The 60,948-nt window shown below is 39.1% G+C and overlaps 1 protein-coding gene across 2 annotated transcripts; it reads right to left on the bottom strand.

The window, feature by feature from the left end:
* Nucleotides 1-4,027: 4,027 nt before the first annotated feature.
* Nucleotides 4,028-53,967, bottom strand: USF3 (upstream transcription factor family member 3). Of its 2 annotated transcripts, none has more exons than XM_057545348.1 (7): nt 53,699-53,967; nt 32,591-32,715; nt 31,116-31,180; nt 29,080-29,108; nt 26,899-26,981; nt 18,730-18,826; nt 4,028-16,020 (listed from the first exon to the last, which is right to left on the bottom strand). In XM_057545348.1, exons 3-7 carry the CDS (start codon nt 31,160-31,162, stop codon nt 9,578-9,580), a joined length of 6,699 nt encoding a protein of 2,232 aa, XP_057401331.1. In that variant the 5' UTR covers nt 31,163-31,180; nt 32,591-32,715; nt 53,699-53,967; the 3' UTR covers nt 4,028-9,577. The 2 variants fall into 2 exon arrangements, with proteins under 2 accessions (XP_057401331.1, XP_057401332.1); XM_057545349.1 differs by having other exon boundaries at nt 32,600-32,715.
* Between the last annotated feature and the right edge of the window lie 6,981 nt (nt 53,968-60,948).

Below are 60,948 nucleotides of genomic sequence, written 5' to 3'. Positions count from 1 at the left end.
GTTGACTATATGTGTCTAATCTATTTCTGAATTTTCTGCTCCCTTCCATTGGTCTACTGTCCATCCTTGAGCCAATATCACACTGTTTTAATTATTGGAGCTTTATAGTAATTTTTTAAAAATTTTTATTGAGGTATAATTCACATATAACATTATATTGGTTTCAGGTGTACAACAGAATGATTTGATATTTGTATATATTGTGAAGCCATCATCACAATAAGTCTAGTTAACATCTGTTACCATATGTAATTACAAAAAAATTTTTTTCTTGTGCTGAGGATTTTTAAGATCTACCCTACTAGAGTAGTTTTGAAATCTGGTGGTTTAAGTCTTCTAACTTTGTTTGTAAGATGGTCTAGACTATTCTAGGACTTTCACATTTATATAATTATTATATTAAATACTATATAAATTGAAGAATCTGGTTGTCAATTTCCACCACCCCCCCCCCCCAAAAAAATAATCCCTGCAGTGATTTCAGTGGCAATTGCCACTGATCATCTTTGTCTTGATCCCAACTTGGGAGAAATTATTAAGTATGATATTAGCTGTAGTTTTGTTTACTGGGGTTTTTTGGGCAGAAATGCTTTATCAGATTGAGAATGCTCCCTTCTCTTCCTCTTTTGTTTAGAATTTTTACCATAAATGGATGCTGAATTTTATCAACTAAAAAGTTACCATATTTTTAAAATATGGTAATTGAGTTACCATATTTTTTAATTTTTTATTCTGTCAATACAATGAACTGCATAAATTGATTTTAAAATGTTTAAACAGCTTTGCATTCCTGAAATAAACCACATTTGGTCACGATGTAGTATTCTTTTCTTATATCACGAGATTTGATTTGCTGACATTTTGTTTAGAATTTTCAGGGAATTCCCTGGGGGTCCAGTGGTTAGGACTCCGCACTTTCACTGCTGTGGGCCCGGGTTCCACCCCTGGTTGGGAACTCTGGCCCGCAAGCCATGCTGCAGCCAGAAAAAAAAAAAAGAATTTTCACGACTATGTTTATTAGGGATATTGGGCTATAATTTTCTTCTACTATAATGTTGTGATAGATTTGGTATCAAGGTTACATTAACTTCTTAAAACAGGTTTGGAAATGCTCCCTCTTCCTCATGAGTTTGGGCAGATTGGTATCACTTCTCCCTTTAACATTTAGAGGAATTCCCCACTAAGATCTCTTGGGCTTGAGGGTTTTTTGTGGGAAGACCTTTAAAAACATCAAAACAGCTATTGAGATATAATTCACATACCATAGAATTCCCTCATTTGAAGTGTACAATTCAGCAGTTTTTAGTGTATTCACAGAGTTGTACAGCCATCACCACAATCAATTTTAGAACATTTTCATCATCCCCCGTCAAAAACCCCACAAATACTATCAGCCACCTCTCACTTTCGCCCGAACTCCCCAACCCTAGGCAACCACAAATCCACTTTCTGTTTCTTTAGATTTGCCTATTCTGAACATTTCATAGAAATGGAGTTATATAATACATAGTAGGAAGGTTTTTAATTATAGATTCAATCTGGCTAACAGGTATAGAGGTATAAAGATTTTCTATTTCTTCTTGTGTTTCTTTTGATAAATCATATTTTTCAAGAATTTTGTCCGTTTCATCTCACTTGTCAATAATATTGGCATAATGTTGTAAGTGATCTTTTTATGATTTTAATTTTTGTATGATCTTTTGTGAAGTCCCCTTTTCTATTCATTTTATTGGTAATTTATATTTTCTTTTTTTCCCTGATCAGTCTTTCTTAGGAGCTCTTTTGTTTGCTTTATAATCTTCTCCAAAAATCAACTTTTGGGTTTGCTGATTTTCTCTATCATATGTCTGCCTTTTCTTCTGCTTATTGGTCACATTTTTCTGGACATTGTATATATTTCCTGGATATTGTACATAAACGAACAGCAAAGATCGAAGTTGTGTTATTTTTCACAAGAAGGGAATCACACTTTTCCTCTGTTAGACAGAGAGTTGAGCTGTGTGAGAATGGGGATGAAGCTGTAGTTAGAGGCAGTTCTCTTCTGGTTTTCAATGTCTTGAAGGTGAGACTGCTTCATCTAGCAGGAATTTGTCTCCTAAGCTTCATAAAACTGTGGGAGCTTTCACTCTGCCTTTTCAACCCATACTCATCCAATGTCCCCAGGGGATAAAAAGAAAGGCCAGACATCTCACCTCACCTAGGGAGGCCTTTTCTCTGTTTTGTTCAGATCTATTTATATAGTCAGAGGAATTTTGTCCTCTTATATTGATGGGTTTTAGTATCTTTTTAAACATAATTTTCTAATTTATTCTTTGTTCTAGCGGTGCAGTGGGATTGATAACATGCCACTAGCTATTACATTCTATCCAAAAGTGAAAATTCCCTGGATAGCTTTTTAAAGAGATGTAAGTTACTAAAATCACTTTCCTTCAAACATCTAACTAAACTGGAAAGCTAACAAAACGTTAAATGTATGGCTGTTATAACTTGCACATTAATTTTAGGGATATTGAATCTATGAACAGTGGTTGCACTATTATAGGTTGTATGCACTTTACAGAATATTAGGGTTCCTTATATAACCAAAATATATGATACATCTATGACCTCTGTATGAGAGGCAGTGGGCAATAGCAGAAAGAACACTAAACCCTTGATAGTCAGAATACTGAGCTTTAACCTGAACTCGCAAAAAGCTAGACCAGGAAAATATAGTGAGCACTAATTTCTTGGAGAACATGTGAAATAAATGCTCTCTAAGGTCCTCATTTTACCTGTTTTAATATTAGGACACGTTTTACTCATTCATAAGACCAAAATGTCAGGTGTTAGTGAGATGAACACCTGAGCATCTGCTCTCAGATTCAATAGAACCTACCAATGTTTTGGGGTTTTCTTTTGTATAAATTTATTTATTTATTTTTGGCTGCATTGGGTCTTCGTTGCTGTGTGCAGGCTTTCTCTAGTTGCGGCGAGCGGGGGCTACACTTCGTCGCGGTGCGCAGGCTTCTCATTATAGTGGCTTCTCTTGTTGCAGAGCACGGGCTCTAGGCGCACGGTCTTCAGTAGTTACAGCACATGGGCTCGGTAGTTGTGGCTCGCAGGCTCTAGAGCGCAGGCTCAGTAGTTGTGGTGCACAGGCTTAGTTGCTCTGCAGCATGTGGGATCTTCCCGGACCAGGACTTGAACCTGTGTCCCCTGCATTGGCAGGCGGATTCTTAACCACTGTGCCACCAGGGAAGTCCCCTACCAGTGTTTTTAAAGTACCTCTCTTGATACCTTCTCCCTCCCTCCTTTCCTAAGAAGTATCCATTATCCTGAATTTTGGGTTTCTCGTCTCCTCAATTTATAATTTTTGTTGTTTGTTGTTTGTTTTTTGGCCACACCATGCGGCTTGTGGGATCTTAGTTCTCTGACCAGGGATCAAACCTAGGCCCTCAGCAGTGAAAGTGCAGAGTCTTAACCACTGGACTGCTGGGGAATTTCCTCTCAATTTGTAATTTTTCCCACATCTGTAGGCTATCCCCAAAGAATAAATTGTTTGATTTAAAGGCATTTAAACTTTACATAGCTTTATACTGCAAAAGATCCTCGGCAACCTATTTTTTCCCCTCAAACTTCATGCTTGTGAGATGTGACAAGTTGATGTGGGTAGTTGTAATTAAAGACCTAATTCTTGTCCCAAAGTTTTGTGCTTCAGTTTCCGCCACTACAAACACACAAGGAGGAGAGTTTAAATTGAATCATCTATCAATTCTCTCCAGATCTGAAATTCTAATTCTACTTTTTACAATAAATATAGAGGTGTACAGTTTACTCCAAAAATATAGCACTGATCATAATTATGATTTATCTGAGGTTGACTCATTGATCAGAAACACAACCCCATGGGAAATGTGTCATGGTATCATTTTCAGACATTTTGACAAAATTTAAAGATTACCTGAACATGAATCTTCAGTATGTAAGACAAATCATTTTAATACCAGGTTTGAAGCAGCACAGGCAATGATGAGAAAAGGCAGAATTCACAATGCAAAAATGCAAAGTTTATTTTCTTAAATAAAATACTATATTCATATCTATACAAATAATTATTACAACCATTAAAATGTTACATTTACCAATAAAAATTTCAAAACTTTAAACAAGAGCATGGTTCAGAATATTCACACCCTAATACAATGCATTTGTAAAAAGATGTCAAAATAAACAGGACCTATTCTTATTTACAGCTGTAGGACAATCCTGACCATATTATACATATCTGCTCTGGATTCTATTACAAAACAAATTAGTTCCCATTAGAATTATAAACCAGGTAATTTACAGTAATAGGACACAGTGCACAGCAGACATTGCTGGCGTGAGAATAGTTACAAATATTACATACACTACTGAAAGCACTACAGTTAGATTTTTTCTGGTGACTGCCCTACAGTAAGCTTCTCACCCAGTGTATCTATAAATAATTTGTGAAGGTAACTATGTTCTCAGATTTTTCCACCCACTTTTACTGAAATGAATATATATGTGTATATATGGATATATATATATATATATATATATATATATATATATATATATATATATATATATATATCCTGTTGAAAGTGGAAGCAAATCTTTTCTTCACAGTAACACAACTGCAGCATTTTAAGCAACACTGTCTGGTCCCTTTCTTCTTGGAAGATCAACAGTTCAACTCCCCCTAAAAGTTACCAATATAGTCATGTCCAGTGCCTCACAGATGAAAAACGGTTTTAAGACTTAGGGGATGGAGGAACAGAGGTCCAGAAAAGTGAAGAGGGGACTGACATGGAGTAAACCTTAAGTTCCTATGACATAGTATGGTGTATAGCTGTACACACAACTGAGGGGGAAAAATTAATGATCACCTTTTCAAAAAAGTGTTAACAAATGCAGAGTTGTCTTCCATGTCTCATGAGATCCCTAGTGACAGATTATGCGGTCATCCAAAATAACACCAATTTGGACACTATCCCCAGTATTTTCAACCCAGGTTGGCTCATGTTTATGAAGCATCTGAACACAGGCATGCGCCAGAAAATGATTACAGTTGACAGGGTTTGTGCAAATCTAGAGAGAAGGATGTTGAATGGCCACCACATACAAGCTCTGAGTTTAAAAGGAGTCTTGCATCTAACTAGTAAGTTTTTTACAAGATCGGCTTTAAAGATGGCTCAGAGAATGATAAGGCAACAGTGAGAAACATCAGCTGTACTTGTCGTCTAGGTGTTTGATTACACAGCAAGTACCATCCCGGCTGGCCCTTTGCTGTAACAGAGGAGTGAGTGAGCAGTATATTCCAATGGCTGGTCCTAGGACCAGAGGCACAGTTGCAGGTAAAGTGCAGTCTCAGGGTAGCGGCATGCGGGCACAGCTAGAAGCTGTGTGTCCAAGAAGGTCCTCAACACTTCTTCCCAGAACACCTGGATTGCCTCAATCTGAACCTGATGTCCCCCACAGACTCTAGTAGAAACACTCTTAGGCTCACACAGGAAGTGTAGAATGCAGGGAGAATATTGTTAAGTAAAAAAAGGACCCTTTTCTGTTGAACTCTGGAGGAAGGAGAAATGGTATCCTTCAGCCAAAAAGGTATCGGAGAAGAAACTAATTTCTGGCCATTACTTTGCATAAAGGTATCATAAAATCATCGCTTATTATTATTGCCCTCTGGAAGTACACAGCCATAGGTCATTATCTCTAGGCAAAGGTAGATTTGAGAGACAACAGAATTAGAACAACGACTTCCAGGTTCCTAAGGATATCAACCCAAAGCCGTCTGATTTTGGTACCACCTTTGCCCTTTCTTTACTCCTCCATGGGGGAAAAAAAAAAAACTCTCCCAAACAAGGGACAGAACTATACGGCACATTAAACATTTTCAATCGGTCGTGAACTACTTTTGTTTCGAGAAATTCTCGTTGCCCCTTAATAGGAGATATAATGGTTTCCAAAGGCAGGCATTTGGGAATCACTGATTTGGAATTATGAGGCCCTATCACACACCAATCCAACAGACTCTGGACCCAATAAATGTTTCAAGGCAGAGGAGTAATCGTCCTTCTAAGGAAATGACCAGATTCCCTGCCACCTGTTTGACATGGAGCAGACGGAAGAAAATAAGAGCCTAAGTACTTATGTATCAAAGGAAGGATAAAGCTAAGAAGATGCATATTAGTGATTCTTTACCCTTTCTCAAATTTTAAAAACTTCACTCCCATTAAAATGTATTTCTGCATTTTTTTGGAGTATAAATCTTAGCCTCTCCATGAAATGGCCAATGTTAGAAGGCAAGAGCAAGGCAAATGAATTATCTTTAAAATGTTTAAATCATTTTGTATATTAAGAAGCCTGATTTTTAAAAGTTGATCCTCATTGCAGTTCACCCTGATATGTGACTGAAAATCACTGAAAAAGAATATTCCTTCCTCGTTCTTCTCCTCCCAAAGTTCTGATACATTACATTTTATAAAGAATGATCCCTCTGGAATTTGCACTCCTTACTTAGAAAAAGGGTGCTATCTCTGGTACACCCCAAAGGTCTTAAAATAAAAATAAAAATAAACTTCCTGCAGCAGTATAAAACATCCCAAAACAACCTGTATGTACCAAAAAAAAAAAAAAAAGAAATGACATCAAAGTTGATTTCTTTTATCCATGATTGACACATTAGAAGTTTTTACATGACGAGAAATCTGAAAATTTTCACCTCATCAGAAGTTGCTGTGTAAAATGTTTACAGGAGTCAACCGCTTTCTGAAACTGATTCTATGTGATCAATAACACTACAAGAGAGAGAAATGATTTAATCAATGACTCTCACTTATGACTCATGCATAAGTTAGTGTATTTCTAGAAATTACAAATTTATCTGTGGAAATGGTTTTACATTCTATAGACATATATTAGTAAGCCATGAATAACATTAAATTTACTATAACAAAAATTGACTATGTTCTCTGCCATTCCTTTGCCAAAAATTATATCCAGAGCTTGTTAGATATTAAATAATAAATTTCCTCCCCCAGATCAGGTAGCTCTAATTATCAAATACTTAATACTGCTGGTAAATCTTATATACTCGTGCTTATAAATCAAGTAAGATTACTGTGCTCTGAACACTTTCAGAATTGAGTTTGTGCATAAAATGATCTCTTACATACATACATGTCTGTAAGATAGAGCTACATTTAAGCAGGAGCCAAATTATTTGCAGATGGTCATATCTTTCCTCCAATGGTCAAATAAGCCTTACTTAGGGGGTAGAGACTCTTTCGGGATCAAAGTGTTATATTCCTGGAATGAAAGCTCTGAGGAATGTAAATGCTATCTCTGAACAGAGCTGAGCAGAAAAATACAATCAAGGCAACAGAGAAATATCTGCAAGTACCAGGCTTGGGGCCTTTCCACTGAATGTTCAAATTGAGCTTCTTCTTAGCCTGTTACCTTAGTTCCAATTCTAACAGTCCCCAGTTCTTCAGAACTCAATAGCCACTGTGTGTGTGTTGGCGGGTGCAAGAGGAGGAGCGGGGGACAGAGAGAGAAAGACAAGGTGAGAAAGAGAGAGGGAGGGAGAATGAATAGCTGAACACATTGAAACCAATCCTTGAAATTAGCAGACTGGACCTTTCAAGTACAAAGAAAAACTTGAAAGTTAAAGCTTAAAACTCAGGGGTTTTTTTAAGTTATAAACCTCACATATTTTTTCTCAATTAACTACTGTGTTTATCTGCTGTCTTAAGTAACTTATTCATGATGCTCTCCTATTCCTCCCCACGAGCGTTTTGAAGGGAGAAAAGACAAACAATTTTCTTATTTTTTTTGCCCCCAGGAGGCTGCCTCAGCTGGCAGCAGGAAGAGACAGGAAAATTTGGTGAGAACAGTTGAAGAGGCACAGATGACCCTTTTGCTGAGTCTTTAATAGAGGTATTCACTGTTGTTAACTGCTCTAACCAAGCCTTAGGAGGCTTTTTTTTAAGGAAAAAAAACACAAAATTCTGGTCCGTGGGTTCACTTTGCTAACAGAGTAGACAGAACAGTTTATATCTCCCACTCCATCCCATTTTTGGCAGACTATAACAACAACAAAAATTAATGGGCTTGAGAATGTGAGTACATATAATTGTTTTCTTAATTTTTAATTAAATTTTCAAAATTCAATACATGAATTTTGAATATATTTTTAAAATTCATTATTAACTTCAGTGGGGCTTTTAAAAAACGCTACATCAAGTTCTTCTACACTTCAGCAGGTCTCAGGTCCCAATTCCTCATTTTCAGATGGCAGGCCTATTTTTAAAGAGCCAGTTTATACTTTAAAATCTATGTCCGAGTACACACACACTCACACACATGGACATATACAAAGACAATTTTTTGAAGCACCATTTCACATCTACCATCAGGAAAAATAATGAACAAATTCATCTTCTCATTGTAATTCTATTATGAAGGGTAATAATGCAATATACAATGCCATATTTTAAATATAAATATCAGTAATGAAAATACTGACAGAGCTTAAGACTCTGTTCAGAAATATTTTAAAAGTAAGGCTCAAATAACTGTGTAGATTCCAAACACGCTAGTTACTGATCAGTCCCTAATGATTTAACAAATGTAAAAGAACTTATTTCAAGATCAAATAAATAGAAGAGAATTCTACAACAAAACTCAATGAATGAAACAATCTTTAACTGAACACATGCAAAACTCCACAATACAACTGCTTTTATCCTTATGGCCTGATGCAAAATGCAAGTACAAAATGGAGAACATCTATGTACTTTGCTTTTTAGCTTTCCACTTTTAAGGCTACTTGTTTAAGGAAGACCTTTGCTTTACAGGATCTTGGCACATTAAAGGATAACATGGCTCCCTAATTTGGAGAACTAGACATAACATTCAGATAATTTATGAATTGTTGTAATTAAGAAAGAAGCCTCTACCTAAACCAAACCTTGGGAATAAAGGTTGATTAAACAACTCATTTATTTGCTAACTGCTTGACTTGAATCATGGACATTCATTCTACATTAATCCAATACCTGCCATGGGTAAGAAACTGTTCTAGATGCTGACACTGGCCAGTACTTGGTTATGAGCCATTGTGTTATATCGAACTGTCTGTATTCTTGGAAAGCAACTCAACCAGTTCAACTATCTATTTTACAAATTATCAACAATCAAGTTTAAAATCTAGGTTCCTTCCTACCACCCAGGACACACCAAGATGATCTCCCTCAACTTCCAGCCGATTAATATCTAGGGAATGTCAGATTACAGATCAAACTTGAAAATGTAAATCTGCTTGGAAAATTTAAAAAGTACACCATGTGGTTAAAAATGAAAGATAATTTGTTTTCGACGACCCAGTATTTGCCTCATCTCTGACACGGCTTCCCTACATTCAGAAGATAACTGACAATTGATTATACAAACACAAGGAGATACACTCATGCAATCTCTCTCTTCCTGTGCACATGTGTGAATACACACACAAATACATTTGTAATCTCACCCGTTACATTTATGTTTAGTCAGTCAGTATTTAAACAGCTGAACTGCAATCATGACCTAAAATATGGCTTATGTTGTGGGCAGGTCTGTTTGAGGACTGCTTGGAAGAGTCCGAGGCAGAGGAGTTTGCTATCGTAAGCAAAGGTGACATTGCTGAGCCGTCAGGGAGAGCTGTAGCTATTTCTGGAAACAAAGATGTCATATTAAAATTGGATAAGTGAGAGTTGGTCATGTGCATTGGGGGCATATCAGGGAGAAGAGGAAAACTTGGTTGAGCAAAACCAACAGGTCTAGGAGGAGATAAAATTGATCCAAATCGGTTATTCAAACTTCCACTGTTTACCTTCTCTGTGCTAGGATTCGAGAACATTTGATTAGAAAAATAGGGGATTGAAATATCATTGGACAGTGTAGGATGAGCAGGAGAGTATGGGGGATAGAAGGAGGGGAGAGTATTTTGGGGATCTACAGGGATGAGGGCTGGAGTTCGAGTGGCACTAGGCTGAGTAACCTGTGGAATGAAAGAAGTATTAGCATTTATTGGTGGATTCATGCCACCCTCAGGAATAAACGGAAAACCAAAATTTTGTGATAGTGTATGCTGGTCAGGCGCTGAATTATCATTAGGTACTTGTGGGCCATCAGGCATGAAACGAACAATACTTCCTCTCTTTTCTGTAGTGGGTTGTTGGCGTCCGAGAATCATACTGCCACTAGTAGACAGAGGAAGATGGGGAAGACTTGGATCAAAGACATTACTGTGTCTTTGGTTTCCAGAGCGATTCCTTTCAGGCTGACGAATTTTGGAACCGCTGCTGTCTTGCAAGGGATGCCTTGATCGCTGGGGAACTGAAGAACTAGTTTGACGTACAGGAGGCCCTTGGTCAGCATTTCCGTGAGACACAGACGGATGCGGCAAACCTGGCCTTGCAACCCCATGCATGTTGGTTGTGACTGGAGGGTTCATGTGGCCCTTGGTCCCGTGACTGTCAGTAATCCTCATGGGATTGGACTTCTGTACAGAAACGTTGGGACTTGTGTTTCGACCTTGAATATCTCCTGAGGAAGAAGAACTCGAAAATGGAATATTCAAAGTGCTGTTCCTGGTGTTAATTGCACCCAGGGACATGTCACAACTCTCCCTATTCTGACCCTCACTCTCTCTTCTAATATGGACACTTTCATGAGTTGGGGGACAATTATATTCGATTGCAGAGGAGGGCCCACACTGTGTAGTCCTCTGATGCTCTGGGAGTGATCTCTGGCTCCCAATGACCTGATCACCCAGGTGAGGGGCAAGTAAACTCTGCATGAAACTTTGGTGACATGTATTTTCACCGTCCCTTGGTGGGACAGCATTTCCTGTTGGGATGGTCTGAACTGGTGGGTAAGGTAATCTCTTTTGGCGGTCAATTGGTGGTGGACCAGGGTTTTGACTAATTCGAAAAGCCTGGGACTGCATACTCCTCAAGGATGACACAGGGTTACCTATTTCATTATTTCTTGAAGACTGTACTTCAAAATTACTCTGGGGCTGCTGACTGGCTCCGCTTGGCTTAAATGTCTGACAGTCAGAAAGGCGGATATCTGAGGTAACAGTATGGTCCACACGACCCTGCATATTATGAATGGCCAAACTCTTATTTCTGGGAACATCAAGGTAGCTTCTCATTTCAAGCTGATCTGAAATTCTGGAACCCTGAATCGATATACCCATTCTCTGCTCTGAATTAGAAGATGTCTTTCCAATGAGTGCCTCCGCAGAGTAACTTGAAACTCTATTTCTCTCTGGCCTGTGTGGAGTACAAGTCATGTCTGAAGGTCTCGTCACGATACTCGGTTGGGACACCATTTGCTGCTCTATGCCTCTTGACGTCAAAAGCCTCTGCATTGGATTATGCCCAGATACGTGTTCAGAAGAAACCCCCGCACCTTGCTGCCGGCTTCCCACCTCCTGCTGGTGCATGATGTCTTGACTGAGATGGTTCTGCGGATGGTTATGGTGACTCCGGCTTGTGGAAGGGTTTTCACGACTCTTCTCTGGCTGGGAGCTTCCAAAGTGTTGCTGCATCTGTTGCTGCATCTGCTGATGGTGGGGGTGTGGCTGACCGCTCTTGGGTCGGGATTGGTCAGTTCCATGGTGCTTGGGTTGTAAAGAAAGCTGAGAGGCCTGAGTGCCCTGAACAAGAGTCCTCTTTTTCTGCATCTGAACTTCCTGTTGCAGGGTTCTCTGTTGGTGGACGTGGGGCTGAGAGTGGACAGAGCTCTCCGCGTGAGGTACGTGATGCTGCAGTTGATATAAGTGATGCCTCTCTCTTAACTGCCCTGCTTGCTGCTGCTGCTGCTTTAAGTAGAGATGGTTACTATGCAGGTGAGGCACCCCTTGAGCCGGAACATGCTGCTGCAGGGCCTGCAGATGTTGGCTGGCCTGCGTTTGCTGCTGCTCAGCCACAGAAGGCTGCGAATTGCACTGAACCTCAGTTTGCCTCAACGCAGGGGCCACAAAGTTGTTACCAGGTGGAAATAATCGCGTAAGGCCGTCTCCATGTGCTGGGTTGCTAATAGGCACAGCTGAGTTTGAAGAGTTGGGAGGGATCTGACTAACCATCATTTGAGTTTGATCGGAAATGCTGTCTGGAGTTCGGCTCATCAGGGACAGACCTTCAAGCCGGAGGGGAGCCGGCTGACAGTGCTTTTGACGTTTAGCTGAAGACAGTAAGAGGTCATCTTGGACAGCACGCTTAGCAGAGTTTTTACGGCTTTCATGACTTGGCTTTAAGAGTGGCTCTTGAATCTGTGGATTTGGTATGGTACCAGCCATAGTATTTAGCTGTTCTTGGGAGTATTCGGTCATCAGAGATGGTCCAGGAGGCTGACTGCCATAGGAGCTAGACGAAACCGTCAGATTAACTGTTGCAGGAACAGCTGTTTGCTCTGAAGTTTGGGATAAACCAGCGCAGCTGACCAGAGGATGGCTGATGCTGCTCTGATGGATAAGATTATTCACACTTAAACTGGTGATGCTTGGTGGCTGAGAAGTCGAAACCTGTAAAGAGGCATTTGATGTTTTCATTCCTATGGAGCAACTTGGCTTTTCAAGGGGCCGACCCACAGTTGCTTCAATTGAATCCTGAGAATTAAATTCATTTGGTGTTGCTTCTGCCTGTCCTGGGCCGTTCTCTTTAGATATCTGTGTTTTGAAAGGCTGGTCTCCCTCTAAAGAGGATGCTTCAGAAGGCTTTGAAGGAACTTCCCTTATACCAGCCTGGGTGCCAGCTCTTCCCTTCTCTAGGTTCTCCTGGTCAAAAATAGCTCTTGCTGCAAGAGCAACTATATCAGTTTGCTCTACAAAGGTACAGCTGTCACACGTATTGGTCGTTGCGTTGCCGGTGACATCCTCTCTAGTTGTTTCAGGAAGCATGGATGCAACTGAGAAACTACGACTACTGCCAGAGCTGGTTGACATGGGAGAGTCAGCCTGCCTACTGGTGAGCAAAGAACCATTAATAACCTCCTGATCAGGGATGCAGGAATGATGCTGTCCTGGATCTCTATCGTCACTGCTCATCAGTAATAGCTCCTGTTTGGGATGTAAATCAACACTTGAATGGACTATTTTAGAATTTTCTGAAGAAAAGTCAGGATGGTCCACCTGGACTGAAAGAGATGATTTCTGAGGGTCTTTTCCTTTAGCAAGACCAGATAGCAATGCAGTTAAACCCTGCCCCTTTAAGAGACCTGTGGTTTGCACTGTAGCTGATGAATCTTGCTCAGCCCTGCAAGGTTCAGCAATGACTTCTACCTCAGAAACACAGTCAGTACTTGCAGTGCTCGTGGCAGATGACAAATCGGAAACCTGAGAAACCAAAATGTGGGGATCATTCTCAGACGAAATCAACACGTTGGCTGAAGTGCAGGGTTTGGCGGCATCTGGCAATGCCACACTAGTTGGTGGCTTATCCTGAGATGTCTCTCGCTGGAAAACGGGGAGAGAATCTTTGGATTTTGCTGGGGCCATTGTAAAATGTTCACTTGTTACAGATTCTTGGGAGGATGAGCTAGACTCTTCTGCTGACTTAGATTTGGGTATAGACTCAGGTATCACTGATTCAGAATTCAGAACATCCAAAGAATGTGAGCCAGAAACACTTACACTATTTGCCTGGGACATAGTGACAGATGGTAACACACCAGGGAGTCTGTCCAGAAGTCCATCATTACACGATGGCTCTGTGGAGCCTTCGGAGCTGGGGCAGTCTAACTTACCCACATCTCTGGCTGGATTCAGGGTGCAGGCTGACTTATTAGTGGCTAAGTGTTTCTTGACGCTCGGCTTCTTATTCAGCCTTTTGGACTTCATGTTAGGCAAACAAGCTACAGTGTTCATTGAGGGAGTAGTCACTAGATTATACGTACTGGGTAGTGTGGCTGAATTCTCCGTTGTCATGGGAGATGCTACAGCTGTTGTTAATGAAACACAGTTAGCTGGGGTGGTTTGACTATTTGCAGCGGTTTGAGGATTGGCAGGCTGGCTAACAGACAGTTGTACACAGCTCTGCCCAGCCATCTGCGATATGCTTTGATTGAGGCTGGCCAAAGCGCCAAATGTATTCAGGGCAACATTGGTATTTGGATCTTCGCTGGTGGTGGGTTGAATAATTTGCATAGGGGTTTGACTTGTAGTTCCTGATGAAGACATCACGGGCTGCAAAGCAAAGAGCTGTCCATTTAAAGAAATGGTTTGAGGCTGCTGTTGGTTTGACATGGTTACAGAAAAAGTTTGTGTTGAATTAGATGCTGATAAAGATGAAGGTCTTGGTAATATGTGGACAAGGTGCTTTCCTCCAAAACTCTGCGGGGTCGAAACATTTTGCACTGAATTGTTAGACCCTATGATAGCACTGGCTCCATTGACAGGGAGTCGAACAGAGCCAGGAGGTGGAGCGGAGAGGAGTGGCAAAGGGTTCTGATTAGCTGCCTGTATGATTACTATCTGTTGGCCTACTGTTTGGTTGGGAACCTCTGCCCTCATCATTGTTGGGCATGGGGTCGTGCTGGGTGGCTGAAGAATGATAACGTTTTGATTAGCAGGAGCTGCGTTAACAGCCGACCCAACTGGCTGAGCCATCTGAATCACTTGCATTGCTGAATTCAGTGGAAGGATACTTTTTGGAGGCTGAGATTTAACTTGTGGCTGGGCAATCAGTGACTGCATAGGTAAAGATGGACAAGAAGGCAAGGTTACAACTACTTGCTCAACTGGCTGCCCAGCTGCTGGAGAGGAATTATTCAAGTTGACGCCTGTAGCCACGCATCTACTGTGGTTGGTCGTGGTGGGGTTAGTACCACACTCATTTAATACCGGGGTCACAGCAGAAGATGGTGTCTGGCTTAAGGGCTGAACAGTGTTCCCCGCCAGTTGCAAAGTAGTCCACGTCGTCTGCGTGTTTCCAGCTGAGGAAATTCGGGTAAGGCTATTAATGTTTTTCAAATCCGAAGCACTAACAGCTGAAGAAGGCAAAGAACAAGAAAGAGTCCAACCACTGTCCACAGGGTTTGCAGGAAGGGTGCTCACAGGGGTGGCGGTCTCCCCTCCTCCAGGGGCAGATGGGGCCCCCACCGCAGTAACCCTTGTCAAGTCTGCGCCCTTGCTAATGCTCGCTGGACAAGAATCACCTGCAGATCTTGGAGGCTGGGAGCAGACCGTCGTGGTAACGGAAACAACCAAGGTGGTTTGAAAATCACTTCTGCACTCCTGTATGCTCAGGCAGGACTTGCTTCCTTGGTGTCCTCTAGTGGCAGTTGCTGAGCAGCTGGAGGAGATGCTTGTGGCACAAGGGACTGTTTTCTTCAATAATTGGGGGCTCTCTTGCCCATTCTTATTTTCAGAAGAACTTTGATCCTTTAGACACGTGTGCAGGGAATGATGCTGGGGTGGTTCAGGCCCGACAGGGACACTGACCAGTGAGCCACTGCTGGCACCAAGCACACTCGACTCGCTTTCGGAGGTGGAAACCTCAAGAAGATTTTGAGCAGAAATGGTAGCAGGAAGACAAAGAGGAACAGGCTGGTTGGCAGCCAACGCAGAAACCGCGGTCTGATGCCATGGCTTGTTTTCAGAAGGGTAAACTCCAGAAATAGACACAGGAGTCACAAGATTGCACGTCCTCTGTACTGGCACCACATTGGCAGTTTGCTTTTGTAAATTATGACCAACGTTAAAGGTTATCCCCTGAACAGCTGTTCCCTGGCTATTTCCACCAGGCTGACTCCCGCTGGAATAAACAATGATATTCTTTTGAACCTGGTCACTGGGAATAACAACAGAGACCTTTGAGTTTTTAAGATTTCCTTTCCAGTGGATTGTGGGGTCGTCGTATAAACATATGTCATTTGCTTTTAGTAATTCAATGTATCGGCCATTTTCTTTTTGAATTTCTTCCAGTTGTTTACGTAGCTTTTTAATTTCTTCAGCTACAATATCAAAAACAAAAATGAAAAAATTACCCCTAAGTGTCAATATTTATAATAATTTAAGAAACAGCTGTATACTAAACTACTGAATTCTAATTTTAGCATTCTAAGTACCTCAATTGAGAATCTTCAGCTCTTTTCTAATATAAGTTCTTTCTTCTTTTTAGAATGGTATCTCAAATCTCTATCCTAATCCTTTGAAAAGTATGTATCTTTAAAGGTCAACAATTCAAAGGTCAAAAATTACTCATAATGTAGAAATCTCAAAATTCCAAAATTCAAGATAGGGCAGCAAGGAAAGACACACTGATATCACGGTAACATGCTAGGAAAATAACACTGAATATCAATATAATAGCATTTAAATGTTGCAATAACTAACATTACTTTATGGTGGTAACAGACAGTCTTTTTTTTTTTTTTTTTGGCCCCTCTGCACGACTTTCAGGATCTCAGTTCCCCAACCAGGGACTTAACCTGGGACCACGGCAGTGAAAGCCCAGAATACTAACCACTAGGCCACCAGGGAACTCCCAACAGTCTTTTTTATAAATGGCTTTAAACTGGTTTCTATTTTACCCTTTGAAACAACAGAGACCAAGCAGAATGTGTAAGAAGTAAGATGGGAGAGTGCTGAAGAAAGCACCAACAGTGAAACCTGCTTTTTCCTTGGTAGGGCCAATGTGTGTATGCTAGTGAGTAATGTAGATGCCCTACACTGTTTTAAAGGAGACAGCCTCAACCATGGATACTAAGGGTCAGCCTTGGCTGTTGGTATGTATGCTCTGGGACCCTATACATCCCCACCTGCCTTGCCACAGTAGGTGTTCTCCCCCATTCCCTCCACCAAAGGCAGCCGATCCTCAAGGCCAATACCTTATAAGGTAGCCTGAAGTAACAAGTTCTGTTCCAACAAGGAGGAGCTGAGACTATCAGATTGATTTTCTCAGCTATTTAAAGAAAGAGCCACAGAAGAAAGATGCCAATGTGCTATGGACATTAGAAATTAAAGGACAATTATCATGGACCAAATAATAAAGAAGACTGTTCTCACTTATTGTGCACTTACTATATGCCTGGCACTTTTCATTCCCTGTCTCATTTACTGATAATAACAATAATAACAACAACAACAACAGATAACATTTATCAAGCATTTGCTCTTGTGCTGCGCTTTACTCTAAGTGCTTTACCTGTGTTATCTCTTTTAATCCTCATAACAACCACGAGATGGGACAACCACCTTTGTCATCATCACTTTTAGCTGTAAGAAACAGGTTCAGAGTAGCTATATAATTTGCCTAAAGTCGACTAGATGGATGCTATGATTATCCTCATTTTAAGACAGGGAAACTGACACTTGGAGAGGTTAAGTAACTGGCCAAAGGTACTGAGTGAGCAAAGGAAGCCGAGACTCAAACCCAGGTGGGCCTGACTCCCAAGGCCACTGTTGTGGCCACTGTGCAAGACTGTCATGTGGGCAGTGAGTACGTGGAGGAAGCTGCTGGGAAGAGAAGCGAGAGCAGATACAAAAAAGAACCAAAGAAAGCATCATGACCACGATGACAACACGGTCGGACTTAAGGGGCCTCGGGTGCTGCCCCAACCCCTGGCCTGGCTGTTCAGCTCCTCCTGAACCGCCTGCAACTTGTATTTCTTCAAGTTTCCCTTTTCCCTAGGGTAACTCGATTGCCTCAGATGCTGGGCTGTGAAACCAGAGAAGCCCTCATTAGAAAAGTCTATCCATCACTCTACTATCCCTTTTGTGGGTGCCTCAAAATGCTTACCAAATATTGATTATGTATCTAATTGCCTGACAGCACCATAAAACAGGACCTGGACCATAAAAGAAAGCTGACTGAGGGGAGGGGTAAGTTGTCAGCTAACTGAAAGTAAACAAGAATTCAGAATGCCCACCTTCTGGATGTGCTTTCCAGCATCCTTCTCACTTCTTACAATAAACACAGCCCAGCATTGCTCCCACATCAGCAAATTCTGAGGTTTGTCTCCTTTTAAGGTGACCTACTGAGTTGTCACAGGAGATTCTCTCTGCTCTTGTCAGAGACATAAATAAAAGACAGTTCAAACTGGCCTACCACTCGGAGCTTTCTACTTGCCTGGGGTATTTTTCTTTTTAGCTGTTACAAGGAAACCTTCCAATGCAAATGGGAAAAGAGAACTCATCCGATAGCATAAAAAAGTCACCTCTAAAGATCAAATGTCATTAAATGACCAGGCAGTCTCATGCACACATTACATGCAGTATAAACAATTATGAACTGAATGTTTTGGCCTTCTGAGTTAACTCCTAGTTAAGTCCTGGCACAGGCATATCTTTATCTGTTTTAAGTTACACTGAGCAGGACTCCCGCTGCATCCTCTTATGGGATTCCCCTAGCTGGAAGATCCACCTGGAAGGAAGGAGATCCAGTATTATTTGCATCATGAGTTTAGCAAACGTGAAGTACAAGAAGAGTAAAAAATCAAAATTGTGTAACCTCTAACAAGGTTAGAGTTGCTCAAAGAAGGGGGAAAAAGAGGTCAACTAGGTTGAATGTATTTGCAACACTATTCTCACAGGCCCACCCAATGCATGATCTGAATGTGTTGGGGCAAAAAAGCCTTCTGTATCCTAATATAAGTTGCACTGTGACACAAAGGCCTGAACATTGAAAAAACAACAGAAAGTGAGAATCTTAAAATCTTTACCTTGTTCATTGTTTCCTCCGTTAAGCAGGAGTTCATCGTTTTGCCTTTTCAATTCTGTTATATACTTAAAGGCTTGGTCCAGGATCATATTCTTGCTCTGCCAAAGAAAATCAATCATTTAAAAGTTTCACTGAAGGGTAAGAATTTGCCAGAAGAAAGTGAAAGCTTTGGTTTTATCACATATATGTATGTGATACGTACCTTTTCAAAATTTAAAACTGCCACCATATTCAAAACTTCTACTGTTCCTCTTTCATTTAGTAAGTATTTATTGAGGCTCTGTTCTAGGCACTGGGGATGTAATAAACAAAAGGGACAAAGTTCCTGACCTTGAGGAATATTATTTATTTATGAGGAACTATTATATATTAATATCTATTTATATTTACAAATAAAATCAGGTGGTGATAAATATTATGAAGAAAAATCAAGTAGGGTACTTCACTCTCTGTTAATCTAGTCACCTCCCTTGCCCGGTCCAGGTTTGAGTTTAGATGCATCTTTATCTAGGAACTCTTCCCTGGGCCTCTCTGTTCTGGCACTCTATATTTCCTTGGCTAGACGGTAGGTATTATTCCCCTCTTACTATGATATTTACTGTGTGCTTTATTATTCCAGATCACAGAAGGGCATAATGGATGGGAGCACAGATTCCCCCACTTAGCATTTCTATAACTTGGGAAAGTTAGTCTTTCTAAACCTCAGTTTTTCATTTGTAAAATGGGGATAATAAAAGTACGTACCCTGAAGGATGTGATAAGGATTAAAGTCTTTAATATAGAGAGAGCATATAACACTCTGAGAACACAGTTAGTGGGGTATGGAAAGTGCTTAATAATTGTTAGCTTCTTGTAGCTACTGTGTGTCAGGTCCTACGTTAAGTACTTCAAATGCATTATTTCTTGGACTCTTTAGAAGAACTATATTGTTATTCCTTATTTGTTCAGCTTTACTGAGGTATAATTGACAAAATTGTAAGATATTAAAAAAATAATAGTAAAGTAGGGTAAGGAGGGGGCCAGAGAGATGGCAGAGGTTACTCTGTGCTGTGGACTGAATGTGTGTGTCCCCCTACAATTCATGTTGAAGCCCTAATCCCTGATGTGATGGTATTTGAAGGTGGGGCCTTTGGGAGGTAATTAGGTCATGAGGGTAGATCCCTCATGGATGAGATCACTGCCCTTAGAAGAAAAGACAGGAGAGAGGTGATCATTCTCTCTGTCATGTGAGGACACAACTAAGAAGAAAGCCCACATCAGGAACCGAACCCGCTGACACCTTGATCTTGGACTTCCAGCCTCCAGAACTGTGAGAAATACATTTCTGTTATTTAAGCCGCCCAGTCTATGGTAATTTTCTTATAGCAACCCAAACTGACCAAGACATTCTGCTACAATCTATTTCATATAGGGAGGTTGGGGAAGGCCTCTCTGTAAGGTGATATTTAAGCAAAAATCTGAAGGGAGTACAAGAAATCATGCCCTGTGGATATGTGGAGGAAGAAGGCTCAGGTATCAGGATCAGCAAGGACAAAGGTCCTCAGGCGGGGCTGAGTTTGGCATGTTGGAGGAATAGTAAGGAAGTGAGTGAGACTAGAGTCAAGTATATTGGGAACAGTGGGAGGAGAGAGGCCAGAGAGAGCCTTCAAGACCATGGAAAGATTTTAGATTTTAATGTTATTCTTTACTCTGTCAACCACAACTACAAACTATTCTAAATAGTAGGTTGAGATAACAATGTCACTTGATTGAGTTTTGGTGTCATGCTCCCAATATATTCCATTCCTAAGCTTTCTCAAAAAGATCGTATTTTATGTCAAAGTTCCTGTATTCTTTACTTAAATTTTTAAAATTGAAAATATAATATATGCATATGGCAAAAAAAAATGTAAATAATATGAAGAGATATATAATGAAAAGTACATTCTTTTTGACTTTAGCCCTCCAAACCCCTTTCCGTAGTCAACAACTGTAAGTTACTTATGTATCTTTCCAGAAATATTCTATGCCAATACATATATACATATATATGTATATGTATATATATATATATATATACACATATATAAATCTTTTTTTAAAAACCCAGATAGAAGAATACTATAAACAGTATGTTACATGGATGCAACTAGAGATTATCATACTAATTGAAGTAAGTCAAAAAGAGAAAGACAAATACCATATGATATCACTTATATGTGGAATCTAAAATACAGCACAAATGAACCTATCCACAAAACAGAGACAGACTCACAGACATAGAGATCAGACTTGTGGTTGCCAAGGGGGAGGCGGGGAGGGAGAGGGATGGACTGGGAGTTTGGGGTTGGTAGATGCAAACTATTACATTTAGAATGGATAAACAATAAGGTCCTACTGTACAGCACAGGGAACTATATCCAATCTCCTGGGATAAAACATAATGGAAAAGGATATTAAAAAAAAAAGAATGTATATATGTGTATAACTGAGTCACTTTGCTATACAGCAGAGATTGTCACAACATTGTAAGTCAACTGTACTTCAACAAAAAAAAATTTTAAGTATGTTACATTATTTTGTTTTAATTTTCAAAAATATATTTTGGGGACTTCCCTGGTGGTGCATGGTTAAGAATCCGCCTGCCAATGCAGAGAAATGTGTTCAATCCCTGGTCGAGGAAGATCCTACGTGCCGTGGAGCAACTAAGCCCGTGCGCCACAACTACTGAGCCTGCGCTCTAGAGTCCACGTGCTACAACTACTGAAGCCCGCATGCCTAGAGCCTGTGCTCCACAACAAGAGAAGCCACCGCAGTGAGAAGCCTGCGCACCACAACAAAGAGTAGCCCCCATTTGCCGCAACTAGAGCAAGCCCACGTGCAGCAACAAAGACCCAGTGCAGCCAAAATTAAAATTAATTAATTAATTTAAAAAATATATTTGTATATCTTGGATGGTATGGTCATTTTATGGATCTTCGAATCCTTGAGCATGGTATATCTTTCCATCTGTTTGTGTTATCTTTAATTTCCTTCATCAGTGTCTTATAATTTTCCAAGTACAGGTCTTTTACCTCCTTAGTTAGATTTATTCCTAGGTATTTTATTCTTTTTGATATGACTGTAAATGGGATTGTTTTCTTAATTTCCTTTTCAGATAGTTTGCTGTTAGTGTATAGAAACGTAACAGCTTTCTGTATATTAATTTGTATCCTGCAACTTTACTAAGTTCATTAATGAGTTCTAGTAGTTTCCTGGTGGCATCATTAGGATTTTCTATGAAGAGTACCATGTCATCTGCAAACAGTGACAGTTTTACTTCTTCCTTTCCAATTTGGATTCTTTCTATTTGCTTTTCTTATCTGATTTCTGTGGCTAGCACTTCCAGTACTATGAAGAGTAAAAGTGGCAAGAGTGGACATTCTTGTCTTGTTAGAGGAAATACTTTCAGCTTCTTACCATTGAATATGATAGTAGCTGTGGGCTGTCATATATGGCTTTATTATGCTGAGGTATGTTTTCTCTAAACCCACTTTGTTGAGAGTTTTTATCTTAAGTGGATGTTGAATTTTGTCAAAAGCTTTTTCTGCATCTATTGAGATGATTATATGATTTTTATTCTTCAATTTGTTAATATGGTGTAACACACTGATTGCTCTGCAGATAGTGAACCATCCTTGCATCCCAGGGATAAATCCTTCTTGACCATTGTTTATGATCCTTTTAATGTACTATTGAATTCAACTTGCTAACATTTTGTTGAGGATTTTTGCATCTATGTTCATCAGTGATACTGGCCTGTAATTTTTGTGCTCATGGATTGGAAGGACTAATATTGTTAAAATGAGCATACTACCCAAGGCAATCTACAGATTCAATGCAATCCCTATCAAAATACCAATGGCTTTTTTCACAGAACTAGAACAAATAATTTCAATATTTGTATGGAAACACAAAAGACCCCAAATAACCAGAACAATCTTGAAAAAGAAGAGCAAAGCTGGAGGTATCATGAGTGATTTCAAATTATACTACAAAGCTACAGTAATCAAAACAGTATGGTACTGGGACTCTCCTGGTGGTCCAGTGGTTAAGACTCCGTGCTTCCAATGCAGGGGATGTGGGTTTGATCCCTGGTCAGGGAACTAAGATCCCACATGCTGTGTGGCGCAGCAAAAAAAAACAAATAAACAAATAGTATGGTACTGTCATAAAAACAGACACATAGAGCAATGAAATAGAATAGACAGCCCAGAAATAAACCTATGCACTTATGGCCAATTAATCTATGACAAAGGAGGCAAGGATACTTTGGGGGAAAAGACAATCTCTTCATTAGGTGGTGCTGGGAAAACTGGACAGCTACATGTAAGAGAATGAAATTAAAACATTTTCTCAGACCAGACCATATACAAAAATAAACTCAAAATGGATTAAAGACCTAAATGTAAGACTGAAGACCATAAAACTCCTAGAAGAAAATATAGGCAGAACACTCTGACATAAATCGTAGCAATATTTTTTTGGATCTGTCTCCTCAGGCAAGGGAAACAATAGCAAAAATAAACAAAAGGGGGCTTCCCTGGTGGCGCAGTGGTTGAGAATCTGCCTGCCAATGCAGGGGACATGGGTTCGAGCCCTGGTCTGGGAAGATCCCACATGCCGCAGAGCAACTAGGCCCGTGAGCCACAATTGCTGAGCCTGCGCGTCTGGAGCCTGTGCTCCGCAACAAGAGAGGCCGCGATAGTGAGAGGCCCGCGCACCGCGATGAAGAGTGGCCCCCACTTGCTGCAACTAGAGAAAGCCCTCGCACAGAAACGAAGACCCAACACAGCCATAAATAAATAAATAAATAAAATTAAAAAAAATAAAAAATAAAAAAAAATAAACAAAAGGGACTACATCTAACAAAAACTAAGACAGTGTCCTTTCATAAAGCAAAAGTTGAGACAAAGGCAGAACCTGATAATGCCCTCCTACTGCACAGTGAATGAAACTATCAACAGAACAAAAAGGCTGCCTACTGAATGGGAGAAGATATTTGCAAATGATATATCCAATAAGGAGTTAATATCCAAATATACAAAGAACTCATACAACTAAATATCAAAAACCAAACAACCCAATTAAAAAATGGGCAGAGGATCTGAATAGACATTTTTCCAAAGAGGAAATGCAGATGGCCAACAGGCACATGAAAAGATGCTCAACATCATTATCAGGAGGGAAATGCAAATCAAAACTACAATGAGATATCACCTCCCACCTTTCAGAATGTCTGTTATCAAAAAGACAACAGGGATTTCCCTGGTAGTCCAGTGGGTTAAACTCCATGCTCCCAATGCAGGGGCCTGGGTTTGATCCCTGGTTGGGGAACTAGATCCCGCATGCATGCCACAACTAAGAGTATGCATGCCGCAACTAAAGATCACGCATGCCACAACGAAGATCCTGTGTGCCGCAACTAAGACCTGGAGCAACCAAATAAATAAATAAATAATTTAAAAAAACAGAAAAAAACAAACAAATAAAACCCAAAAACAACAAATAAGAAGTGTTCGTGAGGATGTGAAGAAAAGGGAAACTTCATGTCCTGTTGATGAAAATGTAAATTGGTGCAGTCACTATGGAAAACAGTATGGAGACTCCTCAAAAAATTAAACATAGAATGACCATACAATCAAGCAATTCCACTCCTGGATATTTATCCAAAGAAAACAAAAACACTAATTCCCAAAGATATATGCATCCCTATGTTCATTGCAGCATTATATACAATAGCCAAGATATGGAAACAACCTAAGTCCTCATCAATAGATGAATGGATAAATAAGATGTGATATGTGTGTGTATATATCTATATCTATGCTATACTTTCTAAAGGCTGTATTTATTTTGTTTACCAGTCTATTACTGATAAATACTTAAGCTATGAAAGAGGAATTTTGGTTTTTTATTCTTCAGCTTTTAAAAATGTTACAGTGAATGTTTAAGTTCTACCCAGTATTTACACTATTAAATATCTCCAGTACTTTATCCGATAGCTCTCTTCATGTAGGAGTCGGTGATTTAGGGTTTTGGTTCAGCAAGTTACAATTTTGGGTCCCTTAGGTTGGGTCCCATCAGAAATCCAGTATAACCCAGGAAACACTGTACTTTAGAGAAAGAAACTAAGATAGTGTCCTTTCTTAAAGCAAATGTCGAGACAAAGGCAGAACCTGATAATGCCCACCTACTGCTTCTCTACTGCAGATGGGGGTGGGGACATGCGGCAATAGTTAAGAAAATCTAAATCTATTCAGCTTCTGGAGACCAAATACTGACTTCCATTGCACATTCTAGGACACCAAGAAAGAGAAATGATTATGGTTTCCTTTCAGAGAAACCTGTAGGAATAAAAGCCAAGGGGAGGAACATTTTATTGGGCAAACACCAGAGCTTAGTGAGCAGCTACTACACATTGATATGTGGAGAAAGAAAAACAATCAGAAGACATAGTACCTGCCCTTAAGTTTGCTTGTGTGTTAAGGAAACAGAAAGTACCTTTTTAAAAAGACTAAAAAACACATTTATGCAAGACTAGGTACCATCTTGTAGGGGAGAATGAAAAGAAACTGAATTGTAAGACCTTGCTGAGGGAGACAGTGTTGTGAAGTGAACACATTGATCTGGCCCTCCCCACCAAAAGCCTGGGATGGTTTGGGACTGGGAAGCTCCAGCTACCCCAGAAGGTGGGGTGAGGCATGGGTTAAAACTGAGGGGACTGATAGAAAGATTCTTCTTTTGCAGTAATAAGAACCACACACACACACACACACACACACATCCTATGCAGCTGGATGACTTCCCCTCTTCCCCAACCACAGGAGACAAGTTTATTTTCTGTGAAATTTGAACCAGAAGATTTCAGCCTCAAGGATACTTGGCACAGAAGTGGACAAGATGAGGCTCCTAAACGAAAACAGGGAGGTAAAGTAAAATCCTGCCTTCTAAAGCATGAGACTCTCCAGCACCCCTTCCCCATCCCAGCTCCCAGAAGAACGGCAATGAGCCTTATAGTTCTTTTCCCACCATTCCCACTCCTAGGTAGGGTGCTGAAGGATCCTTCTCCGGAAAATAAAAATTACTAGCTAACCCCAAAAGAAGAAATCTACAAATACTGATATTGTTTAGTTCAGCAACAATAACAGCAACATCAGCTCACTAGCCAGTCACTAGACAGGACCACCAAACCACAACCCTGTTCCATCAGCTTTTTAATGCCTCGTTCTCAAACATGAAAAAAACAGCTAAGTATCGTTAAACATTTAAGGAATGTCTCCAAAAAGAAAGACAAAACATCAAAACAGAGGAGGGGAAAAGGAAATCAGAAGAAACAAAGACAATATAGAAAACAGAAGAAACATTTAAAAACACCAAAACCCTATATAATATTCTCAAAGCTGAGATGATATTATATCCATAAAAAAAGTCATGTATGAAAAGGAACAAAGAGAATAAGAAAAAAAGACTTGGAAATTAAAAATATAAGAGCTGAAATTAAAAACAGAAGAGTTGGGCTTCCCTGGTGGCGCAGTGGTTGAGAATCTGCCTGCCAATGCAGGGGACATGGGTTCAAGCCCTGGTCTGGGAAGATCCCACATGCTGCAGAGCAACTGGGCCCATGAGCCACAACTACTGAGCCTGCGCGTCTGGAGCCTGTGCTCCGCAACAAGAGAGGCCACGACAGTGAGAGGCCCGCGCACCGCGATGAAGAGTGGCCCCCGCTGGCCGCAACTAGAGAAAGCCCTCGCACAGAAACAAAGACCCAACACAGCCAAAAAAATAATTAATTAATTAATTAATTAATTTTAAAAAAAAAACAGAAGAGTTGAAAGAAACCAACTAACTGAGATTGAACAGGAAGGGTAGAGGGTTCCAGAAGTAAAGGTTCAAAGGAAAAATAGGGAAAATGGAAATTATGTGGCAATTTGACCATATAGAAACTGTAGTAAGAGACTGTTGGAGGTGTGGAAAGAATTAAAGATAGGCAGGTATATAGAAAATTGAGCAAATGAAAAACAATGAGGCAATTATTAACTCTAAAAAACCATTAATGGCAGGGAACAAAAATAATCATTCTGAGCACAGAAACAACTTAGGGAATTATCTGATCACAAGCAATTGGTGAAAGTATGAGTGGATTTCTTACCTGTTTCAGCGCAGGGGAGCATGGGATCAGCTCTCCTATTCTGTTTATCCCAGCATTGATTTTCTTCTTTCTATGCCTCTCCACTAGATAGAGGAAAAATTCATTTATCACACCTTACAGTACTACTGCCAAAGTGTCTCATTCTCCCTGGGTAAAGAAATTTTAGGTAAAGAAATCCCTAAGAAAGTCTTATCAAATAGTATCTACTGAGTACAAATAACTACAATAAGATTTCTAAGAATGTCATATTCTAGGTCTAGTGTTATGGAAATCAATATAAGCCATACCATTTATTAGGATTTAAAATAATGGAATCTATAATAATTAAATTCAAATTATAAACACAAAGTGCTAATACTACATTACTCTTAGGCCATTATTATATTTCAAGTAATTATTAGAGATTTTAACGATAACTAAATTTCAAGAACCCACTAGCTATGTTACTAGAAAGCTGCTTCTTTATAGCAAATGGGCAAGTTAGACCTTTCTAGACAGATTAAAGAACTTTAACACACCTTTTAGGCTGACTAGAAGGCATCTTTGGAATAGAAACAGCTATTAGTTGTGACTTAAAATAGACAAGAAAAGGCACTGGTTTATTTTTTTCTATGGGGTCTGTGCTGTTCACTTTGGCCCATCTAAGAAGCTGAGCAACTGACAAGTTCTCAATTAACTGAGAAATGTTCCAGGCTTACGTGCTACAACTTTAAAAGTTGTATGAAAGGGGCAAGAAGATACAAGAGATGATCTAAATAGTTTTTCTATAAGACACTTTAAATAGAAAAATCAGTCTACTTTCTGTTAGTTTTCTAAAACCTTCCATTTAACAAAGGACTTCAGCGCTTCTAAGAGGATGATCTTTCAGATATAGCATAAGTAGGTCTTGTTTTTCAAAATATATACTTTTTGCTTCATAATCTAGCAGTAAGAACATCCTTTCAATGACATCCATTTACTCTCTCTTAATAAATTACCATCAGGACATATTTATGGTCCCATGTGACATTTGATTCCAATAAAAAGATTTAGTTCATATGGCCAAAAAAATTAGATTTATTGATGTGGCCAAAAAAAAAAAAAACCACAAAGCAATAAAGTATAGCTCACCTTTCTTCTGAATTCTCTAACAATAGTATTTGCTGTTATCTAAGAGCATATTTTTTAATGTGTGTAGATAAAACAACAAGAACAACGACATTAAGACTCTATCCACAGTGATAAAAGGGAATTCAAAGGTAGTAAACTCCCATTCTGAGGAACAGCAATGTCCTACCAGTGTTCAACACATCTTTCCATAGATAAAGTTTTCCCCAGGGTCCTTTCCTTTGGGAAGGGAAGAGATTATTTATAGAGTAATAGAAATTGAGTCTAAAATATATATTTTTAGATCTGACTGTAGTCCCTGATGGAAAATAAAATGTTAAAAATGTACCAAATTGTCAACGTATGCACAATTACTTCTATAAATGTTTACCTGGCTGTGGCCTATAATTTTGATGTTTGAGATAAAAATCAAATATTTTTTTCTACATTTCTTCTTATAATTGAGAACTCCACAGCTTAATTTAAGACCGTTCACATTTCAAGTACCTTTAAGATCTACAGCCTGCTCCCCATTTCTTCCCTACTCCTGTAGGCAGCTAGCCCACTCTAGAATTTCTGCAGAGGTACATACGCTTCACTCTTTTCAGGAAGAGTATTTCTGGAATTCCTCAGCGGGTGAAATCACTTAAAACACTAGCACCAGGGGTATATTAATCCTTAAATTATTTAATGGACTGTGAATCAGAAAATGATAGGCCATCTTCATGAGACTTAGGGAGTATTTTGTCAACTAAAAACAATATAGAACAAATTATTTTGTATAAAATAAATAAGATACAAGGGTATATTGTACAACACAGGGAATACAGTCAATATTTTATAATAACTATAAATGGAATATAACCTTTAAAAGTTTGAATCACCATGTCATACACCTGTAATTTATATAACATTGCACAACTATACTTCAATATAAAAAATGCAAAAAAAAAAATAACCCAAACAATAAAGGAACACTTTCCTAAAATGTAATAATGATTCTGTGCTTATAACATAAAACACAATCAACTGCAGTATAATTTCATTTTGAATGCAAAAAATGCTAACAAATAAAACTTAAATTGCTGTTTCTACCTGCATTGTGTGTCTCCCGATTTTTCTTTCTGAAACAAAAAGTACAGATAAAAGGAACATGAAAATAATAGGAAAACATTTTACTTTATATTTTGAGAGCCATAATAATTAATTTTATGAATTTGTATTTGTTGTATCAATGAGAAGCCATTTGAAGGAAAGTTTTCTTAATAATATATTATGGTATAAAAACCTAACTGGGCTTCCCTGGTGGCGCAGTGGTTGAGAGTCTGCCTGCTAGTGCAGGGGACACGGGTTCGAGCCCTGGTCTGGGAGGGTCCCACGTGCCGCGGAGCAGCTGGGCCCGTGAGCCACAACTACTGAGCCTGCGCGTCTGGAGCCTGTGCCCCGCAACAGGAGGGGCCGCGATAGTGAGAGGCCCGCGCACCGCGATGAAGAGCGGTCCCCGCACCGCGATGAGGAGTGGCCCCCGCTTGCCGTAACCGGAGAAAGCCCTCGCACGAACCGAAGACCCAACGCAGCCATAAATGAAATAAATAAATAAATAAAGTAGCTATAAAAACCTAACTGCAGATACATCAATATAAACTTAGAATTCACAATTTCTCAAAGTAACTACAATTCTCCATTTTTCCATACCCAGAAGTCATTGGTTGGGAAGTAAGTCAATCATTGAAAATCTTACCTATTTGAAAAATGTACTTAAGGGGCTAGTCAGCTCTCTAAGTGATGTGCCAAGTACAGCTGCCCCTTGAACTACATGGGTTTGAACTACACGGATCCACTTATACTTGTATTTTCTTCAATTGTAAATACTACAGTACCACAGGATCCGCAGTTGGTTGAATCCATGGATATGGAACCGTGGATATGGAGAACTGTGAATAGGACGTCTGGCTATACCCCTAACTACACGCTGTTCAAGGGTCAACTGTCGGTGATTTCTTTTTTTTTTATAAATTTATTTTATTTTTTTTTATTTATTTTTGTCTGCGTTGGGTCTTCATTGCTGCACGCAGGCTTTTTCTAGTTGCGGTGAGCGGGGGCTACTCTTTGTTGCAGTGCGTGGGCTTCTCATTGCAGTGGCTTCTCTTGTTGTGGAGCACGGGGTCTAGGTGCTCGGGCTTCAGTAGTTGTGGCTCACAGGCTTAGTTGCTCTGGGGCATGTGGGATCTTCCCAGACCAGGGCTTGAACCCATGTCCCCTGCATTGGCAGGTGGATTCTTAACCACTGCGCCACCAGGGAAGTCCCTGTAGATGATTTCTGATGTTTGCTCTGGCACCTGGCCAGGGGTAGGGATGAGTATGTACAGAAGACAAGCAATGGTACAGAAGAACCTTGTAATCCCCAGGGAGGGAAGTGTGGTAGTCACTAGCACTCATGCACTAACAACTGGCATCTGAGCCATCTTTTGCATTTATGTACCTTAGGTTATCCAAACACTTACATTTTCTTAAAAGCTAATGTACTAAAAACACCAATTTTCCCTTTTATGTACAATTACTCAATACATAAGAATTCTCTAACAGCTATTTGGTAAGGAAAGAAAATAATGATTTTAATATTTAATAATGGAAGCATTGGCCATGCAATTCTAAGCAGAAACATCGCCCAAAATGCTAGAAATTTTGAAGGAGGTATTATACAAAGAACCAGAACTAATATTGTACTAATGTGCATATTGGCATTAATGGTTTGTAATGTCACAAAATGTCTATTCAAACTGACTGCAGCCTAAGTGAACTTAGTATCCACCACAAAGACTAATACTGAATGCAAGTAAAAATTTCAGGAGAAACTAAACATTTAGCATAGATTAGGTATTATACTATTTTAACTACTGATAGTCATTTTATTTCTTACACTGCTAGCAGAATTTAAAGGACAGGTAAATTTTAATTATGTACCCCTTTCAGTAAATCTATTTATATTTATCCACACGTATTTTTGAAGAGTAATGGTTTTCTAGGCATCCAAATGAAAGTCCCCTAAAGGACTACCTATTTAGCAAAGTGGGGACTAATTCTGCCTCTTATCTGCCAAACTATATTATTTTTGGACTGTGTCTTCATACCTGTGCTGCTTTTTTGTAGGAGTCTCATTCTCTGTCATTTCTGGCATGGTTACAGTGATAGGAACCTACAAGGCATGGAAAGACATGTCAGAAAGTCTAAAGGCATTCTAGTATCTTGGAGAAACTGATTAATAGCAATTTGGTTTGAATACCAAGATGCTAAGAAATAAAAGTGACATCATGAAAAAGCACTGGATTAGGTGTTGTAGATAAGTATAAGAAGATAGGACAAAAAATATTATAACCAGCAGGTAGAGAACATGGTGAATGTCAAATGTGAGGTATAGCCAGAAAGTGCTTGAGAAGATTGGAGGAGAGAAAGGTCATTATAGGTTTGGAAATCAAGAAAAGCCTAAAGGGGGTGTAGATTTGAGCAAGACCTAGAAAGACAGGTAAAACACACTTGAGTTGGGAGAGTATGTTCTTTGTTCATGATACAAAATTTAAAACAATGGTCCTCCTCTCTGAACGCAGAAAAAACAAAAGTGACAAGTACACAAATATATAATATTCCATACATGGAAGCAAGCATTCATTCATTTATTCATTCACTCATTTGCCAGGCTTCTTTCATTTCAAACTGCTAGAAGTCTTAAACATTACCACTTGAGAATCATTAAAATCTGAGTTTGAGTATGAAAATTCTATTTATATTTAAAATATCATGATACTAAAGAATATATGTACAATATGGAAATATACACCTATGCCAAAAAAGCCTGAAAGCAAATACATTAAAATATTAATCACAGTTATATAAGGCCAGGAATATTATAGGTGACTTCTTTCTCTTTTCTGATTTTTAAGAATTTTGTAATGACAACCCTAATGCTTTTAAATCCCAGGGATTGACAACTTTTCAAAAGAGGTCTGTCAAGTTGGGATACCTGTTCTGATACACTGGAGGAGGTTGCAAGAGCAGTTTCCTATTTTCTCTTTGAGAGAGAAAGAAGGCAGCAAGTAAGGAACCGAAGTCAGTGTGAGTTTAAAATCTGGTTCTGCCATTTCCCAGCTGTGAGGTCCTGGGCAAGTTATGTAACGCCTTGGAACCTCAGATGCTTCATCTCGAAAGTGGATCATAATCACAGTATCTAGATTATTGGGCTGTTTCAAGAAAGGAATGATGAAATAATGCAGGGAGAGGACAACAGCATGGTGCCTAGCTGTAGTAAGAATTTAATCAACATTAGCCATGGATATTAATGAGGTATTTCAGGTTAAGGCTTTAGCTCTAGAAAGGAGGGAGGAGGGTCCTGGGAAAGAAGGGGAAGTAGATGCAGACAAGGTGCTGACAGAAAAGTACTAACTGAAGCAGCCTGAGGAGAAATGTGTGCTCTAGACCCATTTCCAGCAGCTTATTCCACCTTCTCCCTAACATTTATGAAGGTCCAGATCAGCCTAAAAAACAAGTTCACATTAGATAACCATAGAATGACAATGTGGGACACGTAAGTAAATAAATCAATCCCTGTCACCTTTCTCACCCAAGGGCTTGCAGAATTTCTTCACTTTTGATTCCTGGCTTCCAACGCCTCCCGTTTCTGATCCAAATCTATCATCTTCTGCCAGAAGATGGTCTATAAGTTATGTTTTCTTCTTACTACACAAGAGAAAAATCAGTGAATGTTTATAGGTTTCCATTAGCAGCATGGAAAACAAGGACTAGCAACCTAGAGCAGGCAGGCAGATTTTCCGTGGCATACAGGAGGATCCTGAATTCTCCCCACCTCTCAAAAGTTAATGAACCTGGTTGCTTTCAAAAGTCACTTCCCCGTGGGTTGTGAGTGCTCCACCCTGCACAAAGATGGTAGCACAGCAGCCATTGGACAGTCTCCAGGAGGTGATTCTCCCCTTTCTCATGCACGCTCAGTTTTCCTTGCCCTCCGCTGTCCTCAATTCTAAAATTATCTTTCCTTCAATCTCCTACTTCCCCATTCTCTCTTGTGCAAAAGACTGAAAATCTACTCAAGGACCTACCACTAAGGCACCAGGAAGACAGCCCTCGGATCTGCGCATTGTCTGTGCTCTTAAAAAAATGCAAATATCGGGGGGGGGGGGGGGGGGGGGATTCCCTGGTGATCCAGTGGTTAGCACTCGGCGCTTTCACTGCCAGGGCCTGGGTTCAGTCCCTGGTCGGGGAACGAAGAGCCCACAAGCCTTGCAGCATGGCCAAAAATAAAAAGCAGATATATGGGGACTTCATCCCAGACAAATGAGAAGTGTTAGGTAGGGCCCAGGAATCCGTATTTTCAACAAGGTCTCTGGGTGATTTTTTTCTTTTTCTTTTCTTTTTTTTTTTTTTGGACAAACTCAGCTCCTCTTTAGGACAATATTTCCTAAACATTCCTGATAATCTGAAGGTACTAGCTTAAAAATACAGATTCTCAGCCCATCCCAGACCCACTGAATCAGTCTCTAAGGAAGGAATTCAAATCTCTGAGGGAGGGACCTGAAATGTAATGAGTGCCCCCAGGTGGTTCTTATCAGGACAATTTGAAAGCACAGGCAGGTATCTTGGTGAAATTTCAGGGACCTGACCAATACTCTACTGTAGGAGAGATTGTTTGGGATGTGGTATGAGAGTTGACCAGATAATTTTACCTATAAACCAGTAAGGTCAGATTTGCCTCATACCCACATGAGTCAGCATTTGGTCATTAATATCACAGTTCCAGTTGTTCCCCTGTAGCCCTTTTGCAAGTTTGCAGATTCATGTTACAATTAAGATACATGAAGTAAAAGTTTTAATTTTTTTTAACAGCTAGAATCTTAAAGTAAATGACACTAGAGGCCTATCACATAAGTAAACACATTCAATAAACTTCACTGTGGTGAAAGCCAGTAGTTTACTGAAAGAGGAATATAACGGCAAATCAAAATCATCCAGTTTACCAAATGTCACTATAAATATCCATCTCAAAGCACATTTTAACCAATTCAATTAATCTAATTCAGTGCAAAATCATTTCCATGTCCATTACCTCCTGATATTAAAATTGCATTCCTGACACTGAAAAAGAACATTTACTGGAATGAAGAACTATATAATATTGTCATAAATCCTTGTCCACTTATTAACCTACTAATAAGGAAATGGCACTTTTAATACAATATTTATGTAACTAAATACAAATATACCCTTTAAAGTATTTAAAGTGCCATGAATTTTTGAAAATTGTCCAAACGTTACATTAGTAATCTATGGATTATTATTTTTCACAGTAAGAAAGAATTATTTCTGAAATTAGTCAAACCCAGTGGTTCTCAAAGTGTGGCCTTCGGATCACCTGCATCAAAATCACATCTTTTAAAACTATTTTTCCCCCTCAGGGTAAAGCTTACATATTAGTAAAATGCACAGATTTTAGTGTAACATTCAGAGAGTTCTGACAAATGCATACACCTGTGTGACACAACCCCTGGCAAGGTACGGAACATTATCATCAGAGAAAGTTCTCTCATGACCCTTCCTAATCAGTCCCTTCCCCCTACTCCCAGAGAGGTGACCAGCCTTCTTCTGATTTTTTTCACCACAGAGCTTTATAATGTATTAACTGAGAATGCTACTGTTTCAAACTTTTACTCAACATGTTGTTAAAATTCATCTGTAGTTTGTTCCTCTTTACTCCTGAGTACGAATATATAATTGCGTGTGAATTTACAACCCAATTTGTTCATTCATTTTTCTGTTCACGGACACCTGGATTGCTTTCATGTTTTGGCTACTATGAATAAAGCTGCTACCCAAGAACACTGCTGTGTAAGTCTCTTTGTGGATACAGTCTTTCATTTCTCTTGGTTAATACCTACAAGTATAATTGTTTATCATGTCCCCTGAAGTTCCACTCCTAGGTATTTACCCAAGAGAAATGAAAGATTCTATCCACAAAAAGCCTAATACAAAGAACATCTGTCACACTTTCTCCAGAGTGGTAGTACCGTTTCGCACCACCCACGATGTAGAAGAATTGCTGGTTGCTCCACAGCCTCACCAGTACTGGGTTTTGTCAGCCTGTTAATTTTAGACATGCTGGTGAGTATATAGCAGTATCCCATTCTAGTTTAATTTGCCCTTCTTCATGACTAATGATATTGAATGCTTTTTTTTTTTTTTTTTTTTTTTTTTTGCTGCGTCATGCAGCTTGCGGGATCTTAGTTCCCCAACCAGGGATCCAGCCCATGCCCCCTGCAGTGGAAGCGTAGAGTCCGAACCACTTGACCGCCACGGAATTCCCTTGAATGCTTTTTATGTGCCTATTAAGACCATTTGTAGATCTTCTTTTGTCTGTTCATATCTTTAACCAGTTTTTTAATTGGACTGTTTATCTTTTTATTATTGATTTATAGGAAGTCTTTATATATTCTGAGTTATTAACTGACATATCTTCTGGACACCTGTCCTTTGTCTGAAATACATTTTGCAAATACTTTCTCCTATTACGTGGCTTGCCGATGCTTTTTCTTATTTTCTTTTTTTTCTCTCTTCAAGTTCATTGATTCTCTGATTTGATTTGACTGGATTGATTGATTGATTTTTTGGCCCTACCTCAGGGCACGTGGGACCTTAGTTCCCCACCCAGGGATGGAACCCGCACCCCCTGCAGAGGAAGCAAGGAGTCTTAGCCACTGGACGGCCAGGGAAGTCCCAGCCTATGCATTTTCTTAACTGTGCCTTTTGGTGAGCAAAAGTTCTTGATGAAATATAACATCTATTTTTCTTATCAATTTTTTCTTTTATGATTATTTTTTTGTGTGTCCTGTCCAAAAAGCCTTTACCCATCCCAAAGATATTCTCCTATGGTTGCTTCTAGAAAGTTTATAATTAATTATAAATTAATTACTAATTAATTATAATATTTAGGTCAATGATCCATATCATTTATGGCATGAGGTAGGGGTCAAAGTTCTTTGTTTTTCATATGGATAGTTAGTTGTTCCAACACCATTGCTTGAAAAGATTTCCTTTCTTCAATGGCATCTTTGTTAAAAGTCAAATATCTGTAACAGTGCAGTTCCGTTTCTAGGCTCTCTATTCTGTTGCTCTATATTCTGATCTATCCTTATATTATTACCACACAGTCTTGATTAAGCTTATGTTTAAAATATAGATTCCTACACCCCACCCCAGACCTAATGTATCAGAATCTTGGGAGGGAGAGGTTCAGGAATATGCAGTTCTAACAAGCATCCTAGCTGATTCTTATACACCCCAAAGTTAGAAAGTATTACATTACTTTAAAACCCCTTCCTCTAAAACTGATACAAATTGGTGAGCTTACAAATTAGGGTCCACTTGGAAAGACCAGTGAACCTGAGCTCTGTCTCAGATTTGCTACTCAATAGCTATATTCCATTTTATTTACCATAATCCAGGGCCTAAGTTTTTTTATGTGTAAAAGAAGAGGGTAGGTCTAGACTCAACTGTTCAAATATGGATTGAGTACGTACACTGCCTAGCAATTGCAGAAATAAAGATGAATACAGTCTAGATCAGGGCTTTCCAAAAAAGCTTTGTGCAGTGGAAAATCCATTTTCCATATGGTCACCACTAGTCACACGTGGCTATTAAGTGCTTGAAATGGGACGAGACCATGGAATTAAATTTTTCATTTTATATATTTTTAAGTAATTTAAATAGTTACTTGTGGCTAGTGGCTACTGTACTGGACAACACAGGGAATGTAAAAAATAAGTTAAAAGGTGAAAGATGAATTAAAAGATTGGTTAATGAATGTCAGCTTCCTGGTTTTGGTATTGTCCTACAGTTATAAAAGATGTCACCTTTGGGTGAAGCAGGGTGAAGAGCACATGGACTCTTTGTACTGTGTTTGTATCTTCCTTTGAGTCTATAAGTATTTTAAAAATAAGAAAGTTTTTAAAAGCAAATTTAGGGAATTCCCTGGTGGTCCAGTGGTTAGGACTCCGCACATTCACTGCCGAGGGCCGGGGGTGTGGAGGGCAGAAAGAGAACCTGGACCAGACTGTAAAGGAATTTTCTATGCCTAATGAATGTGTTCAGATTTTATCTTAAAATCAGTGGTTCTTGAATAGCAATCCAAGAAACTAGCCTAGCACCACTGGCCTGAAGTAAAATGAAGTCCCCCGGTCTACAGTAAAATAGAAAAAAGGACAATGCAGTTAGGATATTTTTTCTTTTTTATTGGTAATATAACTTACATACAATAAGTCACTAACTTAAGTTCACTGCTCCATGCTTTTTTGCAGGCCACGGCAGCGAAAGCCCGTGATCCTAACCACTAGGCCACCAGGGAACTCCTCATGCATTTTTATACATGAATACAACCATGTAACCACCACTCTGATCAATATATAGAACATTACCAGCATCTCAAAAGGCTCTTTCGAGGTCACTGCCACTTAATTCCCTGAAGTTTCTTTTAAAAATATATATTCAGGGATTTCCCTGGCAGTCTGGTGGTTAAGACTTTGCCTTCCAATGCAGGGGGTGCAGGCTCGATCCCTGGTCGGGGAGCTAAGATCCCACATGCCTTGTGGCCAGAAAACCAAAACATAAAACAGAAGCAATACTGTAACAAATTCAATAAAGACTTTAAAAATGGTCCATATCAAAAAAAAAATATATATATATATATATATATATATTGAAAGAAGAATATATATTTCCAAAGAAGACATACAAATGACCAACAGGTATGTGAAAAGATGCTCAACATCATTAATCATCAGGTAAATGCAAATCAAAACCACAAAGAGATCTCACTTCACACCTGTTAAAATGGCTATTATCAAAAAGTCGAAAGATAAGTGTTGGTGAGGGTGTGGAGAAAAGGGAACCCTCTTGTACTGTTGGTGGGAACATAAACTGGTACAGCCATTATGGAAAACAGCATGGAGGTTCCTCAAAAAATTAAAAATAGAACTACCATATGTTCCAGCATCACACTTCTGGGTATATATCCAAAGGAAATAAATCACTATCTCAAAGAAATCTCTGTACTCTATTCATTGCAGCATCATCCACAGTAGCCAAGATATGGAAACAACCTAAGTGTCCATTGACAGATGAATGGGTAAAGAAAATACTGTACTATATGAATGTATTATTTTGTATATTGTATGTGATATATATATGTGTATGTATGTATCATTCGGCCTTAAAAAAAGGGAAATCCTGACACTTGTAACAACATGGATCAGCCTGAAGGACATTATGCTAAATGAAATAAGCCAGACACAGACAAACAAACACTGTATTATCTCACTTATATGTGGAAACTAAAAAAGTCGAACTCATAGTAACAGAGGGTAAAATTGTTACCAGGGGCCAGGGGGTGGAGGAAATGGTCAAAGTGTACAATCAGTTATACGTTGAAAAAGTTCTGAAGACCTAATGTACAGCATGGTGACTATAGTTAATATAAGGTATTGTATATTTGAAATTTGCTGAGGGAAAATCTTAATTGTTCTCACCACAAACAGTAGCTATGTGAGGTGACGGATGTGTTAATTAGCTTGACTGTGGTAATCATTTCACAATGTATACTTATATCAAAGCATTATTTTATACACCTTAAATATATGTAATTTTTATTTGTCAATCATACCTCAATAAAGCTGGAAAAAATATATGTATATATTCAGAAGTGTGCTACTACCTCATACATTGCTGGCGGGAATGTAAAATGGTATGGTCACTTTGGAAAACAGTCTGGCAGTTCCTCAAATAGTTAAACAGAGTTGCCATATAATCCAGCAATTCCACCTAGGTATATACCCAAGAGAATTGAAAACACATGTTCACACAAAAACTTGTACATGGATATTTGTAGCAGCAATGTTCATAATAGTTTAAGAGTTGGAACAAGCAAAATGTCCTCAAATGACAAATAAATAAAATGTGATATATCCACACAGTGGAATATTTTTCAGCAATAAAAAGACATGAAGTACTGATACATGCTACAGCATGGGTGATTGTTTATATTATAAACATTAAATGAAAGAAGTCTGACACAAAATGTCACATATTGCGACCTTTATATATTCCATTTATAAGAAACGTCCATAACAGGTAAACCCATAGAGAAAGAAAGTGGTTGCCAGGGGCTGAGAAGGATGGGGAGTGAATGCTAATGAGGAAGGTGGAGCGGGGTGGGTGGTCTTTGGGGGATGATGAAATGTTCTAAAATTAGATAATGGTGATGGTTGCACAACTCTGTAAACATACTAAAAACCAGCGAATTACTCTTTAAATGGTAAACTTCATGGTATGTGAATTATATCTCAATCAAGATCTTAAATTAAAAAAAAAAACTGTTTGATAGAAGTCTGTTTGGGTAATTTGAAACTCTCTACCCATTCATCTTTTTCATCACTTTGTACATCTGCTCTCTTTCAGCATATAATTTCAAAATTCTACTTAGTCACCAGTCATCCCCAGTTTCCCTAATACAGGGAAAATGTGAAGCCACCAAAAAGTACTGGCATTTATTTAAGAGAAGATTTAGTTTAACTTCCAGTGGCAAGTTGCATTTTCTTCCCACCAAGAAGCAATTTAGTGGTAAAGGTTAATTTTAATTGTGTCTTTAGAGACTATGAAGAGAAAAACCTAATTCTTATAAAAATTTCAAGTTGGAATTAAAGTGTCTTAATTGAAAATATTTTACGGCACATTGCTTAAACATCCTTTGTCCATGGGTTGAGAAAGATCTTTTCAATCTCTGTATTCGTCTTGCTGCTGTTGAATGCATTCCTAAGCATTTTACAATTACTTAAAATGTTTTAAGAGTGGCTACGTAGATATGCAATTTTAAAATATGTTCCATTTCTTTATAAGAGATCTATAGTAAATCCTTAGTCCTCTCCAATCAAAATGATTTACACTACTGAACTAGAATATGATCCACGGAAATTACAACACAATTAAGCATTAATTCTTGGTCTGGGTCACAGTCATTAAAATGTTAGGCCATAGGCAATGCTATGTTCTGTTTTTTACTTAAGGTGGGCATTTCTCCATGTCATTCAAAATTGTGATTACAGCATTTATGTTTAGTATCTTGGATATACGTATGCTATCATCTTATTTAGTGCTTTGAGGCATCTTTGCTCTCTGTATTTTGCTAGATGAGCTACTATTTGCATTTATCTTCTCCAGCATTTTAGGTTAATAACCTCCTACCTGGTCTACGGGGTTCAACTCATTAAATCTTGAAATCTGGCATGTATGTATTAATAGTGGGAATAGCACAGGGGTGCTTTTCACACCCAAAAGAATCCTTCCTCTATACACGTGGTTTCAGCAGCTGCTTTCCATCTTGGTGGGAACTTGAGGAACTGTTTATGAGTGTGCTGTGTTGTCTTCTGCTTTCTCTAACTGCTATCAGAAGTTCTAATTTTCTCTGCCGTTAAAGAAATACTACGTCCTTTAACGATGTCTGTTGGCTCCCACCATCATGTTGGGTGCAATCAGTCATGGAGTTTTCATAAATGCCAATCCTGAGATGCTATGACATATATAGGAATATGAAATAATGAAGTCCTGCTTTTACTGTGCAGTTGAGTGAAACTATATTTCAAGAAAAAGAAATAAGCCAAGGGCATAGTAATTTGCTGAATGCAGTTTTAAATTTTTATTTTTAAGCTACACAAGTAACCTGTTTGTATAAAAAACATGTTTTTATTGAGATATAATTGACATATAACATTATATTAGTTTCAGGTATACAACATAATGATTTGATATTTGCATATATTGCAAAATGCTCACCACAATAAGTCTAGATAACATCCATCACCACATAGAGTTACAAAATTTTTTCTTGTGATGAGAAGTTTTAACATCTACTCTCTTAGCAACTTCCAAATATTCAATACAGTATTATTTTAAAAATCATTTCTGAAGAGTCTAGAAATGTATAAAGTTAAATGGAAAAGTTATTTAGCTCTATAATTGCACTCTTCAGGAATAACCACTGTAAACAGCTCGGCATTTTTTAGACCTTTTCCTTGCTCTTGCCCATACAAACTACAAATATCGATATTTCTGGCTCAGAAACTATATCATAATTAAATTCAAAGAGAACTCCATGCTTTAAAGCTTTTTTTTTTTAATTCAGTTGCAAAAATAATCCTTGCACTTTATAAAAATTTTAAACAGCACAGATGTATATGAAGTACCAGTGCCCTTCTGCTCTTAACAGTCTGGTGGTATCAATTCCAGATATTTTTCCTATGTATGTCCAAGCAATTATTTATGTACATATTAGTAACTGTTATACGGAAAGAGCAGGACACAAAAAATGCAAATAGTATAAAATATCTTCCAGTCCCATTTCAAATCTCCTCTGTTGGGTGATCCTGCTCCTTGGATAAAATTTAGGGCAGATCCCATGACTCTACTGGTCACAATTACATAATAAAAATCCTCTAGTCATTTCTAGTCACAAAATAATCCATTGAGAATGTATCAGTACAGTTCCTTTAATGGAGGTAATGCCTCCCGCCACACAATCTCTTGCACTCTCCCCACCTGCCTTCTGCCTCTGTCCTTACAGCCCCAGTCTCTTTCTGCTGAGGTGCCCTTGTCCCTGTCAGGAAGGCCTGTAGCACAGTGCCCAGACCAGCTCCCTCCTGACATAATGTGGACCCAAACCTGGTCCACAGAAACACATACCTCTTTAATGTAACAACTCCTAGAAATTTACCGCAAGTATGTATGTAGCAGAAGACATTTATTCAAGGATATTCAAGTAACAAAAGACACGGAAATGCTCATCAAAAGGAGACTGATTAAATATGTCACAGTATCATGTTGAACCCCTGAAACTGCCCATATGCGATATTTTCTGCCTCTAGAAACTACAATTTCAGATGGTTCAACCTAATAGCTCCACCCATACAATGTAGTTATATGTACTGATAGTCAAATTTATTTATTTATCTATTTATTTATTTACCTATTTATTTGTTATGGGCTGTATTGTATCTCCCCCAAATTCACATGTTGAAGTCCTAATGCCCAATACTTCAGAATGTGACTGTATTTGAGGATAGGATCTTTAAAGAGGTAATTAAGTTAAAATGGGGTCATTAGGGTAGGCCCTAATCCAAGATGACTGGTGTCCTTATAAGAAAAGGAGATTAGAATGCAGACCACACAGACATAGGGAGGACCACGTGAGGAGAAAGCAACCATCTACAAGCCAAGGAGAGGCTTCAGAAGAAACTAAACCTGCTGACACCTTAATCTTGGATTTTGAGCCTCAAGAACTTTAAGAAAATTAATTTTTCTTGTTTAAGCCATCCAGCCTGTGTATTTTGTTATGGCAGCCCTAGCAAATAAGTAAATAAATAAATAAATAAGTAAATAAATATTGATAAATAAATAAATGTTACAAGTAAACTTGTATATAATACCTATCCTTTGGGATGGGGAGGAGGACACATGTTAATAAATGATGCACAGAATTTCTCTGGAAGGACTGCCTTTGAGGAAGGGAAATGGGGGACACAGTACACAGGAGACCTAGTGTATATCTTCAAATGCAATTTTAATTTTTGCCACATGTATGCATTATGAATTAATTTTTGTCTTTCTAATAAATGCATTTAAGGCTATAATATTTCCTCAAGGTACAACTTTGTCCACAGCCCATAAATTTTGATAGGTAATATTTTCAAGTTATTAATTTCTAAATAGTATACAGTTTCACTTAAATATTAAATTATTTTTTAAATGCTATACTGAAAAACAAAAAAATAAACATTACCCCTAACCACATCCCTTTTTTCAAAGAGGAAAATCAAAGTCCCCATTACCACCTATTCATTCTATCCTCTCCCAGTTGGTAATCAATTTGACATCAATTTTCTTGATCTTTCTACAGAGTTATTTACATATATGTATTATCACATGCACAAATTTTTTTATAAAAATTAAATCATGCTCTATGTCACTCTGAAATCTGCTTTATTTTTACTTAGAAATACATTATGGATATCTTTCCAGTAAGTACATATCAATTTAACTTACTCTTTCTAATACCTGCATAGCATTGTGTAACATGGATGAGCCATCATTTATTTAGCTGTTACCCATTGATGAATACTCTTTATCCCTCTTTCTTTTTTATTTATTTTATTTTATTTTTAAAATTTTTATTGGGGTATAGTTGATTTACAATGTTGTTATCTCTCTTCCTTTTTTACTTCTGGGTTTTGTTTTGTTTTGTTTGCTATTAAAAACAATGCTGACAAAAAAAGGGTACAATCAACATCTTTTAAATTTTTCAGTCCAAAGCAACACAAAATATCTTATTATTGCTTAACTTGCATCTCCTTGAGGACTAGTGAGGCTGAATACCCTTTCACATGTTATAAATCATTTATATTTCTTTTTTCCATGATTTGCTTGTTTTTATTACCTTGACTTTTTCTTCCTTGTAATTTCAACTTTTATATCCTCTTCAAACTTAGGTAAAGTAAAAAGCTTTCCAAGAAGTTATATTTCTTCTTTTTTGGTTCCACTTTTGTTAAGAGAGTGTGTGTGTGTGTGTGTGTGTGTGTGTGTGTGTGTGTGTGTGTGAGAGAGAGAGAGAGAGAGAGAGAGAACTATTTCCTTGCATTACAACTGGCAATAAAAAATTTTCAATTTTCAGAATTTGAGATTTTCTGTGTAGCCCTGTTACATAATATATTTTTGTTAAGTGTTATATGAGTATTTGAGAAGAGTGTGTATTTTTAGCTCCTTAGGTATAAAGTTTTATCAACTATTTTAAATTAACTGTTTGTTGTCTGGAATTAAATTTTGATAACAAATTACTATGCATTTTCTTCCATTCAACATTTGCCTGGAGTATGTATGTGTGTATTTTATTTTTAACCTTTCTGCATTATTTTGTTTATATATGTATAAAATAACACAAATCTGGAGATTTGTTTCTACATAATTTAAGAGCTTTTTTAAAAAAAAATGAGAATGTATTACAGTCACATTTATTGTAACTATTGCTACATTTGGTCATATTTTGCTTTTTTTCTCTTCCCTCCTCCACTAAGTTTTTACTTTTCCTTGTCTGGCTTTTTGTTTATTTTCCTCAATATCTTCTTTCCTTCTATATCTATTCTATTCATAAATATCCTTAACAATTTTAAGAAACATACTGTAGTGGACATTTGTTAGACATTTTCTCCTCTCCGCTCCATGAACTTCCCCAATTCTCACTTAGGTATGTACCCCTCCCCAGCACAGCCCTTGTGCTTCAGTAGTAGGCCTTGGCAGGTCTTGGCAAATGATTTTTTTTCTGACAACAGTGACTGGTCTCTGACCTATCCAATCAAAGCAAAGCTCAGGACTTTTCTGTGATGATGTGGGTAGCTGTGCCCTTTCTCTCTCCAATTTAAAGAGAAAGCAGGTAATTCCAAATACTGAACTTGCAGACATCTTGCAAAAGAGGGAAGAAAGTCTGAGGATGAAATTGACACACAAAGAAAAGCAAAGCTGAGAGGATAAAGCTGACAGAAAAGGAATCACATATCAATAACTTAAGATATACTAATATTAAATTTAAACAAATTTTCTTCCTATTAAAAATAGTATCTATGGTCTCCTCTTCTACCACTACAGAAGTTTTAACACACTCTAATTCTTACCCACCAAATGCCCACCATCTCCCCTCTGCCAAAGACTTACTGAAATTGTGCAGAATTTTAGTTCTAGAGTATTAGTTCTCCTCCTAGATATATATTTCATGTCCAACAGCTCATAGTTTTCTTCTTTGTTCTTTTGTACCATATTTTGGAAGAACTCCTTGGTCTGATCTTCTAGTTCATTAATTCAGTCATGCTGCTATTCAGCCTGCTATTAAAGTTTTTATTTCAGAAAATATGTTTTCAATTTCCAAAAACTGTCTTGTTCTTGTTTCTTTTTCATAGCACCCCATTGTTATTTTATGGAAATTATATTACCTAAAATCTTTCAGGATATTTTTGAATAACAAATGTTATCTTTTATCTATTATATTCAATTTGTTTTCTCAAAAATCAATTCCTCTGTTTGCTCAGGTGTCCCTCTTTCACCCTCTTGAGTTTCCTTAAATATTTAGTGAGTCTTGGTTAATCGAACTGATAGCTAAAGTTGGTTTCCCCAGCACAGTGGTTCTCAACTCTGGATGCACTGTAGAAATCATCTTTAAAAAAAAAAAAAAAAAAAAAGAAAAGCTCCCTAGGTGATTTTAATGGGCATCTACCACTAACAACCACTGCTTTAATATATGTGAATATCACTCTTCTCCCCATCATGAAAGTGTATGCTGATTATGAGAGTGCTGGCTATCCAGAGTGTCATGCAGAGATGGAGGGGAGCAGCTAGATGGGTAACTTCGGAAGGAAGGAGCCCTACATTCACAGGGGCAGTCAGAAGTTCTCTGAGGTATAACCCTGATTCTTTCTCTGGCCCTCAAGCCCAAGATGGAGATACACCCGATTTATATAAATAAGTTCTAGTAGCTTAGCCCTCGAGTAAACACTGTAATTAGCTATTCTAATTAGGCCTAGTACAGTTGTTCTAAAATCCAGTAACTAATTACCTTTTGACCACTGTTACCATCTGAATATTTGCATTCCCCACCCCCCCAGATTCATATGCTGAAATCCTAATCCCTAAAGTGATAGTATTAAGAGGTGGGACCTTTAGGAGATGATTAGGTCATGAGGGCAGAGGCCTCATGAATGGGATTGGTGCCCTTATAAAACAAGGCCCAGAGAAGTCGCTTGCCCCTTCCACCTTGTGAGGATGCAGCAAGAAGTAGGCGGTCTGCAACTCAGAAGAAGGCCTTCACCAGAATCCAACCACGCTGGCACCCTGATCTGGACTCCCAGCCTCCAGAAATGTGAGAAATAAATTTCAGTTGTTTATAAGCCACCCAGTCTATGGTATTTTGTTACAACAACCAAAATGGACTAAGACAACCAACCTCAACTTTTCAAAGTCTCTGATTTTTTAGGGTTTTCCAGAACTGTGTTGGCAAAACTCACTTTTCTAGTGTTTCTCCTTTAAGCCTGTATCAGGTTGCAGATTTCTCAATGCTATAAGGTTTGTCATCAACCTGCTCCTATATGCTTTTCATTTCTCCTAAAGTCCTCAATGTTTTTCGTCTTTAGATGACACCTTTCCCAGCTTTTCAACACTAATAAGGATATGTCCTTATTCTCCCATTTTCTTATTCTTCTTGTTATTTAACTGGATTTTTTTCATTATACAAATAAAACACCCTTATATTAAACTACTCCGATCATTCTGAAGGATTTAAGTTGTAAAAGTAGTAGTCTTCTCCACCAACTGCCCTCCTCAAATTTCCTATTAACACTCTTTAGTACTTTCTTACTTTTTGGCACTGTAAGATGCTCCAGACTCATCTTGTGACATATATCCTACTGTTTCTCTGGAGAAGCCTGACTAATATAGTGGGTAATCAGTGAGCATGCTGCTAAAGGAATGAGTGACAGGGGTAAGGTGCAGGAGCTTTTTAAAGCTCCTCAAGTGATTCTGAGGCACGGCCACTGTAATCAGTAATACAGATTCTCTCAAGTTCCCCATATTCTTCACCTCACATTAATGAATGAATGGTAGAGTGGAATGAGACTAGCCTTTGATTTCAGACTGAGGATCAAATCTCAAAGTTGACATTTACTAGCTACTTGGTTTTAAAAAATAAGTGTTCCTTGAAGTCTTAGCACCCTCACATTTAAAATTGGGAGATTATCACCAACCCCTTAAAGAACTCTTAGGAGTTTACATGATAATACGTTTTTTTGTGTGTTTTTTTTGTTTTTTGTTTTTGTTAGTTTCTGCTTTATAACAAAGTGAATCAGTTATACATATACATATGTTCCCATATCTCTTCCCTCTTGCATCTCCCTCTCTCCCACCCTCCCTATCCCACCCCTCTAGGTGGTCACAAAGCACCAAGCTGATCTCCCTGTGCTATGCGGCTGCTTCCCACTAGCTATCTATTTTACATTTGGTAGTGTATATACGTCCATGCCACTCTCTCACTTTGTCACAGCTTACCCCTCCCCCTCCCCATATCCTCAAGTCCATTCTCTAGTAGGTCTGTGTCTTTATTCCCGTCTTGCCACTAGGTTCTTCATGACCTTTATTTTCCCTTAGATTCCATATATATGTGTTAGCATACTGTATTTGTTTTTCTCTTTCTGACTTACTTCACTCTGTATGACAGACGGTAATACGTTTAATGGATCAAGCAAAGTGTCTGGTATGTAGCAAGAGCTAAAGACACTTTACTTGCCTTTCTTCCATTTCCCCCCTAATTCACTGGGAAGATGAAGGTCATCTGGTTCACGTTCCTTAACTGGATCCTACGCTTATCATAACAGACCTCTGTCTATACATCTGTCCTTTCAGCCTACCAGAACATCCTAAAGCTAATTCCACCATCTGTGGAGAGAGATTCTATACTCGATTCTTTCCTCTTTAGTACTATATTCCCTCCTTAACCATTTCCCTCTTGTTTCCAAAATACAAAGAGTTTCCTCATATTAAACTGGAATTTACTGCCTTTTCTGTCTATCATTCCGTTTCTTTCCTCCTTTCCTATGAAACTTCTCACCTTTCCTTCACTGGCCAATCTCTCCTAAACCCCATGGCAGTATGCCTTCTGATTGCTCCTGCCAACCGAAACTGCTTTCTTAGAGGTCAGGGACTATTTTTCACCAAGTCAAAGGTCTTCTCCTCTCTGCAGGATTTGAGGCTGCTGATCTCTGCCTTTTCTTGAAATTCTCTCTCCCAGGCTGTCTTTCTCTCTCCAATTATGCATCATCTTTCTCTAACATTAATCCTTGTCTTTCTCTCACTTTGACTTCCAAGGCTGAATGCTTTTCTCTATTTGCTTTTTCCCTGCAAAGTTTCAAATTGTTTCTGTGTAAAAGCTGTTATGTTTTTTACAATAAAGCTATATTTCAACACTGATCTTGTTACAAATCTTTGGTTAGGCAAAGCTCTCTTCAGAACAATTCATTTCAAAACCAATAAACAAGAGTCTGTTTGCAACATGTTAAATGGCCTTGCCTCTTAAGAGACCTATTTCCAATTTCTCCATTTTATCGACGACACCAAAATTTTAACATGGCTTTAAACTCAAAAGTAACCTTCAGATCTTCTCACCGAATCCTATCAATTTGTTTCACAATGTTCTTCTCGTGTTTGTCACTACCACCTTAGATGAGTCCCCATTTTACACAGGTCTGGCTCTTTCTTGCTCCCAGTCTTTTCCCTATTCTCCAATGTCTCATTCATCTTTCCAATGCACTGTATCCCATCACATGCCTGTCCTGCTCCAGAATCTACAGTACCATTTTCCAACATCTACTGTATCAAATCCAAACTCTTGGATCCTACCTTTCATGACTCTACCTCACACTGCCTTCTTTATTGGCAGGGCTCACTCATCCATTTCTACCGAGTACAACACACAGAGGAGCAGGGTTATACAGCTGATCACATCATCTACTCTTCCCTCCTCCCCAGTTCAGACTGATTTTTCCCTGTGCTCCTTATCATCTAGTTTATTTTTGCTAAATCTATGCTATTTTCCCACCGACACAACTTTTCCACTTTGTTCTGCTTATCCAAATCCTATTAACTCTTTAAAGCCCAGTGCAAATCTGTCCTCTTCTATAAAACCTTCCCTAACATTTCCAGCTAAGACTAAACCTTCTACCTTTGTTCTGGACTCTATCACTCCCACTTCTTAGCAATTTTGTTACAAAAGTATATCCTTTCTCTCATATATTATTAATCTCTCCTTCCCTATTAGTGCTTTTACATTAAAATGTATTATTCATTTTTTTCCCATTTAAAAGATTAAAAATTTTTTTTTCCCTTTTCTGACCTTGCCACAGATTCTAGATGTTCCTATTCTCTTCTCTCTTCCCACCATCAGGCTCCTTGAACAAGTAGTTTATACTCACTGTCCTTTCTTCCTCACTTCCCATTCACTCTTCAACTCCCTGTTACATGGCTTTTATTCCTAAAACTGTTTACATCAAGCTCACACATCAAGATCTCCACACTGCCAGATCCTACGAACTCTGTAGGAAATATCTTGTTTTTGGCCTTCTGGCAATACCACCTCGCTCTTCCTTTGGACAGCTTCTCTGTCTGATTCCTGAGGTCTGATATGACTATCAAACATGGGCTCACCTCTGGGGTGGGCACAGGGCTGACCAACAAGACTCTGTGCACAAGGAGGAAAACTGGCTGAGGCTGAGTTAGCCCCACAGACCCATGTGATCCTAGAAGCTGCTTTCTCTGGTCTTCCCAAGGCTTCATTATTCTACCTTCCTTCACTTCCATGAACTTACCAGTATCTATCCATAAATCCCCCTTTTCTGCTTAAGACAATTTCTGTTGCTTTAACCAAAGAGAAATTGATCCTGCAATTGGAGTAGAGGTAGAAGTGGTACCTCTCATGGTTACACTACAAATTTCTTCTCCCTGTCACCTTCACTACAGGCTTCTGCTGTTTAAGAAATTACAGTAGCTAAGGGGAGACTGCTTTTGCCAAGGGACCCAATAATGGCTTCATTAATTTGGAGGGAAGGCTGTCTGGGGCTCCTCATGCAGCCACGTAACAGACAAAAGGGAAGTCACAAGAAGCATAGGTGGGAACTGGGAGAACCCTGGGGCACCTCTATTTACTAATACTAGCAGCAAAATTACCACACTACTGCTACATTACACAGACAAGGTCTGCCAGGGCTCAGACCTCTCAGGAATAAAAGTTTGCAAACCACACATGTCTGACTCCAAAGTCCATGCTCTTTAACATACCACTTTCTACCACAACAATCTACTGGTAGCTCCTTAATCAAGAAATGCCCTCTCTCATTTCCATGCCTTTGCACCTATCACTTTGTTTGGAATGCTCATATCAACTTTCCAACTGGGAACTCCTAATTATCCTCTTTGAAACTTTCTCTGATCCCTAGAGGTTAGTCCCAAACATCCTGACATAATACATACTCTACAATATCTTAACAGGAAATACACTCTATATGCTTATTGGCTATTCCCACTAGACCGTAAGCTTCTAAATGGTAGACACCACATCTTCCATATTTGTATGCTCAACAATTAGTACTCAGTGTGGGAGTAATAAATGTCTATTGAAGGAATATCTGGTTTTTCTTAATTTTACGTGGTATTAATCACTGCATCATCAATTTTGAGTACTTACGTTTAAATTAGCTAATGAATATTGTGTTCAGTCCCTTATTTGATATGATGCTCTCCAATCCTCCCAGTAAGTCTAAAAACTTCTTGAGAGCTGAGTCCACACCATTTACTACTTCTGTATTCTCTTTAGCACCTAAGAGTACTGGACACATGGTAAGCACTCAATAAATACTTGATGAACTGAATGAAAAACAGGATATTAGCACATTAATAGGAGCAACTTATTATGCCCTACTGATCTAATTAAAAGATCTGGACTTCTGAAGTAGTGCAATTGTACCCGTATGGAAAATTTAACGAGAAAAAGAAAAACTATCTAATTGGACAGTTAACAGCTTTTCTCTTAGAGTTCCACAAATATTTTACAGATAACAAGAGTCGACTTCCAGAGCTCAGAATAAAAGACTCAAGGTATATATCTCCATGCATATTGGAAGGATGATTACATGTTTAAGCGATCTATCATAACCATAATTACTTAAATTCCACTAATCCTTAATAAATCCATAATAGGAGTCTAGGACATAAAAATATTTAATAGTGAAATCAATTAATGCCAAATCAACCTATGCTAAAGATGTATATGGTTATCTTTGCATAATATATAACACAACATTTACTCATTTCACAAACATTTTTTGAGTGCCTACTAATAAGTGCTATGTTAGGTCCCAGAAGTACAAAGATGAAGAGAACACAGTTGCTATGTTCACGGGGTTCTAGCTCCACATGCTGCAATGGTATTTAAGAATACAGTGTGAATCGTACCTCCTGGAGCTCTCAATGTGGACGCTTTAGGGGTAGCAGGCTCATGGAGAAGGTGGATAGACACATACTCAACGGCAATGTGATTAGTGTTAACACAGAAATAAGTACAAGCTGTTATGGGGCCACAGAAGAGAAAATACTCAACCTACTGAAGAAGTCAGGAAAATACATGGAAGAAACTGACATCCATACATGAATTCAATGTGAGTTAAGGTGTGAGGAAGCTACCACGACAGAAACAGCTGGGATGGAATCAAACCTGAAACTATGGTTGCAAGCAGAGTGGGGAGGTTTCAAAGCAAATCAATCCAACGCACAGCAAACTGCTGTAGAAGAGTGAAAAATAAAATACTCCTTGCCGTTAAGTTTGAGAATAATGAAACACATATACAAAAGAAGTTACAAATAAATTTATTAAAGAAAAAGAAAGTTAAACTACCACATGATGTAACCACAAAGGGAGTCTTTTAAACAATATGTGGATTAAAATTTCAAAGTGAGCCAATCACTAAAGAGAAAGAGCCATCCAGGAAAACCTTCATTGAAGTTTAGGGTTAGAACTGTTGTCACTGGGGAGAGGGAGCACAGGGAGGGGCATCCATATGCTGAGAAAGACCAATTTCATTAACAAACGCAGGGATCTGAACTGCGTATCTGTGGGACCACAAGGAGGCTCATGTTGGGAAGTAGTGGGGGGAAAGCTGGACACACGAGTGAAGGCCTAATTTAGAAGAGCCTGGAACGCAAGCCTAGTAGATTGGACATTGTTCTAGACACATAGTAGTTCTCAACCCTGACTGCTGAATAGAAACACCTGGGGAGCTTCAAAAAATACACCTACAGCTGAGGTTAACCCCACATCAAAAGTAAGAGACTCTCTGGGGCAAGCAGTCTGGGCATTAAAATGTAAAAGTACATAAGATGATTCTACTGTATAGTCCAGACTGAGAACCACTGGGTTAGAGGATAAAAAGGTAAGACATGAAAGATATGGTTAAGACCCAAGCTTGATTCAGTCTCTGTTTATAAGCAACAATTTTGAGCTGATTGCCTGTGGAAGCTTATCTCCTAACTTGAGTTAAACATTCTCAGTTTTCTTGTTTCTTTTCCCTTGTTGACAATGCTAAGGTCTGAAAATAGGAAAACAGCAGATCAATTTCTCTTACCTGCCTATTTCACTGACTGCACAGTCTGCAACTTTAGAATTTTATTTCCATGAAATAAAATTCATGGAATTTTATTTATAGCATTTCAATCCTATGCTGCCCTTGAATCCCTGCAATGAGGTCCTTTTATTCCAAAGAATGTTCTAGGCTGCATGCATGTCTGGATTTTATAAAACTTCTTTTTTAAATATAGAGAGAATGTAATACCTATGTATAAAAAAAATCATACTGCTTAGATTAGAGCAAAACGTGAGATTAAGTTCTTCTTTACACTGTTCCTGAGACAGGATACTGTTCCTGGTTTCAGAAGTGCAATGATTACAAAGTACTTTGCTTATTTTTTAACAATTACTTTTAAAGTACTTCGCAAATAAAGGGAAACACCAAATGTATCCCATACAGCAACTCTGTACTACATTAAACACGCGTCCTGTGCGGGAGGAAAAAGTCATCAAAGTGATTAGAGTGCATAACAGCCTGTTGATCCTTCAAAAAGCAGGTTTGCTGGTTTGCTTGATTGCTTTTTAAGAAAAAGCAAAGGTACAAATATGCTTCAGAATCCATGTTACTCGCGGAAGGGTTTATTCAAGAAATCTGTACTTTGATAAGTAAGCAACTGTCTTTTTTCCGCAAACTTAAGTTAGCCACAACTGTCTAGTTTTGTGTGGTGTTAGGTCAATATATCTACTTAATAGTAAAAACAGCATGAGAACGTAAGCTGGAAGTCTTTAGCTGGGATCCCACGTATAGGTTTATGCATTCTCTTATTTCCAGATAAAGTTAATAAATTCAAAGGACCATATCCCACTGTAACCGTAATGGGGGGAGGGGGAAGGGGACAGCGGGTATGGGAGAATCGTTCCTATTCAGAAAGGAAAAGAAAGGCTTCTAAAAAGAAGACGCAAGCCTAACTCTCCGACATAGGTGTCAGAGTTAAAAAGCAAGTCACAGGAGTCTGACCAGTGGGTCCGAAGGAAATTCGGAGGGCAAGGAAAGAAGAGGGAATGAAGGAAACAGGAAAAGGTGAAGAAGGCGGGCAAAGGCCATCCGGTATGAACCTGAATGCCCAGCTCTTTATGCACCCGGGGCAGCGTGGAGCCCTTCTCGCCCCGCGCGCATGTCGGGGGTCGGGACGCAGCGCGAGCCCCCCACGGGCCTGGCACCAGGGGACGCGGGGCGCCGGGAGGTCGGGGAGAAGAGGGGTGCGCGCACCTTCGGCGCTCGCGCCCCACTAGGCTCCGCACGCAGGGGTCCCCAGGAGGAAGACACACTTTGCGCAGCCCTCGCCTCCGGGAGCGGGGAAGGGGTGGGTGGAGCAGAGCCCGGAGCCGCCCCCCGGAGCCGCCCCCGCAGCCCCGGCCCCCGCCCCCCGCCCCGGCTGTCAGCGGCCCCCTCCAACAGTCACTCACCCCGGGGCTGCGTGGTCTCGGCCGCGGCGGCGGCGGCGGCGACCCCAGCCTGGGTCATGATCCCAAGCGGGTTCCGCAGGGTTGTCCGACCGCCCGGGCGAATCTCTCAGTCTGCGGCCGCCGCCTGCTCCTCTGGGGCTGGGGGAGCGCGGGCCCAGGCCCTCCTCTCCCCCCGCCCCCGCCGCCTCTTCCTGCGGCCACTGCCGCAGCTGCGAGCCCGAGCCTTCAAGGCCGGAGACCCGGCGGCAGCGCGGCCTCAACTTTCCCAGCCCCCCTCCCCCCGCCCCTCCCGACCCCTCCCCCCGCCCCTCCCGCGGCCGCCGCTCGGCTCGCGAACAGCCTATCCTGGGTGCACCGCGGTCCCGCCTCTGCCACTCATGGCACCAATCCGATCCCGGGGAGGCTGCCGTGGTAGCCGATCAGAACCCGAGACGCCGTTGCGCTCGGCTAGAGGGCGGGAGGAGGTGGAGGGAAAAGTGAACAGTGAACGGGCCTCTGGCGGCCCAATGAGGAGGGCCGGGGGGCGGAGGTGTGCAAGTTGGGTTGAAGGAACAGGAAATATTCTTAAAGGTAGAGTGATGGGCAGGACGGAAAGCCAGTAGGTGAATGGGAAAGAGGTGGGCCTGGTTCCTTAAAGGGGACGCCTTGAGAACCCAGAAAAGGAGGTGTTTTAAGAAACTTCTTTGTATCATGGTCTCTGTTCTGCTTTACACGTCTTCGGTAGGAGTTTGGAAGTGGAAAAACTGGAAAGGAGGAGGGCACGGAAGGCTTTCAGAAACGATTAGAGAGATCCTCTTAGCCTAGAGGGCAGGAAGGCGGGTTGATGCCTCTGTAACACAGGAGGTGGTGAAGAGAAAAGAGAATGCAGACGTCTCCGGCTGCCATTTCACTGGAAGATCGTTGCCGACCTGACGCTGCTCAGATTTGTTGGCTGTGGTCATCTGTCATTTTTCATTTGCCACAAAGGCGGATTCCTGCGAACTGGAGATGACAGTGTTCAAAAATGTCCTGGGGGCCTCCTAGCTGGGGGAAGCGAATATGTGACGTTCGGGGATGGGATTTGGAACTTCAAGCTTGGGTTCTTATAGACCTAGATCTGGGAGGTACAGAGCTGCGGGTGATGGCATGGAGACCTGAGGGTCTGCTAATTCCAACATGGGTTTGAGGCCCTGGAACCGTGGTCACAACTCCCTTTTCCTGGTTTTACTTCCTATTTCATAACCCCTCCTCCCCTGAAACAGGTGTCCTCCACCTAGTGGTGGTGAAAGATTTCCAAGAGCTTCCACCACCAGGTTCGGAAATGTCCCAGATCTTACATGTCCAGGGGCTAGACCAGGCAACTTCCAGAAGGTGCACACAGGGCAGGGCATAGTGGGAATTACTTGAGCCTGTGTACAGAGGAAGCTGACCTTGTATTGGGAAAAGGTGTAAAGTTAAACAGTAACCACACCTTTTGTTTGTACAGCAGTTTAAAAGCTATGATGAAACAGAAGGCCTTTAGTGTTACTTGTAAACTATGGCATGATAAACAGCCTGGAAATTTTCTTTAACTCTTGTATCTCAGCATATAAAGTTCTAGCCTCTGAATGCATTTAGCATACCCAAATCAAAGCTGCAGATAAGAAAGACCCTAGGATTCAGAGCCTAATAGTAATGCTAATATAGCGCCTGAAATTGTATAGTATTAGTATGTCCAGCTGTAGGAAATAATTTCCATTGTGATCAGAATATAAGGTATTCTGGTTAAAAATTATTCTGGTTAATAAACATCATATCTCGGGTATGTATGATTTTCTAAGCAAGTGCAATGCATCGAGCCTAAAGTAAAATAACACAAATAGTTTTGACAGTTCAGAAAACAGTTGTTAAGAGTTTCTTTGGACCACCATTGAAAACATACATGAATACCTTTCTGGCACAGTGTAGAAATGTTAAATAAGATAAATTTCTATTTGATAAAAGGTGGGGGTGGTAAATTGGGAATTTGGGATTAACAGATACAAACTATATAAAAAACGAGGACCTACTGTATACCACAGGGAACCATATTCAATATCTTGTAATAACCTATAATGGAAAAGAATCTTAATCACTTTGCTGTACCCCTGAAACATTGTAAATCAGCCATACTTCAATAAAAAATTAAAAACAACAACAACAGAAAGGTCTGAATGTTCGCTTTTTAGTTTAATCCTCATTCCTGACTGAAGCCCAAGTCCCAATCATAGATCTCTTCATTGACTTTGCCTATTCAACGTTGGTTTACTGCTCTAGATGAGAGGATGACATCAGAATATCGCACCAGTCCAATTCCCCGCTAGCTGACATGTGCTTATAGTGCCTACACTGATAATAAAATATGGTGGCCAAGTGAAACTGGTCTCCCTGCCTCTAGGCCAAGTCCATTTTTCACACCGCTGGAGTAAATTTGATTTTCACCCACATACTTAAGATCCTTCAATGGCTCTAAAAGACTCTTTGCACCACTCACAAGCCCCTTGCTTGCCTCCCCAGTTTCATTTCCTGCCATCTCTTTTTTCCTGTTCCTGGGGATGAAAGACTGGGGGACGGAGGGGTTCTCTGGGCTCTGCTCTACCCAACACCTCTCTTCTCCCAGAGGAGGGGCCCGCGCAGAGTGTGCCTCCTCGCGGGGGACCCCTGCGTGCGGAGCCAGGTGGGGCACGAGAATGGGGGGTACACGCGCCCTTCTTCTACCCAACCTCCGGGCGCCCTGTGTTGCAGGATGCCAGGCCCATGCGGGGCTCACGCTGGGCCCCTTCCCCAGATGCGTGGAGGGCTAGAGAGGCTCCAAGCTTGCGTGTTCTTTTTAGAAGTTTTCAGAAATGAATGGCAGCGGTACAAGCGAACGGTCAGTTGTTTTCCAGGATGGCTGTAGTATTTCGCATTGTCAACAGAAATATATGCGGATTCCAGGTACTCCACATCGCCGACCCTTGACATGGTCAGTCCTTTTCATTGTAGCCCTATGGTGAGTGTGAAGTGGTCTCTCGTGATTTTAATTTGCACTTCACTAATTACTACTGGTGTTGAGCATATGTTCCATGTTTATTGGACAGATGCACATCTTCTTTGGTAAAGTGTTCAAATCTTCAGCCCATTTTAAAAGCAGGATGCTTGTCTAGTTATTGAGTTGTAAAAGCTCTTTGTACCCTCTGGATAAAAGTTCTTTCTCAGATATATGTTGTGCAAATATTTTCACCTAGTCTGTATCCTGGGGGGAGGGGGACAAAACCAAGATCGCTTTCTTAAGGTATCTTCAATAAACTGAACATACTTAAAATGTACAACATGGCAGGTTTTGAAGTTTGTAAGCACCTGTGAAACCATCTCCACAATAAAAAATGAACATATCTAGCCTGCCCTCAGTTTTCCTCATCCTCCTTATTCACTCCTTCCTCTTGCCCTCATCCTGTTCTCCAGGCAACCACTAATCTGCTTTCTGTCAGTATGCATTCATTTCATTTTCTAGAATTGTATATAAATGGAATCTTTCTGTTTATACTTTTTTTTTTGTCTATCTTCTTTCATTCAGCATGGGGGGGGAGGGAGAGATTCATCCACTTTGTTGTGTGTATCAATAATTCATTAGCTTTTGTTGCTAAGTAGTATTCCATCATATGGATATATCATATATATTCATGTTGGTGAACAGTTAGATTGTTTGCAATTTTTGACTATTACAAATAAAGATGCTAGAACATTTGTGTATAAATTTTTGCATGGACATTTGCTTTCATTTTCCTTGGGTAACAATTTGGTAAATATCCAGTGGAATGGCTGAGTCAGATGCTAAGTGTACCTTTTTTTAAAAACTGCCATATTGTTTCCCAAAGTTGTTGTACTACTTTATATTGTCACTAGTAGACTATGAGGATCTGAATTGTACCATAGCCTTATCAACACTTAATATGGTCAATCTTTTAAAATTTTAGTCATTCTGATAGGTGTATAGAGGTATTTCCTTGTGACCTTAATTTGCATTTCCATAATGACTAATGATACTGAGCATTTTTCATGTACTTATTAGCCATTTGTATATCTTTTATGAAGTTCTGTTTAAATCTTATGCCCATTTTTATTGGGTCATTTGTTATTTATGGAGTTTTAAGAGTTCTTTATGGATTCTGGCTACATAGCCTTTATCAGATGTGTGATATACAATATATTCTACCAGTTCTGGGTTGTCTTTTCATTCTCTTAACTGTGTTTTTCAAATAGCTGTTCTTAATTTTCAGTCCAATTTATCAATTATGTCTTTTATGAATTATGCTTATGGGGTCATATCTAAGAAATCTTTGACTAACACAAACTCACACAGATTTTTCTATTTTTCTTCCAGAAGTATTATAGTTTCATGTTTTATATTTAGATCCATGGTGCATTTTAAATTAATTGGTGTATATCACAGAACTATGGATGAAAAATTCTTTTGTATTGGGAATAAGGATTATATTTTTGTATTGGGAAGTCCCGTTTTTCAAGCACCAATTGTGGTTTTTTAGTTTGTTTGTTTTTCTTTCTGGCCGCACAGCGTGGCACGTGGAACTTCCCCAACCAGGTATTGAACACAACCCGTGCCCCCCTGCAATGGAAACAGCAGTCCTAACCACTGGACCACCAGGGAAGTACTCAAGCACCAACTGTAAAGACCATCCTTCTTCCACTGAGATGTCTTTGTACCTTGGGCAAAAATCAGTTGACCATGTACGTGTGGTTGTTATTTCTGGACTCTATTCTGTTCCATTGATCTATTTGTTGGTCTTGACACCAATACCACACTGTTTTAATCACTGCAGCTTTTTTTTTTTTTAATTCACTGCAGCTTTATAAGTCTTGAAGTCAGGTAGTGTATGTAAGTCCTCCAATTTTCTTGTTCTTAAAAAAATTGTCTTAACTGTTCTAGGTCTTTCGCATTTCCACATAGACTTAAGCTTGTCAAGTTAAGAAGATAAAAAAAAGTCTGCTAAAATTTTGAGTGGGATTTATAATTCAATTTGGGAAGAAATTACAACTTAATATTGAATCTTTGGATTCATGAATGTGTTCTCTCTCTCCATTTATTTGGGTCTTTTAAATTTTTCTCTGAGGAGTGTTTTACAGCTTTCTGTAAACAGGTCTTGCATGTATTTTGCTAAATTTATCTCTAAATATCGCATATGTTTATGCTATATTAATTTAAATTTCTAATTTTAATAGCTGGATATACGATTGATATTTGTATCTTGTGGACTTGTTACACTCACTTATTAGTCCTAGTAGTTTTTTTTTTTTTAATGTTATCTTAGCATTTTCTACTACATCATATTATCTGCAAATAAATTTTCTTTCTTTCTATCCAATCTACCTACAGGCTTATTATTTCTTTTTCTTGTCTTACTGGACTGGCTAGGGCTTCCAGGGCAATATTGTATAGAAGTGGTGAGAGCAGTCATCCTTGCCTTTTTCACAATCTTACACATAAAGCATCCAGTTTTTCACTATTAAGTATGATGGCAGCTGTAGGGTTTTTACAGATACCCTTTCCAAGTTAATTTCCTTTTTATTCCTTTGTCATTGAAAGTTTTTATCATGAATGAGTACTGAATTTTGCTGCATCTACTGAGATAATCATGAGGGATATTGGTCTACTGTTTTCTTGTAATGTCTTTGTCTGGTTTTGGTACTAGTAGAATGCTGTCCTCATAACATGAATTAAGCAATATTCTTTTTTCTACTATTTCTTGAAGAGTGTAGAATTGGTATTATTTCTTCCTTAAATATTTTTTAGAATTCACAAGAGAAGCCATCTGGGCCTGAAATTTTCTTTGCAGGAAGGATTTTGACTACAAATTCAGTTTCTTTCATACATATAAGGCTATTCAAGTTACCTATTCTTTATTTTTTTCTAATATTTGACCTTTTTTTTTTGGTATCAGCTTTATTGAGATATAATTCACATACCTTACAATTCACCCATTATGGTTGAATAATATTCCATTATACGCATGTGAAACATTTTGTTTATCCATTCATCAGTTAATGAACATTTGAGTTGCATCCACTCTTTGGCTACTATGAATAACACGGCTATGAACACTCATGTACAAGTTTTTGTGTGGATATGTTTTAATTTCTCTTGAAATTATATACTTACATACCTAAGAGTGGAACTGCTGAGTCATATGTTCAACCTTTTGAAGAACTGCCAAACTCTATTTCTTTTTGGGTGACCTGAGTGACTTGTGTCTTTCAAAAAATTTGTCCATGTTATTTGTTGAATTTATTGAATAAAGTGGTTTGCAATATTCCTTTATTATCTTTTTATTGTAAGTTCTGTAGTGATGTCCTCTCTTTCTTTGCTGATGTTGGTAATTTGTGTCTTCTGTGTAGGGGGTCGGGGGGAGTGGTCAGTCTGGCTAGAGGAGAGGTCTATCAATTTTAGTTTTTCAAAGAAGTACCTTTTATTTTCATTTAATTTTTCTACTCTTACTGTTTTCAATTTGATGGCTTTCTGCTCTTTATTATTTCCTTCCTTCTGCCTACTTTAGGTTTAATTGGCTCTTCTTTTTCTAGTTTCTTAAGGTAAAATCTTAGCTCTTTGATTCAAGATCTCATATACAAGCAACAAAGATTTACCGTATAGCACAGGTAACTAGATTCAATATCTTGTAATAAACTATAATAGAAAATAATCTGAAATAAATAACTGAATTACTTTGCTGTGCACCTGAAACACAATATTCTAAATCAACTATACTTTAAGGGAAAAAAAAAAGATCTCATATACACATTTAATGCTATAAATTATCTTTTTCTTTTTTAAATGGTAGTTTCTTCTTTTTTTTGACTTTTTTATATTAAATTAGTTAATTAATTAATTTTGGGCTGTGTTGGGTCTTCGTTTCTGTGCGAGGGCTTTCTCCAGTTGTGGCGAGTGGGGGCCGCTCTTCATCGCGGTACGCAGGCCTCTCACTGTCGTGGCCTCTCTTGTTGAGGAGCACAGGCTCCAGACGTGCTGGCTCAGTAGTTGTGGCTCACGGGCCTAGTTGCTCTGCGGCATGTAGGATTTTCCCAGACCAGGGCTCGAACCTGTGTCCCCTGCATTGGCAGGCAGATTCTCAACCACTGCACCACCAGGGAAGCCCCTATAAATTATCTTTTAAGCATTTAATCCTACAGCTTTGACATATTGTTTTCAGTTTCCTTCTATTCAATTTTTTTCTAACTTCTCTTGCAATTCCTTTTTAGAC

The sequence above is a fragment of the Balaenoptera acutorostrata genome, chromosome 4 (assembly GCF_949987535.1).
Source record: "Balaenoptera acutorostrata chromosome 4, mBalAcu1.1, whole genome shotgun sequence".
NCBI classification, from domain to species: domain Eukaryota; kingdom Metazoa; phylum Chordata; class Mammalia; order Artiodactyla; family Balaenopteridae; genus Balaenoptera; species Balaenoptera acutorostrata.
This window is presented reverse-complemented; position numbering and strand designations above follow the sequence as displayed.

What these genes read in the sequence shown, in the direction of transcription:
- USF3 (XM_057545348.1), bottom strand. Translation starts at nt 31,162, where the DNA reads ATGCCAGAAATGACAGAGAATGAGACTCCTACAAAAAAGCAGCACAG. An exon ending in GCTCCCCTGCGCTGAAACAG is followed by an intron (nt 18,827 to 26,898) that starts GTAAGAAATCCA and finishes TTTCTTTGGCAG; the next exon opens with AGCAAGAATATGATCCTGGA. An exon ending in CGGAGGAAACAATGAACAAG is followed by an intron (nt 16,021 to 18,729) that starts GTAAAGATTTTA and finishes TTGATATTGTAG; the next exon opens with CTGAAGAAATTAAAAAGCTA.